The sequence below is a fragment of the Helianthus annuus genome, chromosome 10 (assembly GCF_002127325.2).
Source record: "Helianthus annuus cultivar XRQ/B chromosome 10, HanXRQr2.0-SUNRISE, whole genome shotgun sequence".
Lineage (NCBI taxonomy): Eukaryota > Viridiplantae > Streptophyta > Magnoliopsida > Asterales > Asteraceae > Helianthus > Helianthus annuus.
The window spans coordinates 92205959-92278047 of record NC_035442.2 but is presented as its reverse complement, the minus strand read 5'-3'; the positions used below and the strand labels follow the sequence as shown (position 1 = coordinate 92278047).

The 72089-nt window shown below is 38.1% G+C and overlaps 6 protein-coding genes across 8 annotated transcripts; 4 read left to right on the top strand and 2 right to left on the bottom strand.

Moving 5' to 3' along the window:
• Window positions 1-8766: 8766 nt before the first annotated feature.
• On the top strand, window positions 8767-9117 carry LOC110882313 (arginine/serine-rich protein PNISR-like). The gene has a single exon (XM_022130365.1). The coding sequence runs from the start codon at window positions 8767-8769 to the stop codon at window positions 9115-9117; it is 351 nt and encodes a 116-aa protein (XP_021986057.1).
• A 20814-nt stretch (window positions 9118-29931) lies between these two features.
• LOC110885538 (mechanosensitive ion channel protein 6) lies at window positions 29932-35013 on the top strand. Its single transcript, XM_022133238.2, has 6 exons — window positions 29932-30324; window positions 30948-32038; window positions 32124-32247; window positions 32366-32659; window positions 33255-33457; window positions 34376-35013. Exons 1-6 carry the CDS (start codon window positions 29932-29934, stop codon window positions 34662-34664), a joined length of 2394 nt encoding a protein of 797 aa, XP_021988930.1. The 3' UTR covers window positions 34665-35013.
• Window positions 35014-53553: 18540 nt separating this feature from the next.
• LOC110882360 lies at window positions 53554-56134 on the top strand. 2 transcript variants are annotated; one of them, XM_022130400.2, is made up of 2 exons: window positions 53554-53765; window positions 54102-56134. In XM_022130400.2, exon 2 carries the CDS (start codon window positions 54706-54708, stop codon window positions 55342-55344), a length of 639 nt encoding a protein of 212 aa, XP_021986092.1. In that variant the 5' UTR covers window positions 53554-53765; window positions 54102-54705; the 3' UTR covers window positions 55345-56134. Both variants share the same exon structure in this region, with proteins under 2 accessions (XP_021986092.1, XP_021986093.1).
• Window positions 56135-59406: 3272 nt separating this feature from the next.
• LOC118482655 (protein FAR1-RELATED SEQUENCE 5-like) lies at window positions 59407-61002 on the bottom strand. Its single transcript, XM_035978241.1, has 4 exons — window positions 60919-61002; window positions 60431-60826; window positions 59682-60134; window positions 59407-59628 (listed from the first exon to the last, which is right to left on the bottom strand). Exons 1-4 carry the CDS (start codon window positions 61000-61002, stop codon window positions 59407-59409), a joined length of 1155 nt encoding a protein of 384 aa, XP_035834134.1.
• Window positions 60999-62678, bottom strand: LOC110882314 (protein FAR1-RELATED SEQUENCE 5-like). Its single transcript, XM_022130366.1, has 3 exons — window positions 62660-62678; window positions 61332-62139; window positions 60999-61182 (listed from the first exon to the last, which is right to left on the bottom strand). Exons 1-3 carry the CDS (start codon window positions 62676-62678, stop codon window positions 60999-61001), a joined length of 1011 nt encoding a protein of 336 aa, XP_021986058.1.
• A 5331-nt stretch (window positions 62679-68009) lies between these two features.
• Window positions 68010-71854, top strand: LOC110885539 (pentatricopeptide repeat-containing protein At2g17033). Of its 2 annotated transcripts, XR_002562289.2 has the most exons (3): window positions 68010-68386; window positions 68933-70393; window positions 71101-71854. XR_002562289.2 is itself a non-coding variant. In XM_022133239.2 (2 exons), the coding sequence occupies exons 1-2, from the start codon at window positions 68087-68089 to the stop codon at window positions 70001-70003; spliced, it is 1371 nt and encodes a 456-aa protein (XP_021988931.1). In that variant the 5' UTR covers window positions 68010-68086; the 3' UTR covers window positions 70004-70456. The 2 variants fall into 2 exon arrangements, 1 of the variants encoding a protein (XP_021988931.1); XM_022133239.2 differs by lacking the exon at window positions 71101-71854 and having other exon boundaries at window positions 68933-70456.
• Window positions 71855-72089: the final 235 nt, after the last annotated feature.

Genomic DNA, 72089 nt, shown 5'->3' with positions numbered 1-72089 from the left:
GTGGTAGCCCAGGTAAATCTTCAGGAAACACTTGAGGAAAATCACGTACTACAGGAATGTCCTCTATTCTCTTCTCTTTCGTTGATGCATCAGTAACAAGTGCTAAAATAGCGGTGTGGCCCTTTCGCAAACACTTCTGGGCCTTAAGAAAGGAGATGATGCCCACCACAGCACCACTCTTGTCGCCTTGAACTTCGAGAGGTTCTTTACCAGAACGGGGAATACGAACAATCTTCTCTTTGCATAGGATCTCTGCTTACTATTGGGACAACAAATCCATCCCAATGAATATGTCGAAACTACCCAGAACTATAGGAATGAGATCGATAGAGAAGGTCTGTCCAGCGAGGACAAGATTACAACCCTGAACTATGTGTGTGGCCTCTAGACTTCTACCATTTGCTAACTCTGCTACATGTTTGGTGTTCAAAAGTGTTGGTGTGCGCTTGAGCATTTGACTAACTTTTAGAGACACATAACTGGTATCGGCACCCGAATCAAATAAAACAGTAACATAAAAGTCATCGAGAAGGAACTTACCCATCACCACGTTAGGATCATTCCTTGCTTCACCCTGACCCAGCATGAACACTCGACCCCTAGCACCGTTGTTATCATTGTTTCCCCCATTGTTGTTTCCATTTCCTTGGTTGTTGTTCTGATTCTGATTCTGGTTTAACTGTGGGCAGTGTCTCTTGAAGTGACCTTCAACGCCACACTGAAAGCATCCTTTGTTGCCCTGTTGCCGTTGCTGATTCTGATTTGCAGGCCGTGAGCTCCTGCAATCCTTGGCTTCATGACCCATCTTGAGACACCTCAGACAACGTCCCCTGTTGCACTGACCACTGTGGTGTCTGTTGCATTTGTTGCACTTTGGGTGATTTCCTCGATATCCACCCTGCCCCTGACTACCAGAAGATTGCTGACCAGGACTCTGGTAGTCATCAGTCTTTCGCTGCTGTGCCTGGGACTGAACTGTAGTCGAACCCTTGCTGGAATCTCCATCCCATTTCCGCTTGTTGTCATTGGGAACAGCAGAAGTAGCAGTGGTAGTGGCACCGATGCGCTTAGGCAGCTTGTTCTGTTCTGCTGTCTGGTCTGTGAGACGATGAGCAAGACGAGTAACATCCTGAATGGTAGCAAGGTTAGCGGAGGTCACATGGCTTTGAATCTCTGGTACTAAGCCTTTGAGGTACAACTCAATGCACTTGATAGGAGGGTCCACCATAGTTGGACACAAGATGGCCAGCTCGTTTGACCTTTTCGTATACGCCTCTATCTCTGACCCTGTCATCTTCAAGTTAAAGAACTCCACTTCTAACTTGTGGATGTCATCACGAGTGCAGTATTCCCGCTTGATCAGTTCCTTGAAGTCGTTCCATGGGGTGGCATTAGCAGCCGCCAACCCCAGCATCTGAACTTGCGTATTCCACCAAGTCAGTGCAATGCCTTCGAGAGTACCAGTGGCATACTTCACCCTACGAGCCTCAGGGCATTCACACATCTCGAAGACCGGTTCGAGCTTCTCGAACTAGTGGAGGAGTCCAACGGCCCCTTCAGTGCCACTGAATGTGCTAGGACGACAGTCCATGAAAGTCTTGAATGTGCAAACAGGTGGCTGAGCGTTCTGACCTCCTGCTTGGGCGGCTGCAAGTGCCGCAGCAACTTGTTCGTTGATCAAAGCCGTCAACTGGGCTTGAGTCATGTTGATACATCCACTCATTATCTTCATACCAAAAGAAACATGAGTGAGAGAGGTTCGCGGAAGTGCGATGACAGAAGAGAGTGAGCACACAAGTGTTTCAAATGATAGTTGCTACGTTTATCTAAGCATACCATGAGCAAAGTTCTATGCAACTAGCAAGTAGGCAATAAAACATAAACCATATCACCTAGAAATGTTGAGCCTTGCACGTGGAGGGAAGCGTTGTTGTGGATCGTTGAGCACTGTACAGGTTATAGTCTGGTTTTAACAAAAACTTTTCCCCCTTATTAAAACCAAGTTCACTATAACCAATGGCTCTGATACCAATCTGTCACACCCCCAAAATCCAACGCGGAGTATCACCGCTTGGAGGCGTGACTGACCAGGATCAAGCCACCAATCATATTGAACATAGCATATAATTAAAAGTAGTTTATGAAATCCAACACAATACAATTGGTGTCCAAACAAAACATAGTTTAAGTAGCGGAAGCATAATATGAAAACCCAACATAAGTATTAAATTCAAAATGTCATAATGTTTTTAACATGGCATCCACTATCCATGTCCCACAACGACTGCGCCTCCCAGTGCAAGCTCCATGAGTACCTAAAGTCCTGCAAGGCATGTAACAGAGAGTCAACAACAAAGTTGAGCGAGTTCACAGTTGATTGTTCAGTTAATGAGTTCGTTTCAGAAATTGTAAGTTCGTTTCATAACCATGCGTTACCCAGTATCTTTGTTTCCAAACCTTTACAATAATAAGTGGGGCTTCCCATGTTGTATATACTAGACTAGTTGTATCTATAGGTGTCCTTCCCAATCCGAGGACAACGGTGAATATGAGTTTACGTAGGTTTTACGTAAGTGCCCTTCCCTAACCAAGGACAGTATGTAGCGAGTACGTAGGTTTAGCGCTGGTGTCCTTCCCAAACCGAGGACAATAGTATGTAGGTTTTACGTAGGTTCTAACACCGGTGTCCTTCCCAAACCGAGGACAATAGTACGTAGGCTTTACGTAGGTTTTAGCACTGGCGTCCTTCCCAAACCGAGGACAATAGTACGTAGGTTTTAGCACTGGCGTCCTTCCCAAACCGAGGATGGTGTTAAGTAGTCTAGTAGTAATGAAAATATGGGTAGTCATACAATCCCATTCCCAACCCACCGCGAATCCCATGCCTTGGAAGTGTGAACTCACCTTGGTTTGCTCGGCAGATACACGAAAAGGTTACTTGAGCTATAAGGGGTCAACCACGTCCTAACATGGTTACCATACGAGTCAGGTCTTGGTTCAAGTAGTGCACGTAAGTTTACACATAAGGTAATAGGTTACGAACACGTATTGATCATGGCAGCACATTAATAGTCCAGTACATAACATATTCATACTTGTGCGATTCAAAAGATTGGGCTCGTACAAGTCTAACAGCCTTGTACGATTCACCCATCGAAGCCCAATGGTATCCGGCCCAACCTGTTGTGCGTCCAGCACATCTTGTGCGACTCATAACAGGTTGTGTGATCCAAACCATACCGGCCCAAAATAACATAAGCAGTCCAAAATGTATACGGCCCAACTAATAAACATGAGTCGAGTTGTGCGATCCATTTAATCTTGTGCGACTGGGTTCTGGGCTTCAAGGCCCAATCGGTATACTAAAGTCCATATTGTGTGTAGCCCAAGACTTGTGCGATCGGCACTGTCTTGTGCGATGATGCAATCCTAAGCTATACATAGTGTATTAGCAGTTGCACTGATCTTGTGCGGCTGTCTTGTGCAACCAGAGCTTGTTCGATCGGATCAGATCTTGTGCGATCGACAAGCTTGTGCGATTTGTAGCATATCTCCTTAAATCATGCAAGTCAGTTACTAATTCCAATCAATTCGTTTGACCAATTTAACCGTTTCCATATTTGCACACAATCAATCAACACAATCAACCGTTTCTAACCAACCCTTAATCGATCAAAACAAGGTTTTTATTACGAAACTCATATAAACCCTAATTAACATCCGAATCATGAAAACAACCTATCATGACATTCAATCGGATCTAACACTAGGATCATCACATATCATCGGAGTTCAAACACATCACAGCCGACTTACTTACATTCGGTTCTAATTATCATCTACATGAGAGCCGATTACATGAACATCAACCATTAGCAGTTTATATCATGATTAATCACAAGATATCACTAAATCATCATGTAATACATATAGATCATAACATCATCTAACATACAACCGATAATTATAAACACTAACCGATTGAGAGAAGAATGGAATCAATCCGAGCAAGAAAGCTTCGAGAGATGGGAGTGTTTGCCGTCGGCTTCGAGAGGAGAGAAGGGGAGAATAGGGTTTTGTGTGTGTTAGGTGTTTTGCAACTAATGAGGAGTATACACCCTCCTCATGGTTTATGCGACACAAGGTAGTGGGCCGAACCCGTACTTGGGCTGCCCCTTTTTTATTCGAGTACAAGTTGTGCGGCCCAACAGGGCTTGTGCGATCGGGTTGTGTTGTGCGACCGGTTCGTTTATATTCGCTACACATAAACATATAACATAACATTCAATTAATCAACCAAGTTCATATAATCACATAACGTTCTCACTGGTTACATCACTGTACAAAGAGAGGTTTGAAATACGAGTTGTCACATTATCCCCAAGTTGAAAGAAATTTTGTCCCGAAATTTAGCACGTACTCACTGAGGAAGCTAGTTAAGTTGCATGGTTTTCCTGGGGTGTCATAGTATGGGTGCTTGAAAGGATCAAGTCAATGTTGAATGAATGTATGGAGCCATGTGTGATTGTAATGGATAGAGAGCTAGCCTTAATGAACGCATGTGCTAAAATATTCCCGAACACCTCTAGATATCGATGCAGGGTTCACATCTAACAGAATATCTGTAAACATTGCAAGAAAGCCTTCAATAACAAAGATTGGGAGAAATTTCTGTCATTCTGGGGGACATTGTGTGAGTCTCCTTTAGAACCGATATACGATTACAACTTGTGCAAGCTCTATAAGCGACTTATGGCTTGCAACCATTTAAGTAAGTTTGTCTTCAACAAATGACTCACATCTTCCATTATATTTACACACATGTATATTTAATTTATTATTTTACTTTTTGCAGGGGTCTTTAACTATGTGTATGATAACTGGCTCAGAGACTATAAATAAATGTTCGTTTTTGCGTGGACTAATAAGAGTCGCAACTTTGGTCAGCGTACCACCGATAGAGTTGAGAGCCAGCACACTAATTTGAAGAGATACGTTCGAGATAGGAGCTTGTTGGACTGAATAGTGGAATGTGTCATGGATATAGTTCCAAGCATCGAAAAACCGATGAACCACCATAGACTACCACTATTTGACAACCTACGTAAAAATGTTTACCATAAAGCACTTGACTTGATGGAAGGAGAGTTATATAGGAAGCTAGAGGTGTTGAAGAAATTTCATACACTATGTGGTTACCAGATATGGATTAGTTGTGGGTTGTCGTGTGCTTGTCGGCTGCAACATTACACACGTACAAGTAATAAATCTTAAATCTACAACCCTTTTGTGATTTAGAAAGATTTGTGTAGCTTAAACACTGCATTGATTTAACTGTGCAGAGCGTAAGATATAACTCGAAAAAGTAGATGTATTCTGGCGTAAGCTTAACTTACTACCTTGTAAACTGATGGATGTGGAGGTCGATGTGGCAGAAGAGCTCAATATTGTATGGCAACAATTAGAGTCGTACCCCTAACTCAGAAAAAATATTGATTTCAAAGATAAAAGCGGACTTGACCCTAACCAAATCTACTAAGAAACCACCGGTTGTCCAATAAGATACTCGCGGTCGCCCAACATCACAGAAAGTACAACAAAGGTTAGAAGAAGTTGCGAGGATAGACGAAGCTGCGAAAAACAACTCATTTGGTGAGGCAAGCAGCTCCTTTGCAGGTTCCAGACAAAATAGGTATGATGCTCCCCGACATAGCTCACACGTACCGTCACAGGGCTCTCGTGGAAATGGTTCGGTTGTAAAGTCTCAAAAACCCAAACCGCAACGAAGTCGTTCAATGACTTCTAAAAAGAAGGAAACACCGGATGATCATGGGTTTCCATTAATCATGGGGGACGAGAACTTGTTAAGCATCGAAAGGTTTAAGCCACAGATTCCATTAGTGTTACACCGTTACATCTCGTGTATACAAGATGTTGGTCCAGACAGTCATTGTGGGTTTCAATCTTGTAACGCTTCGCATTTTCATATTTTCCTTATTTAGAAAGTTGTAATTGTATTCTATTTTTAGAAACTTGTAACCTTTTCGTATTCGTATTTCATTTCCAATCTTGTAATTCAAGGCTTTGATAATAATGGAAACTCGTTTTTTTAAACATATACGTGTTACATACTTATGTTATACGCTACAATCTCGAATACATGTTTATACGCAAAAACCGATACTTGAAATACTTGGATTTACCAATCATACGACATTACATTCACATACTTTGATACACTCGGAATACCTAAAAACGGGCTAAAATATGAGAAAACAGCATAAAATAACCCAAACTCCACCACTTTGGGCTGAAGGCACACAAAGGGCACCACGACAACCTTCGTGGCCTTCTTGCCACACGAAGGAGGCCTTCACCCTCCCACATAAACGAAAGACACATGAAGGCTCACCTTCATGCCACACGCAGGTGGCCTTCGTGTACACTGGCCTTCGCATGGGATGTTGTGGACGGGAAATTTCAGCGCAACTTTCACATATTTTGTTTTAAACTCTCTTTCACCTTTTTCCAACTCCCAACTACCACTAACTTCATTAACTACCTAAACCCTTGATGTGTGAAATATGTCATAATGAAATTCAAAAAGTTTTAAAAATTGGAAAAACTCGTAAACCACACACTACCGGCAAGTGTACCGGTCGTAAGTAGTAATTCAAGTAAGTCCGAGCATCGAACTGTGGATACGATCTAGCGACACTTGATACTAGACCTCTATTGACCCCTAGCCTAATAATTTCATTTTGTTTTGACAAAAATATTTTTAAACTAAAAAGTAATTTAAATAAATAGCCTCCTACAAGTGGTATCAGAGTAGGCGACTGATATCTACTAAAACTAAGACTTGGACAATTAGAACATTCTTTCTACACATTTTCTTGTTTTTCATAATTTTCATGGTTAAACTGGACTTATTTTTCCAAGATTTGTTAAAAAATCCATTTTGTACAACATATTGTAAAAACAACTTAAAATTCAAACGTTTTCATGCCGAAATTTTCAAAAACGAGAAAAACCAGATTTTTCATCTCCGTACGGAAGTACTCATTCGCACGGATTAGAGCTCGTCCGCACGAACCTAGTACATCTGTATGGAAGTTAAATTGTTTTTTTTTAAATTGTCATTCGCACGAACGAGAGCCATGTTCGCACGAAAGTGGTTCATCCATTTGAATTCCCTCGTTCGCACGAGAGTTATTTCTTTTGTTTAAATTTATTTTCGTTTGCACGGAAGTAATTACCTTCGCATGAATCAGTCTCATTCGCACGAAAGAGACTATTTCGTACAAAAGGTTTACATTCACACGAAAGAGTTTTGTCTGTTTAAACGAGATAAAAAATTGTTTTGTTGACAAAATTTGTTAAAATGCAAGAAATTGATTATCAAAGGTATAAAAATCCAGAGAGTATACGAGAAAGATTTGAGAATTTTAAAATAAAAGATGATGAGGATTTAGAAGAAGGGTTGGATAGATATAAAAAAAATATTTTCTGAAATGAATAAATATGATGTCTATAAAACCTCTGAAAGAAAGAATGATGAAGTATTGAGAAGAATAAGAAACGATTCGTATTTTTATCATGAAAATGATTTCATCGATATGATTGAGTCGAAGATAAAAGAAGTTGAAAAGAAGAAAGCTTTAAGGTTAAAGAAGGAGAATGAAAAGATGGTGGTCAAGAATAGTGTAGTCAAAGAATAAGTTATATCTACAAATGAGGCTTCATATTCTAAACCGTTGTGCTTAAAATGTGATAAAATCAAATCAGAAAATGTCAAACTTCTGAAAGATGCAGAGAGTTTGACATTAGAAAATAAAAATTAAAAACAAAATGAAAAAGATTTAAAAAATCAAATAAAAATTTTAGAAAATGAAAAATTGGTTTTAAAAAAAATGATTTTGAAAAACAAATTACGATAAACTCGCATCTTGAGAAAATAACTCAACTTGAACAAGATATTGAGATTGCTAATAATAAAATCGAGGATTTAGAAAATAAATCGAAAGGTTTTGTTGTCTTGTCTTTAGTGCTAGATCATATGGTCCCAAAACCGATCATGAAAAATAAAGAAACTGGGGAGAATGAATATGATTTTTGTAAACGTGGTATTGGGTATAAACCACCAGGAAAAGGTAAATAAAAAAATAGTTATACCTGATAACACTAAAGATAAAACTCCCTCAGTCGAGAAACAAATAAGTGATAATGTCACAAATTATGATGATAATACCGATGGTGAAAATGATAAAAAAGTAATATTTTTGAAATTAAAAGAAAAATTTAAAGAAACCATTCCACCATTTGCTGAAAAAGGTGATTGTTCAACTTCTCAGAAAAATGGGGAACAAAAACAATATGAAAATATTAAAAATTCTAAAAATTCAAAAAATGTTCAAAATTACAATAAAAGATCATCAGTACAATCATCCAATCATTATAAAAGTAAAAATCTACAAAAAGTTGAAAATCAAAACTCACAAAGTTGGTAATAAGTGGTGCAGTTTTGACCACAATGCTCAAAAGGCAAATCAAGCTTACTGAAGAAAATGGAATGATGACTATTACACATCAAATAAGTGTTATGATTTGAGTGTTTGTTCTGAAAGAGAAGACTGTTACGATAACAGGGTGTGTTACAATTGTGGAGAAAATGGACACATTGTTGTTAACTGCCGGAGTAAGAGATTTGAGACGAGAAGATGCTATAACTGTCAAATCAAAGTTCATGTTGCCAAAGATTGTCCAATGAGATCAAAGAGAAGATCGGTGGATAAATCTCACAAGAAGGCTAAGAAAAAGAAAGAAGAGAAGAAAATTGAGAAAACAAAAGAAAAGCCAAAAGATCAAAAAGTCAAATTATCACAAGGGCAGAAAGATAGATTGCGGAAGAAGAGAAATAAAGTTAGAGAGTATTTGAAGAAGATTTTGTCCTCGGATACAATAGATGAGTCAGATAACAGTTCTGAAGATTCGTTTTACTCAACTAAGAGTGATCCGTCAAGTAAAAGGCAATCATCAGTTCTGACTCCAGGATCCGGTGAGTTTGACGGAGCTTCGGTCCCGAAACGACGTGTTCGGTGCGTTTATTACGACTAAGAAAGGAGTAGAAGATAGAAACGACACTGAGCAGTCACTTACAATCTGGTCTCTATTGATTATTCAACGTTTACAGCACCACGAGACCAGTTGGACAACATTTCCCCTCAGGGACCAAAAGCTTGTCCAAATGGGAACCCCAAGTCCCTATTTATAGACAACTACCTATGTGTCCATCCGTCCGGATTGTCATCCGACCGGATGGTCATCCGACTGGATGGTCATCCATCCGGATGGACCTTTACATTATCAAAACCGTGTCCAACTTTCTCTATTCTATACAATATTCAACACACGCTCTATCTAACTATTCGCACAGTGGCAGACGTACGAAATATGCACCAACAATCAGATACAAATCTGAGGATAGAGGAGAGAAGAGTGGAGAAGAAAGTTATTCATCAAACAGTTGCGAAACCAAAGAAAATATGGAAAACTAAAGTTTCAAATGAAGTTTCTACGCCGGTGGAAATTTTGAAACCATTCGATGCTAAAAGAGATTGTGAATGGACTGTTGTTTCATTTATTGATGAATTTGGACAACCTAAATCCGATATGGATTTGGTTTTAATTCTAAACTAATTAAGTTCATTTGCATGTGCAGGATAACCAGGCTTCAAGCAAAAGTCTATTTAGAAGCACTGGTTGTTCGTGGAGAGTTTGAAGAAAGTTTTGATTTCCACACAAACAAAATGATAGTCTTGATGCGTGTTAGTGTATATATGTTTTTAGATATATATTTAAGCCCTTTTTACACTTTTAGCCAAGTTTTAAATTTATAAAACACGATATTTACTAACACTAAGCACACATATGGGCAAGTGCACCCATCGTGGACGTAGTATAGTGTTGGTAAGATACCGAGGTCGTCCAAGGACACAAGAGCTTTTAATACCGGTTTATCCTCAACGTCTAATCAAATCAAAAAGGTTAGAAAAATGTTTTAAACTAAGAAAAATAAAAACTAACTAAATGCTGAAAATAAAAATAAAATAAAAACAGATAGACAAGATGAATCACTTGGTTCCGACACGTGTATTAGTATAACCTTTGATTATTTTCGCACTTTTGCACTTGTTTAAGAGATTATCTTAGTTATTGTAGTAGGCCCCTCTTTTGAAGGCGACGTTACCCTCAACCCAGTAGTTTGAGTCAGCAAGGATACAATCCTAAAGGGTCGGATTATTGAAAGATAATAAATTAAGTTATTAATGCAAATTGTGGTAGGCCCCGCTTCTGGCGGTGACGTTACCCTCGGCTAAGTAGTCTGAGTCAGCAGGGATACAGTCCTAAATAGCCGGGTTATAGTATTAATAGTAGTTAACTTATGAGGGGGTCAAAGAGTTTGGATCCCCGCCATCCAATACCTATGGGCATTGAAGGAGATCCTACTAAATTTGACCCAGGTCCCAAGCAGGACCTCTAAACGCTGAACAAGGGCAAGACCTTTACCAAACCGTTCCCTTAACCCCCGACCAGGTAGCCAACATACCTCCATATAGACCGTGGAGATATGAATGGTGAAAATCTTTTATTTTATATAGACAGTAAAATAACGCCAAGACACCACGGACAAACGATAAGGAAAGATCACCTTCAACATAAGTAACTAGTTATTAAAGTCATTAATACAAAACCAAATAAAAAGTGCAAAAGATTAAAAATAAAAAGTATTATACTAAACACTTGTCTTCACCAAGTGATGTAAGAGACTTAGGCAAACATGGCCTTGATTGTCAAGAACTCTTACGATCAATCTTGGATCCCGAGACGACTCACACACTCTACGATGGACAATGGATGATGGTGGTGGATGATGGTGTTATGGTGGTGGTGGGTGGTGGATGAAGTGTGAGAGAGGTGGTGTGCCAAGGGATGAGAGAGAATGAAGCCAAGCTCCTCTATTTATAGGCTGAACAGAAGGCTGGACACGGCCCCGTGTCCGCTGGACACGGCCCCGTGCCCGCCTGACACTCTCTCTCTTCATTAATTGTAATTGCGAATTACAATTAATGCGCCTGCTGTACTTTCACCACGCCCCCGTGCTCGCTGGACACGGCCCCGTGGTGGGCAATGGAAGCTTCTACTGGTTTGTCTTTTCTGCTGCTTCCTGGGCACGCCCCCGTGTTCGCTGGACACGGGGCGTGTTCAGACTCTGTTTCTTTCTTTTTGCCTTGGGAGGTGCCGTTGAGGGTCCGGGCAGTCCACTTTTGTTCCTTTTCTTGTATTTATGGTAGAATTAGTGGTCTTTTTGCTTCTTTTGTGATTTTGAGCTCATTTCATCCTGAAAATACAAAAGGAAGACAAAAACACTCTTTTTCCAACATTAGTACTTAAAAAGGGTTAGTTTTATGCCTTAATTGATGTGTTTTATATGTTGCATTTTACACACATCAGTCTCGTGCTCGCGCTCATAAAAAATCGTTGTTTGATTAAAATAGAAGATTCTTATTTTTGATTTTGAAAAGATGTTTTCAATTTTAGGGGGAGAAAAATTTTTAAAATTGTCAATAATTTCTGTAAAATTGAAAACCATCATTTCAAAATCATTTTAGATAGATAAAAATTTTCAAAAAGCCAAAAACAAAAAAGAAAATTTCAAAATGTTAAAAACATTGAAAAAAATGAAAATGAAATTACTTATGCGAAAAGAGGAAATGATAGTACATCAGTGGACTATCAGTGCATGCTAAAGATATGTAGTGTTTAAAATGGTTAAACAATCTCACTAAAGATGTGTCGGTAGACTCAGCTAGACTAGTAGTTTTGCGAAAATGATATGAACTTAAATGAAAAAGCCTAGTTCTAGTTAGAAACACGATTGTAAAGCATAGTACTTAGTTTTGTCCTTCGTGAGTACCTACTCAGTAATTGTTGAATGCTATAAAGCATAAAAACTGGTTAGTTTGTGAACTTTCACAACTTACTGAAAAAGTCACTGTGATTGTGTTTTTATTTTTCAAAAGATTTAAACTTGTTTTATTTCTTTATTTTGTTTAAGAAGTGGACATCCTCCGTGTATACGAAAGTATCGAAGTGGATGTTAGTTCCTGAATGATTCTACTTTATTTTACTTGGTGTTTCGTTTAAATCTTGGATCACCTCTGTGTATGTCACAGCCCAGCGTAACCGCACCATGATATTGTCCGCTTTGGCAGCCAGCACGCCCTCAGCGTCCGCCCCACACGGTTTTAAAACGCGTCACGATGGTGAAGGTATTCAGTCCCTGATGTGTGTAAAATGCAACATATAAATTACATCAAATGAGACATAAAACTAAGCCTTTTTTAGTACTAATGTTGGAAAAAGTGTGCTTTTGTATTCCTTTTGTATTTTCAGGATTAAAAAAAGCGTAAATGAACAAAAGAAGCAAAAATGCAGCTAAATCTAACATAAATGCAAGAAAAGGAATAAACATGGTATGCCCGACCCCTCGATAGCATCTTCCCAAGCAAAAAAAAACAAGAGATCAGAAGGATGAACACGGCCCTGTGCCCAGCGGACACGGGGGCGTGCTCACGTGTCTGCAGAAAAGACAAAGTGTAGAAGCTTCTATTTCCCAACACGGGAGCGTGCCCAGCTCAACACGGCCGTGGTCAACGCTAAGATTCACAGAATCCAAGCAAATCTTGATAGTACAGATACGCTTCTGCACACGGGGCCGTGCCCAACGGACACGGGGGCGTGTGGAGCTAATACATACATACTGCAATTAATGAAGAAAGAGAAAGTGGATGGACACGGGGGCCGTGTCCGGGCTTCTGTGCAGGCCATAAATAGAGGTGCTTGGTTCACTTCAAAAGCATCCCTTGGCAAACCACCTCTCTCCCACTTCACCCACACTGCACCACCATCATCCATCATCCATCATAGAGTGTGTGTAGTAGTCTCGGGATCCCAGATTGATAGTAAGAGTTCTTGACAATCAAAGGCCATGTTTGCCTAAGTCTCTTACATCACTTGGTGAAGACAAGCATTTAGTATAATACTTTTGTTTATTAATCTTTTCGCACTTTTTATTTGGTTTTGTATTAATGACTTTAATAACTAGTTTCTTATGTTGAAGGTGAAACTTCCTTATCATTTGTCTGTGGTGTTTTGGCGTTATTTTACTGTCTATATAAAATAAAAGATTTACACCATTCATATCTCTACGGTCTATATAGAGATATGTTGGCTACCTGGTCGGGGGTTAAGGGAATGGTTTGGTAAGATTCTTGCCTTGTTCAGTGTATAGATCCTACAAGGACCTGGGTCAAGCTTACTAGGACCTCCTTCAATACCCACTGGTAATGGATGGCGGGGGTGCGAATGGCTTGATCCCCTCATATGTAAACTACTATTAATACATTAACCCGGCTACTTGGGATTGTATCCCTGCTGACTCAAACCACTTAGCCGAGGGTAACATCACCTTCAAAAGAGGGGCCTACCACATTACACATTAATAACTTAATTAATTATCTTTCAATATTCCAACCCTTTAGGATTGTATCCTTGCTGACTCAAACTACTGGGTTGAGGGTAGCGTCACCTTCAAAAGAGGGGCCTACTACTATAACTAAGATAATCTCTTAAAAAGTGCAAAAGTGCGGAAAACATCAAAGGTTACACTAAAGGCGAGTCGGGTCCAAAGTGATTCATCTTATCTATCTGTTTTTATTTTTATTTTTATTTTTAGCATTTTTAGTTTTTATTTTTCATGTTAAAACCTTTTTCTAAAATTTTGATTTGATTAAACGTTAAGGATAAACCGGTACTAAAAGCTCTTGTGTCCTTGGACGACCTCGGTATCTTACCAACGCTATACTACGCTCACGATGGGTGCACTTGCCTATATGTGTGTTTAGTGTTAGTAGAATATCGTGTTTTATAAATTTAAAACTTGACTAAAGTGTTAAAAAGGGCTAAAATATAATTAAAAATATATTCACACCGACACACATCAAGTTTTTGGCGCCGTTGCCGGGGACATAAGGATTTTAAGAAAGCTTAAAATCGACGACCTAATCAGTTTTTCAAAACCTTTTTAAAACGTGCGCACATTTTTTGCATTTTAGTTAGTTTTTGCATTTACAGTGGACTAAACACGGGACCGTGTTCACTGAACACGGGGCCGTGCTGCACATTTTTTTCAAAACTCCCAGATACAGAGTTTGAACACGGGGTCGTGCTCACTGAACACGCCCCCGTGCTGCACAAAACCAGTCACTTTTATTAAAACGCCCAGATACAGAACCTGAACACGGGCCGTGCTCACTGAACACGGGGCTGTGTCCAGCCTCTGTTTCCGTTTTTACTCTTGTTTTCTAGTCCCAAGACTCTGTTGTGGTATGCTGAGTGACTCTTATGGATCAATACTCAGGAGGTTACGACTACCACTATGAGGAGGATGATTATAGGGAAGACTATTGCACCATTTGTGGTAACCCTCACTTGGTACAATATAGTGATCTCTTTGAACCATCCACTTCATACAACTACTATGAGGAGCCCAGGTACGAGCCGTCCACTTCATATACATCCTATGAAGACCCAAGGTATGAACCTTCTTCCTCATACTCATATCCTGATGAACCAAGGTATGAGCCTCCAAACTCATACTTTGAGGAACCAAGATATGAGCCTTCACCTTCATATACTTACTATGAGGAACCATGGCGTGAACAACCCACCTCATATGAGTACTATTAAGAACAAAGTTACGACACTTATCCATCATATACTTACAATGAGGAACAATGGTGTGAACCATCTACCTTATATGAGCATTTTGAGGAACCAAGGATCGAACTTCCGGATTCAAGCTTTGAAGATCCTTATTCTATCACCCACATAGCCGATAAGATAATAGAACACATTAAAACTATCGAACGTTGCATAAAAGAATCCCACGCAAGGGAAGAATTAACTTGTAATAAAGAAGACATAGTTGAAAATGTAAAAATGGAAGAACAAGTAAGTGAAAAGCCGACACATGAGTTAAACAACGAAAAAGGTTAGTCCGACAATGTTAAAATTCAAGAAGAGTCTAATTTTAAAGAAATTAATCTCTTGTCACCTTCTTTCGAAAACCATTTTTTATTACCCACTCATGCTAAGTTTTTAAAAGAGTTAAACACTAACACTAAAATTGACGAAACGGTAAGCATTAAGTTAACAAATGATCAAACTACGCTAATAAAAGAAGATCCATTTGAAATTAACATTACACCGGTTCCATGTTTCTTTTAAAATTCCTTTATTAGTAATATTACAATTGATAAAGATCTTTGTGTTAAAATAATGCCAAACTACATTTTTGAAAAATTAAGTATTGGTGATTTTTCTCCACTTCAAATGCCCGTTTTTCTATCTAATCGGAAAACAACAAAATCAATGGGGGTAGTTGAGGATGTGTTGGTCCAAACCAATCAAATGGTAATCCCAACCGACTTCGTCATCCTTGATGACGCTCCACTAGTGTTGGGACGACCTTTTATAAAAACCCATGAAGCTTTGAAAAATCGGAAGTACAACAACCTACATATTCAATTAGGGGCATTTAAAAAATGTGTCGATCTTGAACGATCAATGAAATATCCAATCGGCAATGACGACCCCCTAATTGAAGATGAGCCAGAACCACCCGATAAGGTGGGTCTAGCCAAGGACCCTTATAAATGTGGCGCACCACGGAGGCATTCCGCGGAACTATCCTTGGTTTTAGTTTAGATTAACTTTTATGTTTTCTTGTTTAGTTTTACTTTTCAGGAATAAAACACACTTGAAATGGTGGAGGTTACTAAGGGAAACTTGAACCCACACCCCACGCACAAAAACAGAGCCTCCCAACAATTTTTCTTCATTACAGCAAGTTCAGCACGGGGCCGTACTCACCCCAACATGCCCCCGTGCCCGAGGTTCTGTAGAAAATGCCCAGTTCAGGTAACTGGACATGGGACCGTGTTAGCTGAACACGCCCACGTGCCCAGCCTTCTATTTATTTTTTATACTGGCAGTCTGACCACGGGGCCGTGCTCAGCCCACCACACCCCGTGTTCAGCTACCTAGTAACATAAAATCTTGTTTTTAACCCACTTTTACACATTTTAATCAACCGAAAAACTTATTTTTGGGACACATTGAGGACAATGTGTAATTTAAGTGTGGGGGGGATGCTAAAACCTTGAATTTTGCAAGTCCTAATAACAAGTCTTACACAAAACTCTATTGGAACCGCTAAACATCCCAATTTTTTTCAAAAAACTTTTCAATTTTTTTACTTGTCTTGATTTAAGTTGGGAATAACAAGTTCTAGAAAGGTTATATTTTTACAAATTTACAACCGATAGCGTCGTGATAAAAAAAACCAACATAAGAAAATTATGAAACGACATGACAAAACTAGTTAAAATTTGATTATATATATTTGATTACATTAATAAACCCATTCCCACAAAAAGTGAGTTTTGAGCCTTTATCGAGCATACAAATATACATCTTTAAATTAAATGCTCATTTTTCGTTTCTTGTGTGAATAGCCGCATGGTTTCTTACAACTCTAGAACTTGCCATAACGATGCATTCCCGGTCCTTATCAACTTAAACCCAAGTAAGTAAATGATGGAGACATTAGGACTAACCCTTTTTCTTTTCAACACCATTATTATTTTTTTTTTTTACCACCTACCCAAAATCCCCCTAGTTAACCCTTTTGAGCCTAAACCTTTTCATTTTAAACCCAACACCCTTTTACCCACCAAAACCCCTTTTTCATTTTAAACCCTTTGTTTTAGTAAAAAGCTCGGTCTTCATGTGACATTCCTTAAAAAATGAAGTCTAGCAATAAACAAACAAGTTCCTCAAAAGAAACTTTTGTTGGAAAATGCTTCGTTTGAATAAAAAGTCACAAAAACAAAAAGTTTTACGATGACCGACACTTTTTACGCCTTTCGCCCTTTTCTACTAACCACTAACCCAAAACCACCTACCTTTAACCTAAGCCTAACCCTTCCCCAAGTCCTCTTGATATTTACAAAGGTTTTTAGTTAAAAAGGAGGAAGATTGATTGCTTGGCAAGCATATGGTAGAAGTAAGTTCCGAGTGTTAAGTGATCTCCCGTGAGTTATGTGAACTTGTATATAAATGGAATTTTAAAGAGGCATGTTATGCCCAAATAAGTAATTCCTCTTGTGAAACGTTCTAAATAAATCATAACGAATAGGATTGTAAATAGCTTAAAAATAAAACCTAATAAAGATCTTGGAATCCCGACACTTAAGACAAGCCCAAAACTTCTCTTCTACCCATTCCATTCGGGTGTGTAAGCCACATTAAAAAGAGTTTTGCTTGAGGACAAGCAAAGATTCAAGTGTGGGGGTATTTGATGTGTGTAAAATGCAACATATAAATTACATCAAATGAGGCATAAAACTAACCATTTTTTAGTACTAATGTTGGAAAAAGTGTGCTTTTGTCTTCCTTTTGTATTTTCAGGATTAAAAAAGCGTAAATGAACAAAAGAAGCAAAAATGCAGCTAAATCTAACATAAAAGCAAGAAAAGGAATAAACGTGGCATGCCCGACCCCTCGACAGCATCTTCCCAAGCAAAAAAACAAGAGATCAGAAGGATGAACATGGCCCCGTGCCCAGCGGACACGGGGGCTTGCTCACGTGTCTGCAGAAAGGACAAAGTGTAGAAGCTTCTATTTCCCAACACGGGAGCGTGCCCAGCTCAACACGGTCGTGGTCAACGCTAAGATTCGCAGAATCCAAGAAAATCTTGATAGTACAGATACGCTTCTACACACGGGGCCGTGCCTAGCGGACACGGGAGCGTGTGGAGCTAATACAGACAAACTGCAATTAATGAAGAAAGAGAAAGTGGATGGACACAGGGCCGTGCCCACTGGACACCAGGTCGTGTCCGGGCTTCTATGCAGGCTATAAATAGAGGTGCTTGGTTCACTTCAAAAGCATCCCTTGGCAAACCACCTCTCTCCCACTTCACCCACACTCCACCACTATCACAACACCCACATCCACCACCATCATCCATCATCCATCATAGAGTGTGTGTAGTAGTCTTGGGATCCAAGATTGATAGTAAGAGTTCTTGACAACCAAAGGCCATGTTTGCCTATGTCTTGTAGGATCGATTGCGGACCCGAACGACTCAATCAGAAGAGTTTTTGCTCAATGCGAAAGGCGAAAACAGTCGTATTGAGGTCAATTCAGCAAGATCTACACTTTAAACTGTCGTATGATTGATTTGACAACAAATTACAGTGAGACGACACTTCGGCAGCAGTTCGGCACTGAAAGCGGAATTGTTACAACTGATTTCGTTTGAATGGGTATATATAGGCTCCTAATTCCGTTTTAAATGGTTCCAAGCGAAATTAGATTCCAAGCGAAATCTAATTCCGTGCAGAATTACATGCTTGTCCATTTCAAGCGGAATTACCCTTGCAAGCGGAATTACATATATTCTCGAACTACGTGCCCTGATCTAACATTCTAAGTACAAGACTCGATACAAGACGAAGTCGACAGACGCATGCACTAACAGATTCCCCCTTGAATGTTGACGAGTCTTCAGTGTCGAGTCTTCAACATCTTTAGTCTTTATCAGTCTTCGGGCTCTTTTGAAGTATCTGACATTGTAAAGCGTCCTCAAATCTCTCTCTTCTCTTCTCTATCGGCATCAACAAATTCTCCTCGAACAATCTCTCCTCGTATGTTTAACGAATCAGGATCACAAGCTGGCTCTCAAGTCTTCTAATTTTCTTGATCAGATCTTTTGATTCCTTAAGTTCATCAGCATCAGCAGCTTGCGTGAATATCAGGCTCCTAGAAACATAACCTGTCTCTTAACATCTACAGACTCCCCTTTTTGATAAGCGGGGATCACAGTCTTGCTTTCACAGGCTCAAGATCGTCACCTGACTCACTTTTCTGCTTAGGATTGAAACCTAGCTTTCTCTAAATACATCATCCTCAGGAATCAGAACCTGGCTTTTCTTAGAATTCATATCTCCACAATCTCTACCTCACATTAAATTTCACAAATTTAAAATTTGACAAATTTATATATCCAAACTCCCCCTCAAATTAATCCAGAATGAATTTACATTTTAAAGCTTCCGATGACCACTTGCAGGAAAATATTCAAACATTTTTAGATTCAACAGACTCCCCTTCAAATTGATCATCATGTTCAGCACTTGGAATTTTGAAAATCAGCCTTTCAACACCAGTTGTCGAAAATCTTTTTGAATTTTTCAAAACTTTATGCTAAAACACACTTAAAATCTTTTTGGATTTTTGACTTTAAAGAAATGCAGTAAAGAAATATTTACAGACAATATTTTTGTGAGTTTGTGTAGGAGGATCATATCAGTTTATGAGACAAATCACTAACACCGTTAAGCTTTAAGCATTTTAAGTTCTAAACAATTCACCTAGATTGTCAATATACTGATCCATTTAAATTTTCACACAAAGTTCAATTGTTCCGAGATACGAGATTAATGTTTTAAGCACTTAAACTTATTCGCGTGTCCCAATATTCAATGTTACAGGTGAGTATACCTAGATGATATCTGTAAAGTATTAAATGCGAAACCGTGAGAGCTCAGGTCAGAACTTCCGTTCAGCAAAGAGATGACGGTTCGACTTTAGATGTGTTCCCTTTAGAGAATCTTTTCTTCAACAGCACATGATTAGCATTTTTCAATGTTTCATCATTTTTATGCTGAGGGGAGTGCTTTTATTTCAAGCAAATACAGAGTATTATACGGGGACTAGGCCATTGCTTCCGCAAAATCAGAAGTCCCGGGATAATACCCCAGATATCACTGAGTATAAAGACCTAGTATCTCAGAAAGATGGACCTTTCAAACAAGATTTCGGGGGTTACCAATATATCTAAGAAATGTTCCCCACGAGATAAGCAAGTTTGAAGTTAGGTTTATATCTCGAAAACAATTTACTAAATGTGCAAAAACCTACTGGCACATCCACAGTGAGATTGTTTATCACATTTTTGACTTTACAATTCTTTAGCATGTTGTGATAGTCCACTGATGTACTATCATTTCCTCTTTTCTCAACAAAACTCATTTTTGAATTTTGTCATGTTTTTGGATTTTTCAAATTTTCTAATGTTTTTGGATTTTCTGAAATTTCTTACTCCCCCTAAAATTCAGAAACATTTAAAGACACTTGAAAACAAACTGTACAAGTAAAATGACAACTTGATGTGAATCGCTTCAATTCGCCATCCACTTGGCATAAACAATCAGAACTCCCCCTTACAACAAACTATTTTCCCATTATGATTTCAAAACACTTAAGTTTGTTTTAATCAAAATGGTTTTTCCGGAAAATAAGTTTTGTTGATTTTACCACTTGTAAAGTTGGGGATCAATTCATCACATTGTTTTCCAATCATTTGCAGGTTTACAAACCAATCATACCATTTGTAGAAAATCAAGTACAACTTAATGTCCCTGATTTACCACATGTAGGTATGCACAATCAAAACTGATATAAAGAATGATGCCGATTCCTGCTCCACTCTTACCAACCTGGGAACTCCGGCAAGTCAGGTTTTTAATCAAAGAATATATCCACCCAAGCCTGACCAGCCTTGGGTGATACCAAGTTACCAACACTCGGTTTCTTACCTACCATCTTCTTCTCATAGAACTCTTTAACCCCTTTGACTTTTCTGTCAACCATTTTTCCAAAGATGTGTTTCACTTTGGGGTTAAAAACCTTTTCAACATCAAAAACCTTTTTATCAGAATAAAATTGGTTTGAAATTTCCACTTTACCAATTTTCTTCTTACAATTTTCAGCCCGAAGTGGTGGAAAATTCACATCATCCACAGTCGGCACTGATTTTCACCTTTTTCTTCAACCTGTGGCTCATCTGACTTTGTGGAATCAGATTCATCGCCCGATGTTAGCTCCTCTGATTTTGATGTATCAGAATCATCGCTAGAACTATCAACAGATTTCTTAACAACCCACTTTTGGTTGTCAAGATTAGCTCTTCTCTTATAAAATTTGTTCGAACATTCACCAATTTCAAATTTTGAATTTTTAAAAAGTTTAGTTCTCTCAATTGGTGGTTCAAACTCAACAACTTTCTCTTTCAGTTTGGAAACTCCCTGTTTGATTTGTTTTGCCTGTGAACAGTTCATGGCAATATGACCACCTTTTCCACACTTGAAACAGGTTCGAGTTTCCTTTTTTTGATCAACAGTCTGCATCTCTTCTTGCTTCTTCGCAAGGAAATCTTTGTTTGACTGCTTTCTAAACAACTTTTCTTTTTCTTCTTTAGAAGATGTACCTGAAACAAAAACCATCTTTGATTTAAAATCTCGAACATATTTTTCATTTTTATGATTTTCTGGTGGAATAAATCCTAATCCTTTCTTTTTGAAATTACCGTTATGGTTTGGTTTCTTTTGATAACCAGAACCAGAACTGTAACCATTTTTCTTGTATTCTCTTTGTTGAACTCTTGAGGTGTATTTTTTAGGTTTATCAGTAAGATTTACATCTTTTATTTCAGAAATATTAATTTCTGTTAATTTGAAAACCTTTTTGATCATTTCAGTTTTGACACCTCTTATTGGAAATTCCTCATCAGAATATAATTTGTCAGAATCATTCAAAGTATATGCAACTTTGAAATTTTCATCATTCAAATTAGATTTTGATAACAGGAATTCTTTATTGTAAACTTTTTTGCCCTGTTTGACGGTTTGACTCGGAGTGCTGGACTCAAACATAGACTCCGACTTTGACTTCTTTGTTTCATCGTTATCTAACACATGATCCACCACTTTCTTCATCAATTGAGATTGTTGATCAGTGTCAGGCGATGTGAACGTGACATCAATGTTTTCTGGCAAATTGACTGAAGGTTCAGACTCCTACTGTAAGTTGGTTTCCTTTTCGACTCTTTCTAAATTTGGATTTCTTGGCGAATATCCATTTTCAAGCGGGGGGTGAAAACTTGTTATAACTGACACCTTGTTTCTTACCAGATGTCTTTACTTTAGTATCCTTCTTCTTTTCTTTCTTCTTTTCAGGAGTCTTTTCTTCAGAAACCTTCTATTCTTCAGTTACTTCATCATCCTCAAATGCCTTTATGCCTTCAACAGTTGGATAAATCCTGTCAATGAAATAAGAAGTACATGAGTAACTTTTTAACAATCGATTAACTCTTTCTGTTTCAATTCTTTGAGTTTCCAGTTTTTGTTCCAAAACAGCACATTTCTCAATGTAATTATTCACAACTTTCTGCTTTGTCATGAATGCTCCTTGAAGTGTCTTCATTGCTGTTGCATGTTCATCACTGGATTCATTATATTGATTCATAGCTTTGTTTAGTACATCATAGGACTCCTTTAATCTGTTCAAGTTCTGAATCAACGTACTGTTTTGTTTCTTTACAGCTTCACAGTTTTCACAAATCACTGGACTCTTCCTTGCATCAGCTTCTTCATCAATCTTGAAAGTTGGAACTTCTTTTACTTTTCTTTTCACCACTGGAACCTCATCATCATCACTGCTGACTGGTGTTTTGACCTTTTTATTTTTCTTTTTAGCTTTTTCATCTTCACTATCACTTTCTTCCATCATTTTCAAATGCTTTTCCATCCTTTTTGCATAATACTCATTATCATCATCAATGTCTTCTTCAACTCGAGCAACAAAAGCTTTGTGATTTGAAGCTTTGTTTGGATCATAATCATCCCAATTGAAATTTGCCCAGCTAAAACCTTCTGGCAACTTTTCATCATCTTGATTGATTAGGCATGCTTTGTTGTCAGCTGAAATATAGTTATCCCAGCTGAAATTTTCTTGATTCACCTAACATGCTCTCTTTGATGATTCCTCTATTACTTTTCTACCATGTGCCACTTGTGGTTCTTGTTGTTGTTGAGCAATATGATGATAGATGGCCTTCCGATAGTAATCATTGTTGTTGAACGGATTTTGAGCTCCACTTGCTTCACGATTCTTGCACTCTCTCTTGAAGTGTCATTTTTCCCTGCAACGAAAACAAGTGACTTTAGATTTATCAAAGCCTAAAGTAGAAACATTTGCATCACGTAAATCATCTCTTCCTGTGATCTGTTTGAACTTTTCTGCTCTTCTTAACACACTTGCCAAACACCACTTTATGTCCATTAATTCCATCTCTTCAGCATCTATTTGATCGTAATCCTCTTTTGTCAGCATTGAATTCCCGATCCGACCTGCCACTAAACTTCCATGGGACTCTAACACAGTCCCTAACAAAGACATATGGCTTTTAGCAATTTCTTCAGAATACTCCTGATCATTTTTAAGATTCAATACGATGTTGCATTGTAGCTTCTTGCCATTCTTGGTTACTGAAATGTTTGGATCAAATGATGGATATGATGAAAAACTTGTGTTGCTGTTTGATCCTTTGGATGAACTTCCTGATGAACTTTTTGCATTTAAACGCAGTTTCAACTTTTGGTGACATGTTGGTGGTTTTATCACTGACACCACCTTTGTAATAAAGACCAATATCTTCTTCACCATCAAAATCTTTCATTCTTGAAATTTTTTTCTGTTCTATCTCTTGAGCCTCAATCTTTTCAATGAACTTGCTTAGTGTCAGACTGCTAAACCCTTTCTTGTTCCTTAACATCATGAGATATGTTCCCCAAGTCTCATGTGGCAACGCATCAGCTAGCTTTTCAATCAACTCCTCATTATCCTTAGTGATGCTCAATCTCTTCATGTTCATTAACAAATTGCAATATCTTCAATGATTTGCTTTGTGCTTTCATTTTTCAAACCACGAAACAGATCAAACTCTTTCTACAAAAGTGACTTTTTGTTTTTAACCATATCTTGACTTCCAACAAACTTTGATTTTAAAGCTTTCCAAATCGAATAAGCACTTCCATTATGTTGCAATAAAACCAAGATATATTCTTTCACAGCTTGTTGTAGTAGACTTAACATCATTTTTTCATTTTTGTATTTCTTTTTATCATCAGCACTCATATCTTTAATTGCAATTTCCTCTTCATCGTCATTCATCGGTCTAACATATTTCGTCTCAACGCATTCCCAAGCATCCAAATAATTTCTTGAACCCAATTTTCAAAACGTCCTTCCCAACCTTTATATTCCTCAATGTTCATGAGCTTAGGTGGTTTTTGCATAGTCCCTGTTTCATTTTCCAACATTGCCTGCTGTGTAACAGTAATCGGGGTAGCAAAGGCGTTATAAAATTCCTCTTCCATGTTTCGGTTTTTCAAAGTTCACAAAACATTATGTTCAAACGGAATTATTTTCAAACGAGACTCCTTTCAACCGAAATTACACAGTTCAAACGAGATTATCACTTTCGAGCGAAATTACCCAAACGAAATTAGCTTTTGAAACGAAATTATCCTAATTTCTTTCGAAATCAACACTCTTTCAAACGGAATTGTAATTCCGTGCGGAATTATCAAACGGAATCAAGACTTTCAAACGGAATCACTACTTCCGCGTGGAATCACTCAAACGGAATTATGACTTTGGAGCGGAATTAACTAATCTCGTGTGAATTTTCAAACGGAATTAACTTCTGATGCGGAATTAACCCCTAATTCCGTGCGGAATTACGCTGATGTCATAATCTCGAACTAAAAATTGTTAAATTGATCAAGTTTTAAGCCGTTTTTAGATCTGAAACTTTCTAGGGTTTGCTAAAACAGTATTGCGCACATGGTGTGTAAAAATCAAAGCATTTTGACCGTGAAAAATTGTTAAGTGTGAAAAAAAGGTGTAGAAATCAGAATTTGCAGCTGAATTGGTATGAACTCTTCCTCCTGAGCTCTGATACCACTTGTAGGATCGATTACAGACCTGAATGAGTCGATCAGAAGAGTTTTTGCTCAATACAAAAGGCGGAAACAGTCGTATTGAGGTCAATTCAGCAAGATCTACACTTTAAATTGTTGTATGATTGATTTGACAACAAATTACAGCGAGAAGACACTTCGGCACTGAAACCGGAATTGTTACAACTGATTTCGTTTGAAGGGGTATATATAGTCTCCTAATTCCGTTTGAAATGGTTCCAAGCGAAATTAGATTCCAAGCGGAATCTAATTCCGTGCAGAATTACATGCTTGTCCATTTCAAGCGGAATTAACTATATTCTCGAACTACGTGCCCTGATTTAACATTCTAAGTACAAGACTCGATACAAGACGAAGTCGACAGATGCATGCACTAACAAGTCTCTTATATCACTTGGTGAAGACAAGCATTTAGTGTAATACTTTTGTTTTTTAATCTTTTCGCACTTTTTATTTGGTTTTGTATTAATGACTTTAATAACTAGTTTCTTATGTTGAAGGTGAAACTTCCTTGTCATTTGTCTGTGGTGTCTTTGCGTTATTTTAATGTCTATATAAAATAAAAGATTTACACCATTCATATCTCTACGGTTTATATAGAGATATGTTGGCTACCTGGTCGGGGGTTAAGGGAATGGTTTGGTAAGGTTCTTGCCTTGTTCAGTGTATAGATCCTGCAAGGACCTAGGTCAAGCTTACTAGGACCTTCTTCAATACCCACTGGCATTGGATGGCGGGGGTGCGAATGGCTTGATCCCCTCATATGTAAACTACTATTAATACATTAACCCGGCTATTTGGGATTGTATCGCTGCTGACTCAGACCGCTTAGCCGAGGGTAACGTCACCTTCAAAAAGGGGCCTACCACATTACACATTAATAACTTAATTAATTATCTTTCAATATTCCAACCCTTTAGGATTGTATCCTTGCTGACTCAAACTACTGGGTTGAGGGTAGCGTCACTTTCAAAAGAGGGGCCTACTACTATAACTAAGATAATCTCTTAAAAAGTGCAAAAGTGCGGAAAACATCAAAGGTTACACTAAAGGCGAGTCGGATCCAAAGTGATTCATCTTGTCTATCTGTTTTTATTTTTATTTTCAGCATTTTTAGTTTTTATTTTTTCTAAAATTTTGATTTGATTAGACATTGAGGATAAACCGGTACTAAAAGCTCTTGTGTCCTTGGACGACCTCGATATCTTACCAATGCTATACTACGCTCACGATGGGTGCACTTGCCCATATGTGTGTTTAGTGTTAGTAGAATATTGTGTTTTATAAATTTAAAACTTGATTAAAGTGTTAAAAAGGACTAAAAATATATTCACACCGACACACATCACCCCTTATAAGGAAACCTTTGTTCCCCTTCACAACCGATGTGGGATATCACAATCCACCCCCTTAAGGGGTCCAGTGTCCTCGCGGGACCTGGCACCACCGGTTCGGCCCTGGCTCTGATACCATCTGTCATAACCCAGCGTAACCGCAACATGATATTGTCCGCTTTGGCAGCCAGCACACCCTCAGCGTCCGCCCCACACAGTTTTAAAACGCGTCACGATGGTGAAGGTATCCAGCCACTTATAAGGAAGCCTTTGTTCCCCTTCACAACCGATGTGGGATATCACAATACCACGGGGATCGAACCCGGGTCACCAGCTTTAACATGCGCGCACATCACCACTCCACCATGGCCTTCACCTCTACACAGCATCATCATCATCGAATATCATCACCATATCCACATACGATCGCCACCACCATACCGGAAACACCGAGACTAGCGCCTCGAATCACCGTTGTTACCAAACACCATAAGCAGTCGTCAAACACCGCCACTATAACCACCCACGACCACTACGGCACCGTTACCATCATAGTCACTGCCTTCACCCACCCGTGAACAAGCTAACACCACGGAACCTGTCACGAACATTGACACAAACCACTGCCGTTATAAATCATGTTGACCACCTGAACGGTCTTTATCATTATTTACTAACACCATATCCTAAATGATTTAAATAAATGCATGCTCACTGTGTTTGCGAACAACACCCTAAACCAACCCTAGATAACCCTCATGTAAATCAAAACACAAAACATGAATAAACAGGTTGAGGTTCGACCTTGTATCACGATTTGCAACTCGTCCAAACCAACACCACCGTCCACGATTGTCGACAACTCCACCGTCCACGATTGTCGATTGTAGTTTTCTCTCTCTCCCTCGTCGTTCTTTTGGCAGCAAAACACCCTTATGTGGTCTAGGGTTGGTTCGGTTTGTTTATATTTATATATAAATATCCCAATTTACACTAAGGCCTTTCTAGTTCCATCACACATATTAAATTCATACTTTGGGACAAATTACACAAAAGCCCTTCATGTTCCATCTTTATGAAACTAGGCCCTTTTCTATTTAGTTAAATCATAACCGCCATATTTTCAATTGCTTGTCATCTTGGGAATCATAACCTTGTATAGAAGTTAACATGTTAACTTTGAATGTGTGTACGTAACTATGAGTTGTGTTGTAACTTGCACAATAAGTAAGATAGCACGTATTGTATAATAATTTATAAATAATAATAATAATAATAATAATAATAATAATAATAATAATAATAATAATAATATGATACTTTAGAATATGTAACCTTTTCTGATAATTAGGTAAAAAAATGCGAGGTGTCACAGTGTATATGAGAATATCGAACTGGCGGTTAAAATCTAAACAATTTCAACTTGTTTTATTTATTGTTTTGTTTAAACGTTGGACTTTCTCTGCGCATCGAAAGATCGACCTGATTGTTAATGTTTAAACATTCTACTTTATTTTTTTACACAAATCATAGTTGATGAAAGTTTAAAGGCATTATATTTGAGTTAGTGTATTACATGATGAGGGGATATGTTAAGATCGTGGGGTCCATAAGAACTTAGTGCAAATTAAAGTACCTTCGTATCGGTAAGCATTACGAAAGTTTTTAGACTGAGTTTAAGTGGACAACAATATCGACAATCCACGTGAATTGTTTAAACTAAGTGTTTCTTAGATCAACGGTGCAGCTGATATCTTATTAAAACTGATATGATCCTCTAGCACGTTTTCTCACAAAAATATAACATGTAAATATTACATTTCAGTTGTTTACATTTTTGCATCTTACATTCAAAATCCAAAAAGATTTTTCTTTCAAAATCTTCCATTAAAACTGAATAATATTGAATATGATCCGAACAAGCAAGATTATTTAGATACTGTTTGTATGTGGGGCATCATTCAAGGGGGAGACTGTATTTTCACTTGAAGATGTTGATCAAGAGTGCAGATCAAGACTGCGGCAACAACCAAGGGGGAGAATCTTGATGCATATGTCTGTCGCCTACGTCTTGTTGTAATAGGGCTAGATAGCGTCAAATATGAGTTGTGTTTGTAAACCAAGCTCATCCGTGGTGATGAGCTACATCCATTCTCATCCGTACGGATGTATCACATCCGCACGGATGTAGCTCATCCGCACGGATGAGCTAGTCCGTGCGAAGGTAATGTACGTTCGTATGAAGGTAGTTGACTAGTCCACACGAATGTAAACTGGTATATATAGTTGTTCAGATTGAGTGTTTGGAAGTGTGTGTGACGGACTGTGAGGCGAAACGCTGTCAAATTTGTATCGTGGCTGTGAAGTTAATAGAAAAGTTAGAAAATTGTGAAATCTTGTGTTTCTACCTATTTCCGATGGATTCCGCACATCAAACTTAGGTTTAGATATCACTGGGACATTAACGATCGATCCGAAAAACCCGGACCTACAAGATGGCCAAACAATGTAAATGACACAAATGAGAATTCTCAACCAAAGAGAAAATGAAGAATACAAAACCAAGATATAAACAAGATACTCTTCATGCTTCTTCTTCTCTCTTTCTCTTGATGTGTTTTAACTTTCACATTGATAAACATGTAACCACAAAATAAATATATTCTCTCCCTTTTCAAATTTAAGATGGCTAAACAATGGTGGATGACACAAATGAGCAATGTTGAACCAAAGAGAAAATTAAGAAGACAAAACCAAACGAACGTGTAAACAAAGATGCTTTACCTTTCTAGCTTCTTCTCTTTCTTTCTCTTGATGTGCTTTAACTTTCACGTTAATAAACATATAACCACAAAATAAGTATAGTCTCTCTCTCTTTTCAAATTTAAGATGGTCAAACAATGGTGGATGACACAAATGAGCAATGCTCAACCAAAGAGAAAATTAAGGAGACAAAACCATAACGAAAAAATGTTTGAAGTTAACACAGTAGACTAAAATGGCCACATCAGATTGTCCATTCTAATCATTTCCAACCATTTAAAATGACTGGATTGCCTTCTCGTTAACAGAAAAAATGGATAAATTTAACCCAGTGGACTAACATGGCAACGTTTGAAACTATTTGGACTAAAATAACAACGTTTCAAACCTTTAGACTAAACTAACAAAATGGTCAAATTACAGGGACTAAAATCGCATTTAACTCTTTCTTTTTATATTGATATTAATTGTAACCGCGAAACAATAGGACATGCATGGCTTAACCAGTGGTTTATAACCACCACTTCCAAATAAAAACTTCTGGTTATTTTTCCCAAATCTTTCAAACATCATTCTATATATCTAAAATCCAAAACCAAATCCTTTTGACCTGAAAACCATTTCCAGAATGGTTGAATCCAGAGCAATATCAATTGTATGATTGTATATTTCATGTAATAAGAAATATATATTGCTCTGGATTTGTCCGTTCTAATCACTTCTAACCACAATTTCTTAAAAAAACAATCATCAGATTGTATATAAACTCCAACAACTCTCTTCAAATTTGTCTTCCAAGTGATTTTAAGGTAATACAATGGACAATTCTACGCCAATGAAGCAATCATCGGAATCTAGTAGCCACAACGACGTCATCGTCAAGATTGACAATCAAGAGAAGGATAAAGAAGATCCCACGATTGCACGTGGATTTAGTTTCTCGAATATGAATTCAGATAGTCCGGTTAGAGGTGTAGTCGATAGGGTTTTGGATTCAAAACAATCTTTTGAAAATGATGATTTTGCTGCCAACAAGTACGGCAAAGACGCGTCTTCAGACGATGACGACTACGACGATGATGAAGATGAATACCGCTTAATGAATCAGCAACGCCAGAGACGAGTACCAAGCAATTTAAGCTATGTTCCGGAAAATGATGCTGGCGGGGAGGTTTTGAAATGCACGTCGTATCAACGGCGAGCAAGTTTGGTAATACTATTAGGGTGCTTTTATTTTCTATTTTCGTATTTTTCTGCTATACTTCCCATTGGTATAAAAAAACTCGTGGCTCGGGGCAAGGTAAAAAAAAAGCTAGCTCGTTAGGTTGGATCGGGCTCAAGTTTTATTTATCGAGCCTAAGCTGGCTCACAATTTTAAACGAGTCTGTTATTTAGTAATTTTTATTTAACATATCAAATTAAATATGTAATACTATAATAGTTATTATATAAAACATATTATGATAAAAATAACTAATAAATATATACTATATTATAATTAATATATATATAAAAAACTAATTAAAATGTTTTAGAAATGATTTAATAGATAATTAATGAGCCGAGCCTAAGCTTTAGAAATAGGGCTTGAAACAATTTGAGCTCGAGCTTGAATTCTAGCAAGTCAAACGAGCCGAGCTTGGTCTCTGGCTTGTCTACACTCCTAAGTTATACATACTTAAAATTGTCTTGTATTTGGAATCCAAGCCATGCCTAGCCAGTCCTTGCTCTGACTCGAATCATGAACAACCCCTAGTTGCAGATCAGTTGTAGTAGATTCTGTTATAGTTTGTTATTCAAGGAATACAAGACACATATATCCTTCACTTACAGGTAAGAACTAAAACTCAACAATCAAGACTGATTGATCCCCCGGAGGTTCCGTATTCCAGCCCATATTATAGAACCGGCGGCCACACGCCTCCTAACGGTGGGATGGCACGCTCAGGGAGGATGGACAACGACGATGAAGATGAATCTTTGTTTGATGATGATAATCCTGATGATCTGAAGAACAATAAGCTTGATGCAATGACAATTATTCAATGGATAAGTTTTGTTTTAATCATAGCATCTTTAATTTGCACCATTAGATTTCCAAATTGGACACGTAGATCTTTCCGGGGTCTGTTCCTGTGGCAATGGGAGCTTTTGATCCTGGTTTTGATATGCGGGAGATTGGTCTCCGGTTGGTTTGTTCGGATCGCGGTGTTTTTCATCGAAAGGAACTTCCTTTTGAGGAAACGGCTTTTGTATTTTGTGTATGGAGTACGAACACCGGTGCAGAATTGTATCTGGTTATGTTGGGTTTTGATTGCATGGAATTCTATATTTGATGAAACAGTTGAAGCCCTTCATATCCCACTTTTGGAGGTTCTAAACAAGTTCATGGTTTGCATGCTGATTGCAACCTCATTGTGGCTGATCAAGACTTTGATAGTTAAAGTTCTTGCATCTACATTTCATGTTAACAAGTTCTTTGATCGAATCCAAGATGCTTTGTTTAACCAGTATGTAATCGAGACGTTATCCGGGCCGCCTTTGGTGGAGATTCATAACCATCATTTGGGAGATAAGAGTTTGTCTAGGGTTTCAGAAATTGGCGGTTATTCGTTTAAAGGAAAGGGTAGTAGTGCGGGAATGGCGAGTGGAAGGTTGCATAGGAACTTGGGGGGTTCGAAGAAACACGACGGGAAAGATCAAGGGATAACGATTGATCATTTGCATAGGTTGAACCATGAGAATGTTTCGGCGTGGAACATGAAGAGGTTGATGAAGATTATCCGTCACGGATCGTTGACAACTTTGGATGAGCACTTGCAAGGTACATACTATGATGAGCCTGGGACGGAAATCCGAAGCGAGATTGAGGCGAAACGTGCTGCGAGGAACATATTCATGAATGTTACGCGACGTCGATCCAAGTAATTTTCTTAACCCTCGAAGGTTACTCGTACACTATAAGTTGTGCTTTAACCGATTAATAGTGTATGGTGTTTTGTTTTGTAGGTACATCTATTTGGATGATTTAATGAGGTTTTTGAGAGAAGATGAAGCCGTGAAGACCTTGTCTTTGATAGTAGCATCACCTGAGGATGAAAGAATAGGGAAGAATGCCTTGAAGAATTGGGTGGTAAGAGTTAGACACATACGATTTTTTACTTATTTATTTTTTTTTTTAAATCTGGTAAATTTATAAAAGTGTAACACGTTTAGAAGGATGTACATACCATTAGTTTTGGCTCTTGCAGGTTAGTGTTTTCCGAGAACGAAAAGCACTTGCCTTGACCCTAAACGATACAAAAACCGCAGTCAACAAACTACACCGGATGGTGAACGTGTTGGTTTCCCTCGTCATTTTGGCCATTTGCCTTGTGATCCTAAACATCGCGACTACAAAAGTTCTAGTCCTCATTAGCTCTCAACTTGTTTTGGTGGCGTTTATATTCGGAAATACTTGCAAAACCATATTCGAGTCCATCATCTTCTTGTTTGTCATTCATCCTTTTGATGTCGGGGATCGTTGTGAGATTGATGGAGTTCAGGTATCAAATATATTTGGAGACATGAGTTGGGCATGCTGGTTGGATAGCGAATTTATTTTTTTACTCATTTGATAAAACTTATTAATTGTTAATTTATTAGATATATAGTTACAAATCCATATAATTACACTATTAACTAAATTTTTTATACGTCAAGAAACTAATGTTGAGCTTTTATATTATCTGGATACCACTACTAGAAAACTGCTACTATTCCTAATAAAATTTCCTACACATTTCCTACGAACGAAAATGCCGACACTTTTCCCACGAAATTCCAACGAACAAGAAAGGGTAAAGCCACAAATTGTTATGCGTAGGAATTGTGTCAGAAATTTCCCACGGATTTCCGACGAAATTCGTTTTCATTTTAACTATTAGTCGGGAATTCGTAGGGATCGGTATGCGTAAGAAATGTGTCGGAAATTTTCGTGGGTAAACGCAGTTACCTACGGATTTCCCACGGAAATTAACGTGAGAATAGTAGCAGTTTTCTAGTAGTGTACATTCTAAAGAGATTATTGATATTTATCTATCTTAAGCTAGTGTCTACATTTTATATATAACCCTTTTGAATATTCATATTTGATTTCAGTTGATCGTAGAGGAGATGAATATCATGAACACTATATTTCTTAGAGGAGACAATCAAAAAGTTTATTTTCCTAACAACACTCTAGCGACAAGATCCATCGGCAACTATTATCGTAGTCCAGATATGGTCGATACTATCGACTTCTTAATTCATGTCGGCACCCCAGCAGACAAGCTCTCCCTCATTAAACAACGAATACTCAGGTATGAATGACTGTTTCACCTAACATTTTTTAATTTCCAATTTCTAGTTAGAGGGTTGGGTAGGATCAAAACTAGGGTTGTTCATGAGCCGAGCTCAGGCAAGCTCGGGTTCGGCTTGATTATAAATCGAGCTGGCTCGGCTCGGATTTGAAACTGAGCTGAAAATCTAAGCTCGTGCTTGGCTTGGTTTGGCTTGGCTTGATTTAAAAAAAAAAATCATAGATAACTCTCAAAATTCAGTAATCTAAAATATTATTCAATACTTCAAAGAAACATATACAAAATAAGTTCAACCTAATACATTACAAGCCAAAATCAAGTTCATCAACGCAAAATAAGTTTTAAATTTCAACGAAATATAATATTAGTTAATTAGCATGGTAATCAACCTTCAAATATGCCATAAATATCAAATGACACTTCAAAATACATGTAAATAATAATTAGTGTTTTGTAACATATTATAAGGTATATAAAAATAAAATAAATCCGAGCTACCAAGCGAGCCAATCCGGCCCGTTACGAGCCGAGCCGAGCTACCAAGCGAGCCAATACGGCCCGTTACGAGGCGAGCTGAGCTGAGCCGAGCTAGGCTCACTTTCTAACCGAGCCAAGGCGGCTCGACTTAGTTTCAAACCGAGTCATATCAAGCGAGTTTTTCCGAGCTAAATCCGAACGAGCTTCTAGGAAACAAGCTCCAAACGAAGAGCTTTTTTAACAACCCTAATCAAAACAAGTAACTTTTACGTTGGGTTGGGATACAATTACTTTTTCCACTTAATTTGATTTTTTAAACTATAGTACTAAAATTTTAAGTTGAACCATTTATCCATTGTTATAACATCTATAAAAAAAACATACCTAGTGGTATGATTTGATGTTTTGGGTAGAGCTAATTTTATGATCGATGCTATGTAGCTATATCGAGAGCAACAAGGATCATTGGTACCCCGACCCGATCGTGCTACCGATGGATATGTATGATCTAAATACGCAAAAGTTATCGGTCTGGGTGCAACACAAAATGAATCATCAAGATATAACAGAAAGATTTTTGAGGAGAGGCAAGATTGTTGAAGAGATGAATCGAATCTTTAAAGAACTAGACATCGAATACCGAACGTATCCACTTGATATCAACATCCGAAGCATGCCTATGCCTGTTGGTCCGGAACGTATTCCTTCCACATGGGGTGCTCCTAACTGAATTGAGAAAGGGAACCATAGACCTACATCACCGGTAGCTACGACATGAGCTAGCGCATTCAATTCATCAACCCAAAATGTTGTTTGGTTCGGTAAAACAAGTTTTTGACATCAATGCTCCCATGTTCCACCAAAGTTTTTCCATTGTTTCACTTTAGTTGAAGACAAAGTGAATATACAAAATTTAATTGGAACATAAGAAGGAATGGAGGCTTGGCCGATACTTATGAGGATTTGCGGATGATTTGGTTGAGGTTTCTGTAAGATGGAATGGTTATGCATTCATGGACTTAGTGTAGATCACTTGTTTACAAACTCTTTGATCCATTGTTTTTACCTTATTTCTTCTTGTTCTCTTATTGCAATCTCTCTAAAAATGTGATTAAGACGTAAGGTTCCTTTTGCATTTTAGAAATTTTAATGGACCATTGATCAATCCTTTGTTCCTAGTGAATTTAATGCATCTGTTGTAAAATTATTTTAAAGACACGTAATCGATGCATGGTCCGTTATTGGTTTTTCACCAAGAACGCCCACCATAATCTACTTGCAAGAAGATAAAACCGAAAACACAATCATATGGACAACATCACTATATCTAAGTAAGATCCAAAGGGTTACACAAAAAACAACGACTATACTAAAGGTTGTTTACTTGTTAAACACGAAATAAGTGGCTAATGATTATTAGAGAATAATCAAGTCTAGGGAATTAGTTGTTATTATGTATGAAATAATATAATAATAATTAATATATAGACATTTGGAATTAAATAATGGTTATTAAATTGATGTTTATAAAACACGTTTTGAGTAATTAATTAGTCTCTAAGTAATTACAGTAGTTTGTAAGATTTTGTTGCATTAGGGTGTTGTACATCTTACTATTTATTATTATTATTTTTTTGCCTAATTGTGTCGTACTTAGGTATTGTTTTGTTGTACATTAGTTAGGTATAAAACCCCAACCCCTTATTTGTTCATTGTCGGTCATCTCTCCCACCGCCTCACCTAACTCTTACCGGCCATTATAGTCATCGCACGGTGAGGTTATCTGACATACTGGTTAACCCTTTAGGGTTTCAGGTTTGATTTTGTTTTGGGCTTTGGTATGCGTTCAGGCTATTTTTTGCATACCGATTTAATCTCTGGTCGGAATTCGTTAACCGCTTGACTTTTCGTTGATATGTCGTCGGATTTAGTACGTCATACATCTTTGACATGCTTCTTTTTTATGTTTTGTGGGTTGCTTGCTTTGATAATGACGATGGGAGTATTTTCATCCTAGAACCGATTTGCATGTCTTGATGTTTGATGTTTTGTGATAGTTCTGTTCCATGCTTACTTTTATGATGTTGGTAAGTACAAGGATGGTCTGACCCAGAGGTTTGGGTTTTGGATGTTTTTGGTTATCTCGGATTGTTTACCATCTTCGGCATGCCATTTCTTTATGTTTTGTGGCTTGCTTGCCTTGATGACTACGAGAATACTCTTATCCGAGAACCGATTTGCATGTCTTGATGTTTGATTTTTTGTAATGCTTCTGTTTGATGGTTTTTTTTTTCTTTTTTTCTCTTTCTGATGTTGGTGCTTACGTGAGAGCTTTCAGGACTGGATGTTTGATTTACTGTAATGGTTGACGAGGTTTGGTATTTGTGGCTTGCTGAGCGTAATTCCGGGTCTCTATGAAGATGGTTATGGTTTCATCCGAGAGACCCGCAAGCTTTATGAAGATTATTAGACACTCATCCTACAGTTTGGCCACTACATGTCTATAACAACTATGATGGTGTTTGTCATAAGGCATGGCAATTTTGTTGTAACCATGGTAGAATTCTGAGTTGTTACCCTCAGAATGGTATTGGGTTTTGCTTTGTCAATGAGGCTGTGATGATGTTCATTATTTTGAACCTATGGTTTCCTCTTATAAACCACAATGAATTGTATATTGTTGATTAGTAAGTTTGGGATGCATTAGGGTGTTGTACATTGTGTTGTTTGGTATTTTGGTGGTTAATAGTGCTATACTTTGGTATTGTTTTATTGCGCATTATTTGGGTATATACGCTTTGCTTTGTGAACAGACCTGTGATTCTTAGGTTCGTTATTTTGAACATATGGTGCTCACCTACAAAACGCGACATGTTCTATATTGTTTATATGTAAGTTCTCTATGCATTGGGGGTGCTGTACATAATGGTGTTTGGTTTGTCTATGGTCAATGGTGTTTCACTTTGGTATTATTATATTATATTGTATATTAGGTTATAACCCAGAAACTTCATGGGCAAGAAAAATTAAATAATATTAATCGAATTATCTCGTTAAATTAAATAAAGAGACATGTTTTCAAATGTTATATTGTTTTATAATTGTTTTGAAATGATAGTTGTAGTTGAGATAAGTTTTATCAGAATTGACAAAGTATGTAAAAACATGTATTAAATAACGTTTAATTTACAAAGTAAAACTGAACTATACAGATGAGTTCTATAACAGTACATATAGAAACATAAAGAGCGTATGACACTATTATGAGCGTATGAGACACATGTATGAACGTTTGAGCGTATAAGACACAATAGCGTATGACACTAATATGAGCGTATGGGATACACGTATGAATGTTTGAGCGCATGAAGTTTATACGCTTTGACTTTTATTGACTGGTCATTATGTTCATTCGCATAAGTTATACGCGCGTATAACTCATGCGTTTGAACAAGATATCAGTTTTTATCCAAATTCAAACTCATCAAATCTCATTGTTTTATCATCGATTCAAGGTTCAACATCATTCAGATACTTCCGAAAAAACATAACCCCTATATCAATTTTTTCATCAATCAGCACAATCATATCAAAATTTCAAACTAGGGTTTCTGTTTAAAGATTCAATCCATTTATATGATTTAGCCACAGACAATGCTCATATGATATACCAATAATTCGTTTTAACTTTGTGAATACCATACTTCTATTTATTTTCTTATGCAATGACTAAAACATAACAGATCTAACTATTGACGATTTAACCGTATTTCGAATATGTTGTTTTACCTTGAAATAAGTACTTGTTGTGCTTGCCAACAAAAACTTATGATTGTAGTTTCAGATTCAAAAGAGTGGCCTCAAATTTTATGTTTTTAAAATTGCTCCAACAATGATAAGCAATATGAACGCAGAACCAGTTTTGACTTGTATATCTAGCGTTTAAGACATACGCGCAGATGACTCCTGCACATGGGATGTCTCTTGCGTTTGAAGACCAGTTTTTCTGATTTTTCAGTTTTATCAACTTTCACACACGTTCGTTTAACCAAGTCCAAGCTAATGACCGTGGTTTAACGTTTCAGTCTGCAACAATCTTATCATTTCAAAATTTTGTTTAATCAAGTCCAACTTAATGACATTGATTTCCCATTTTGTGATGAAATTCAGTTTTAACAACACATTCAATCCAAAATCAATGTAGCATAATTCCTGTTAAACATGGTCTAGAATCGTAAATATGTTGAAAATTTAGTGTCAAACAAACAAAATATAGAACGATAACACTAAAATTGATCATAAACATGTTGAAAATTTGCTTTTAAACGGGTTGACTAACCCATGGGCAATACCCTAAACCCTAAAATTAACCATAAACAAACGCTCGTTAATACTATCATAACCCTTCGATTTGATGATAAATTAACAAAAATGATAGGTTTATATTGTAGCCGTAGTAGAACATGTCGTTGTAGGTTAAACACTTCCCTAGTAAAACAAATTGATTGCATCCACACCTTATAGAACCAAAATTGTATTTTAGTAGAAAATGCCCAAGGAACTCGAGTTCTTCGTTTTGGGTGAAAGCTCAATTATATCAAATTTGAGAAAATTTGAACAAAGCTAAACATCTAAACTATATTTGAGTCTTAAATTTATTAATAGCTTAATTTTCACTCCTTTAAGAGAACACATAAAAGTACTTATTTCACATTGACAAATTTCGTATTTAAATTTATCCTTCTTGTCAAATTCTCTTTTGTATAATTCTGCACATGTCGTGGCAGATTATTAAAAAAAAACCTAAAATAAATAGACTTTGTATGTTGTAGTCAAGGAGTATTTTTCAAGACTCAAGATGATGAATACTCGAGTCTGGGATGCTATCAAATGCGCGTGAAGGACCCACCAGAGATGCGACTTTAATCAAGATTGGTATATAAAATTATATTTTATATTCTTTTTATTTAGTTATTGCAACCGGTATTGTACTATGATATTTCCTACGAAGAACGAGAGTCTCGTTATTATATATTTTGTAATTTTATTTTATAAAAAGTGAACCTAGTTCCTACAGGGCATTGTATACTAATGTATATATGAAGAAAAAATAGCCCTAAAAGTCAGGTTGTTACAAAAAACTTATATATAAATATATGTCTGATGCATTTGTGTCCTCATTTGGAACATTTGATTCATTGCATGCTTGATATTTATAATTTGATACATGAGCTGTTGCAAAAGTTTGTGATACATAAGCAAGTTTATTAAAACATATATTTTTGGTATAAGCTTATATATCTCGGTACATAGTACGTAATCTAGGAAATATAATTTGGACAAGCGTGTGTGATGACATTTGTGCATGTAATTTATATAGTGAAGCAGGTGGTGTGATGTATATAAATATAAAGTGAGGCATATAGATACATATAGATATAGATATAATTAGTGTGAGACATTGTCGTACCCTTGAATTCCACATGCGGGGTTCTACCGCGAGGTGTGTGACAAACTAGGATTATAGTGATTAGTCGTATTGAATGACCGTGATATGAGTTTAAAAATACCATTGTTTGCTCATTCTCATGAGGAAATACTATTTAAGCATTTGAGTTGTAGAAGTGCAAATAAATGTAAAACCAAAGGTAACCAACGCGTAAAACCAGGCGTCAAACCAAAGTAACTAATGTAGTTAGTGGAAATTTAAATGTTTTGAGGAAACCAATGTGACCTCATGATGCATCCTAGTCCTGATGAGTGATGAGTACCTTAGGCTGGAGGGTATGGAGAGCCTCATCCCCAAGGGGATGGGCCGCCACGTCACCGCCACGTAGGAGGGGCTTGAAGGGGATGGACCTAGGGGGTGGGGGATGAACCTCTCTCTCTCTCTCTCTCTCTCTCTCTCTATATATATATATATATATATATATATATATATATATATATATATATATAGGGTAAGGTTATTGTAAAAAAAAGATAGTTTTTGTGAGAAAGGTAGGAAAGAATATAAACCATTAGATCATTGATCTAATGGTTAAGATTAGAATGGCAATATTGTAATTAAAATAGTGTTTTTTAAATACTGATTTGATTTAATAGGGGTAAAATAGGGCATTCATATCCTTTCAAAATCAATAACCGTATCTATTGTACCTGATTTCTCTCTCCATTGCGATTCTTCCGCTCGAAAAAACAGGGTGTTTCTTTCCCACCAAAGATTATAAGCTTAATCAGATACAATGAGACCAAAAATTGAAATCGTATACAAGCGAAAGAGGCGAAGATCAACGTCTGAGACAATGGAACGAAGGACGAAGAAGAAGATGGATGATTCAACTGTAAAAGACACTACAAACCGGCGGCTTACACTACCAAAAATCAACAAAACATCCTCTGATTTTAAAAAAGGTTCGTCTGTCTTCTTTGATACTTTTGAAGATTAATGGTGTTTTTATAGTGTAAGGTAGTTTATGTTAACCAAGACCTAAAAGGGACTGATCCATTGTCGAATGGTGTTATAACTAGGGTTTCATTGAATAAGGGTGTTTTTCCATGGTGTTATGTTGTTCATGTTTAGTTTGATTTGGGTGTTATATCAGTTTAAGGTCTTTAGTTTGGTTTGTTTTGGTATTCGTTCAGGGGTTTTTTTTTTCAAATGGTGTTATTAACCTGATGTTTATTTCTATTTGGTGTTTTATGGTGTTTTTATACATAATATTGTAGTTTATGGTGTTTTTAAACATAATGTTATGTATGGTGTTATTTATCATGGTGTTAAAAGTAGTGTTTAATTGATTAAGGGTGTTATAATGGTGTTATGTAGTTCATGTTTAGTTTTAAAGGGTGTTATTTGGTGTTATATCGGTTTAAGGTGTTTAGTGTGGGTAGTTTTTGTATTCGTGCAGGGTGTTTTTTTTAAATGGTGTTATAAACCTGTTTTATAGTTTTATTTGGTGTTTTATGGAGTTTTTAATGGTGCTTTTTAAATGGTGTTATAAACATCTAGATATATATGGTGTTATTTATCATGATCTGCATCTGAATGGTGTTATTTATCCTGCACTATCATGTAGGGTGTTATTTATCCTGCATCTGAATGGCTTTATTTATCCTGCATCTGAATGGTGTTATTTATCCTGCACTATCATGTAGGGTGTTATTTATTCTGTTCTTTGAAAGAATATGGTGTTATCTAGGGTGTTATTTATACTGGGCTTATATGGAAGTAGGTTATTTATCAAGGGTGTTAATTTTCATGTTGATTTTGATGAAGTGTGTTATTTATCCTGGTAGGTTATTTATCTAGTTTTAGGATAAGATGTATTAGATGAAGTAGGTGATGAAGTATTTTAAATATAGTTTTTAATTTTTTCTATAGCCAGGTCAAGTCATCGGCTTAGGGGAAAAATGTACAAATCACGTTTCAAAAACACAATTGACAGACCATTGGTATGTAGTGACTCAGAAACGTCAAATAACGACGACAAAGGTAATCCAAATGTAGTTTAAAGTATAAAGAAACAAAAAAAAATAAAGTTTTATTAGTAGCCATATGTGTTTATGTTTGTTGTTGAGAGTTGTTTTTGACGATGTTCGCTTTGAATAAAACAGATGGTCAAGATGGGATGAATGATGCTGGTAATGCAAAAACAAGAGAAGATGTTCCGCCGTCGATAAAAAACACACAAGGTACGTTTTGAAATAAATGATGTTGTGATTATAATAGGTTTGCATATAAGATATGATCAAAATTTATTTTTGTTTGCAGACTAGGATGTTACTGATAGTCAACTTGTCGTACACCCATCCGTCCATATAACATCAACAAAAGGTACTATGTTGAAGTGTTTATATTTTGAATTACTTGTTTACTAAAACAAATATTAAAAATTGTTGTAGATCGGCTGCAAGACCCGGATGATGATTTTGACGACACCCCACCACCGGGTAAGCAACGGAAATCGGCTGCCAAAAGAGCACCGTCTCGTGGAATGTATACCAGTGAGACAGCCATATAAGCCATTCACGAGTGCACAGATCAGGCCAAAAGTAGGTATCGACAATTTTTTAACACTAGCAAACGGCCTAAATGAGGAACAACGTAAGAAAGTGGAAGAAATTGGGTTTGGATCGATATTTGGTTATACGGTGACAGGTGTGCCTACTGCTTTGGCAAACTGGTTGGTTACAAATTACGAATCAGACAATGGTGTTTTAAACGTGGGCGGCGGGCGCACTGTAAACATAACGTCGGAGCTTGTTAAGAGTGTTTTCGGGCTGCCTATGGGACCAACAGATCTTGCTGAGAAGAAAAAGGCGAGCAAAAGGAAGGATGTTGTTGTCCAAGCATTCAGAGATCTGTTTAAGCATATGGATATCACTCGCTTGTCGCCGGTTCAGCTGATGAATTACATATTGGATTGGCAGGCTGATGACGGAAGACTGTTTGTACTGAACTTCTTGATTCTTTACTTTTCACTTCCGTCAACGTGCGATTCATTTCAAATATTCAGCCAGACGTGGATATCAAAAGCTTCAATTGGTGTGCGTACATGGTCACATGTCTCAAAAGAACGAAAACAGCGTGGCATGGTGGTGATGATGCTTTTCGAGGGCCGATGTTGTTACTTGCGGTAAGTATTTAACTTTTAGTATTAAAATATTATTGTGGTAGCATCATTAGTTAAAATAACTGATATGCAGCCACGTATTAGTAAATTAGACCATGTGTAAATTAAATAACACCTTGGCTAGCTGAGTAAAACCATAAGTGACATAATGAATATTTGTATATCTAAATGACACCACATATGTTTAAATAACACTATATAACTGCATAACACCCTTTTTTTACTTAATAACACTATGGATTAATAACACTATATAATTGCATAACACCCTAGTTTACGTAATAACAATTTATATATGTAAATGACACCACATATGATTTAATAACACTATATACCTGCATAACACCCTATTTAACTTAATAACAGTAACATCACTGTTGTTATCTTGTTTACAATTATTTTGACATTTATGCTGGGAATGAAACTTATTGCAAAATATTGGTGCAGGTTGCTTACGGAATTGTGTTAAAGAAGATACCTTCATCACACAGTTCAAATATTATTGAACTTGTAAATGATGATCTTCTGAACAATCTCGAATATGATATGGAAACTATGCATTCTGAACAAAATAAGAAGAGAAAGACGAGGGAAGATAAAAAAAACCCAAACGAGCAGAAGGGGATGAGTTTGGTGGAAAAAAAATCAAGAAGCAAAAACAAAGACAGGAAAAAGGAATGGAAAAGGAGAATCCGTTTGATGAAGGAAATGAAGAGATCGAGATCGAAGATGATGATGCGCACTTGGGTATATACAGACACTGTGCAGATTACCTCCTGTCACAAACTGACACCCAAACATGTGCCTTATTTGTAGGTTCGGATGGCGAAGTGCGCATTCCGATGGTCTCACAGTATGGTGACACTCCATCAGCATCAGGAACATCAGTTCAGGACGATTTTGAGCTGGTAAACATCTTATGGTTCATACTAGACTTGAAAGTATATGTTATTTCTCATGATATGTTATTAAACCGGGGTTTCGTACAGGTTCGGTCGAATTTGTTGGATAACTTGTTTAACGAATTTGAGATATGCGTTAACAAGATCAATAACACCATAACAAAATCGTATCTCATGTTCCCGAAGAGTGATCTGCTGAAACAGAAAGCATTGGAGTGGAAGGATATAATGAAAATGCACCTTGTTGTTGATGATGAGAAAAAAAGGATGGAGATGAAGTGGAAAAGGGAGATCAAAACGTTGACGCAAAAAAGGATGATGTGGCCGAGGCTGCTGAACCAGTTGATCCGCAAAAAGGTAGTGTATCATTAGACGGATATAACAGTCCTACGAACGAGCGAAATAAAGATCATATAACACAACACACTTCTCCCTTTTCACCAATGACGTCTTCGTTTGTCGCAGAACTGGACAAAGTTGTTGAAAGGGTTCAAAGTGAAATTACACCAGCGACAAAATTCAACGTTTCAGGAAGTGAAGCGGTGAACTTGTCAACAAGACTGGCAGACGCATCAACGGATGAAAAACGTATGGAAGTAACGCAGCCTGTTCAGCGTCAGGGATCGCCACGGCCGAAACGAACAATCAAGCTTCCGGAAGCACTACGGTCACCATACGTCGAGCGGGCTGTCATGTTGAGAACCGTTCGTGATAAGACTGAAGACGCACTGGCCCGATGGATATTTTCTGCAGTAGGAAACGTATGGTAAGAATCTGAATTGGACCTTAAAAAATGTGTTTATGTAGTGTATTATACGTTATAAGTTTTGAAATATATTGAATTATACGTTCTTGTCGATGGTGTTTTGGTTTGTAGGGATATTTTGTTCAGCGACAACGATAACGTGTCAGTGATGAGGGGGCCTTTTGAGTCGATGATGCCTGGTGTAACTGTGCACGTGAATGTCATCAGTGCCTGGGCCGCATTGTTGAACTATGAAGAAAAAAAGAGGAGGATTGGGACAGCCCCAAGATTATTCTGCAACGCAGGAATGTTGGTAAGTTTAATTTCCGGATATTATTAAGTGAAAACAGACCATAATATGTGAGCATAGTAAATAACACCATGTATATTTTGTGTCTGCATAAATGACACCATAGGTCTGTAAACTATAATATCATTGTTTAATTATGTCTGCTAAAATAACACCATAGTTTGATTACTGAAAACCTTCACAATTTGGTTTTTGTTTACCTGGAAAAACACTACAGCTCGAAAAGCAGACCGTATCATGTGAGCATAGTTAATGACACCATGTATTATTTATGACTGCTTAAATAACACCATAGGACTGGAAACAATAACACTATTGCTTAATTGTGTATTACTTAAATAACACCATAAATATTCTTGTGAATTCTTAACTTAACACCATAATTTGTTCTTTTGTTTACATGAAAAACACCACAGCTGGAAAAAGATTTCGCGTTGTCTGATCATGACCGATTAGTAGAATTTACGACAAACATGAATGTTGTGCTGGCTTCAACAGAACCAAAAGTATTTAAAGGCAACTTCGAGATGGTGTTTATACCTATGTTGACCGGGCAAAATTACTATCTGCTGTTTTTCAACTTGAGAACAAGAGATGTCTTTATTATTGACAATGTAGAAGGTAATGTTGGCTTAGAAAGATACCACGGAAATGTGGAGACGATGGTAAGTTTTTGAATGTTTATATTTATGCAGCTGCCGTAACAAAAAAAATTATTTCTTAACATCAAAAATGTCTAACTGTAGATAAGTACATTTTGTCAGTATCTAAAACCGATGCATCCTAAAATCGCCTCACATATAAGGAATACACAACCAGTTCGACTGGAATTGCCATGGCAAACACTTTACAATGGCATCGACTGTGGTATTTTCCTTATGCGACATATGGAAACTTACACTGGTAATCTGACGGGTGGTCCGTTGGACAACCCTTAATCATGTTAAAAGACGAATTAATTCTCCACTTAATCGCGTAATTATCTTGAATTAGATGACTACGGTTGCTTATGTTTCAGGTGCGATTCGGGAGCTAAAAAAGGACAAAACGCAGCTTGGGAAGAATTAGAGATGAACGGGTCGTGCGTGGGAGAAATGAAGAAACAAAACACACAAGTCAGGGCTCCACCGTAAATTACAGTGGCCACCGTAAATTACGGTGGTCACCGTAATTTACGATGGCCCTGAAACATGCCAGATTCCACCGTAACTTAGGAGACTTGCGCCGTAAATGTTTGATGTCCACCGTAACTTACGGTGGCCACCGTAAGTTACGGTGGAGGCTGCGAGGAAATCCGTAACTGCCTCATTTAATCGGTTTTTGGGGTGTCTTTTCACATTATCTCATCATTGGACGTTTCTCTTGAGTTCTAGGGGCGATTTTGGCTGATTGTACTTGGTTCCAAACAATTTCTAACATTCGGTTTATGTTTTTGATTGGTATGAACACTAAACTTGTTGTTATGATGATTCACCAAGCTATGTGTGGCTAAACTTATGGTGATCATCCTAAATTGAAGGTTTGTCTATGACTTTTGTGTTTGGATTCGTATTTCTAGAATAATAGACTTGCAATGTGTTTGTTTATTATGGTGTGTGAATGTTTATTTGTAAATTGTTGATTGATGTTATGATCATATTCTAAACCGTACGTTCTTGGTGTCACTGACAATCGAGATATCACGGGAGGGATTAGGGTTGGATATAAGTCAATTGGTTATTGGGTAACAACCTCGCGTTTTCATAATCCGAGTACTTAGTTCCCTTTTATCACGAACAAACAATCATACATGAATCATGTCTATGTGATTCTTTCTAGTGAGTCTAAACACAATTGTCAACAGCAAACCGGAAGTTTAGGATGATCGCTTCTTCCTAATCTGCTTTACAACCAACCTTTGATTTGATTATTTAGTTTATTTTAGTTTTAAAACCAAACAATCCAAGATATTGATATTTACTTTCTGCAAATTAGGTTAATTTAGTTAAAGTGCAAAGCTATAAAATCAACACATTTTCCACATACTCCCTGAGTTCGATACCCATTTACCACTATCTATAGTTGTTATTTGGATTAAATTTGCGTGTACCTACGACAGCACATCAAGTTTTGGCGCCGTTGTCGGGGAGTAGTGCACAACGTGTGTTAATTTAGTAGTTTTGTTTATTTTCGGGTTTACGCTGGTTGTGTTTAGTGTGCAGGTACTTTCAGGTGTATGCATACTAGAGGCTCTCACAAGTCGTCACTACTATCATTCGATCCGGAAATTGAAAGGACATTGAGGCAAAACAGAGTTCTATTACGAGAAAACAGAATTGTTGGTTCACCTACTTCACCCATTACACCAAGAAACATCATGCAAGAATCCCAAGTACCACCCACAACGGGTCAAACGACCTCAATTTTCACACCTACTGTCACACAACCATCACCAAACACCACCATACCTAATACCACTACCTAAGTCACACCAACCAATGTCACGCAACCAATCACTACCCAAGTTGAACCCACTATTACCTTTAGCCCTTCTACCACAATCCCACCACTTTCCCATTTCTTTCCCCCAACTACGGGTCAATCATCCTCTAATTTCACAATCGCACCAAATTCAACTATTGTGCATGCTATGCCATCTTTTAGACCACAAAACCAATCGGGGTTTCAATATTCAACTCTTCCCTTTGGGCAATCTTCGGGAATTCAAGGGGATGGTTATTATGATGGGTATGAAGAGGAATTTAGGGGATACGAAGAAGAAGGCTTTTACTATGGGGGTGATGGAGGATTTTGGGGTTACAAGGCGAAGCGGGTCAACAAAGTCAACCCATTCAACAATTTCAAAATATGGGTAGACTACCGGTTGGAGTGCAACACATTAGACCGCAAGGGCCACAATTGCAACGCCCTACACCGCTACAACAAGTGCGGCCTCAAAACATGCAACCTCAATTTCAAGGGCCGATTCCACAACAACCAATGCATCAACATCAATATCAACCGCCGTTTGTTCCTCAAGGGCCTATGCAAGGGCAAATGGGTCAACCAAGGGCACCATTGGGTGCACCTCAAAGAAATCAAAGGGAAGTAGTACGGGGAATTGATGCTCACTTCCGGCCCATTATCACTAACAATCCTTCGCCGGTAGTGATTCCTCATCGTGCAGATGGAAGGACCTTAGAAGTTAGAACAACCGCTCTCCAAAATTTACCAAAGTTCAAAGGGTTAGCAACGGAAGAACCCTACTTCCATTTGGATACATATGACTCCATTTGCAATACTATTGGAGGTCAAGGGTTTTCTGCGGATGATGTCAAGTTGGTCCTTTTCCAGTTTTTCCTAGAAGATAAAGCAAAGAGATGGTTTCACACATTGCCCTCCGCATCCATTTTTTACATGGGCCGACATGCAGCAAATATTCTTAGATGAATATTATACTTCTCAAAATACCAATGATGCTAGAAGAGGTTTGAGAAGTTTCCAACAACAATCGGGGGAGATGTTTCATGAAGCCTTGGAAAGGTTTAATATGATGTTACGGAATTGCCCTCATCATGGGTCCAACTTTGGGAATTATTGAATGCGTTTCATGAAGGGTTGAGTTCGGAGGATCCACGGGATTTAATGTCAATCACTAATGGTACATTCGGTACGAATTATGAACATATTGATTGGGCATTTTTAGAATAAATGGCGGTAAACTCGAAGAGAAAAGCTCAATCTTCAAGGCGAGCAAGGCATGTGACACAAAGGCCACAAGTGCATGGAGTAGAGAGTGGCAATGTTCAAACCACAAACCAAGTGTACAACGTGTGCACTAATTGCAATGAAATAGGCCATACGGCGGAAGTTTGTGTAGTGGGGTTGGTTGATGAGCAAGTAGAAGAGGTTAATGCAATTCAAGGAGGGGGTGGTCGAAATTTCAACATGAACTCCAACACATACCACCCCGGGTTACGAAATCATCCGAATTTTCGCTATGGGAACGTGGCGAACCAAGCTAACCCAAACTTTCAAGGAGCTCAAGGTAACTTTGCACCTCGTCAACAATACAATCAAGGCAACTATAGAGGTAGAAACAATTATGGGTACCAAGGGCAATTTCAACAAACGGGTCAAAGTGGTTCGGGTCAACCTTCATCAAGCGGGAATGAAGTCATGGATATGCTTCGGGCGATGCAACAAGATACGCAAAAGCGGAACCAACTAGATGAAGTCCGGATGCAAAAGGATGAGGTTCATGACAAGAGCATTCAATCACTAACAACCCAAATGGGTTAATTGGCAACCGATGTGGCGGAATTGAAGAAAAGCAAGGGTCAACTTCCTAGTGATACTAAGGTAAATCCTTCACATGGTTCGTCACGAGGTAATGTTAATATTAGTCATGTTAGTGTTTTGAGAAGTGGCAAAGAATTTAAGGCCAATTTGTCACCGGGTGTGGTCGAGGGGTAGTTGAGGATATCACGGGTAATGAAAGTGATGATGAAGTTTCACCGGTTAAACCTAAAGAATCAAATGTTAACAAACCGGGGTTGGGTGAAAACGAGAAAAGTGAAAAAGTTGAGGGTGAACCGAATCAAGTCCCATTTCCATCGGCCTTGCTTGACCCGGGTAGGAAGAATTTTATTACATCAAGAGGTCCCCAAAAAGAAGAATTGTGGGACATGTTTTAACAAGTAAAAATAAATCTTCCATTACATGATGCGATAAAACAAGTACCCGCTTACGCTAAATTCCTTAAGGAATTATGTACACAAAAAAGGCAACAAAAGTAGAAAATGCCTAAGCGGGTAGACTTGACCGGGCAAGTGAGTGCGGTGTTAAATGGGGAGCTTCCTCCTAAGCTCAAAGATCCGGGTACGCCATTGATAAATATACAAGTTGGTAATTTTCAAATGGCAAAGGCGTTACTTGATCTTGGAGCCGGGGTAAGCATTTTACCGGGGGGCTTATATGACCAATACGATTTTGGTTCGTTAGCCAGAGTGGAGACAACGGTTGTTTTGGCCGATTTGTCTCATAAGTTACCCCGAGGGATGGTTCAAAATGTGATTGTAAAAATTGATGAATTTTATTACCCGGTTGACATTCTAGTCTTGGACTACTCGTCCGCGGACCTAAAACAACAACAAAACGTAATTTTGGGTCGGCCATTTTTGAGCACCGCGCATGCCGTGATCGATTGTAGATTTGGTACAGTCGATATGACTTTTGGAAATCGAAAAATGCGCTTGAATGTTTTTACTAACAATTCTAATGATGTTGGTGTTGATGAGTGTTTCATGGCAGATTTAGTCGATGGATGCAACCCTCACGAGTACGAGGAGGATGGCATAGATATTTGTTTGTGTGATTTTTCTAAACAGGTACATGCGTGTGCACTAGGGGTTGAGGAAGAAAAGCAAGATGCTATGGCTTTAAAGGAAGGTCGACCGCCATGGACTCATCAATTCGAAGGCTTGCCGGCGGAAATAAGTTCGGGTACTAAACCATCGCTAGAGGAACCGCCAAAGTTGGAACTTAAGGACTTGCCGAGCCATTTGAAGTATGCTTTCTTAGGGGATAATGACACTCTACCAGTCATTATTGCCTCTAATTTAGAGATGGCACAAGAACAAGCCTTACTTGAAGTGTTAAAGGAGAACAAGGGAGCTATTGGATGGACGATTGCCGATCTCAAAGGAATTAGTCCATCTATCGTCATGCACAAGATCATTACCACCGATGATGCAAAGCCGACACGAGAAGCTCAAAGGCGATTGAATCCGAACCTACGAGAGGTATTAAAAAAGGCGGTAATAAAATGGTTGGATGCGGGAATTATCTATCCGATTTCGGATAGCGCTTGGGTGAGTCCCACCTAAGTTGTGCCTAAGAAGGCCGGTATTCAAGTAGTCAAAGACGAACATGGTGAACAAATTGCCACCCGACCGGTTACCGGGTGGCGTGTATGTATTGACTACCGAAAATTGAATGCCGCCACTTCTAAGGACCACTTTCCGCTTCCTTTCATTGACCAAATTATTGAAAAATTATCAGGTCAAAAAATTTATTGCTTTTTGGACAGGTATTCGGGTTACAATCAAATAGCAATACACCCGGATGACCAACACAAGACCACTTTTACTTGTCCAAATGGCACTTTCGCTTTTCGGCGAATGCCATTTGGCTTGTGCAACGCACCGGCAACTTTCCAACGATGTATGATGAGCATCTTCTCGGACATGGTTGGAGAGTCGCTTGAGGTGTTCATGGATGACTTTTCAATCTTTGGCACTAGTTTTGAATCATGTCTCAACAAATTACAAAAAGTTTTAAAAAGGTGTGTTGAGAAAAATTTAGTGCTAAGTTGGGAAAAAAGTCACTTCATGGTGCAAGAGGGCATTGTGCTTGGTCATGTGATATCGGAAAGTGGCATGGAGGTGGACAAGGCAAAAATACGGGTAATATCATCTTTGCCACCTCCGAAAAATGTTAAGGGTGTAAGATCATTTTTGGGACACGCGGGGTTTTATAGACGTTTCATAAAAGGTATTAGTGTTATCACCAAACCTTTATGCAACTTGTCATTAAAAGATGTCTCCTTTGAGTTTACTAATGAGTGTATGCAAGCTTTTACTGTTTTGAAGGAACACTTGGTCAAAGCTCCCATCTTGCAACCGTCGGATTGGTCAAAGCCATTCGAGATTATGTGTGACGCAAGCGACACTACTATTGGTGCAGTTTTGGGTCAACGGGTTGATAGGAAACTGGTGGTAATTTATTATGCGAGCAAGACTTTATCAGAAGCGCAACTGAATTACACCACAACCGAGAAGGAATTATTAGCGGTGGTGTATGCTTTGGATAAGTTTCGCTCGTATATTTGGGGGAGTAAAGTTGTGGTATATTCGGATCATAGTGGGTCCGATATTTGATGGGGAAAAGGGATGCGAAGCCTCGTTTGATTCGGTGGGCACTGCTATTGCAAGAGTTTGATTTGGAAATTCGAGATAAAAAGGGAAGTGAGAACGTAGTAGCGGATCACTTGTCTTGGATCCCGGTGGAAGGAATTGATGATGTGAGTGAAATAAATGAAAGCTTTCCCGACGAGCAACTTTTAGCCGTTTCGACCTTTGTTGCACCGTGGTATGCTCACTATGTCAACTATTTAGCCACGGGTGCCATACCGAATCATTGGACCAAGAAGTGACGACAACAATTTATCGTCCAAGTGAAGCAATACATTTGGGATGAACCGGATCTCTTCAAGATTGGACCGGATCAAGTTATTCGGAGGTGTGTGCCTGAAACAGAAGTGTTGGAAATTTTGACCCATGCCCATTCATCCGCATGTGGAGGTCATTTTAGTGGGCACAAAACGGGCTATCGGGTTCTCTCATGTGGGTTTTATTGGCCCACAATTTTCAAAGACGCGTGCGAGTTTGCAAGAAATTGTATAAATTGTCAAAAGATGGGAAGCATCTCGAAGAGGGATGAGATGCCATTACAACCAATCTTGGTTATAGAAATATTCGATGTTTGGGGCATTGACTTTATGGGCCCCTTCCCGAATTCGAATGGCTTCTTATATATTTTGGTAGCGATGGATTATGTTTCAAAGTGGATTGAAGCTATTGCAACAAGAACAAATGACCATTCGGTTGTTTGTAAGTTTGTTCAATCCAACATCTTCACCTGTTTTGGCATTCCAAGAGTTATCATAAGTGATGGTGGTTCGCACTTCAAGAACTTTAATTTCGGGAAATTGTAGAAGAGGTATAGCGTGAATCACCAGATTGCCACACCTTACCATCCACAAACAAGTGGACAAGTTGAGGTGTCCAACCGTCAAATCAAGGAAATTCTCATGAATACGGTAAGAACGGATAGGAAGGATTGGTCGAGTAAATTGGATGATGTGTTGTGGGCATACCGAACGGCCTACAAGACTCCTATTGGCACAACCCCTTACCGGATGGTTTATGGGAAGGGTTGTCATTTGCCAATGGAGTTAGCGCATCGGGCATATTGGGCGATCAATACGGTCAATGCGGACTACAATGAAGCGGGGAAGATGAGGAAGTTACAATTGTGCGAAATTGAAGAACTTAGAGACGAGGCGTATGAATGTGCATCGGCGTATAAAGATAAACTTAAGAAGGTACATGACGCAAAATTGAGGAAGAAAATATTTGAAGTGGGTCAAAAAGTTTGGTTGTACAACTCAAGACTCAAGATGTTCACGGGCAAGCTCAAAAGTAAATGGATGGGCCCATATGTCGTTCGGCGAGTTGGAAGGTTTGGTGATGTGGACATCCAAGACGAGCAAATGAACAAACAACAAACGGTGAACGGTCATCGGTTGAAGCCGTACTTAGAAGGGAACGACATTAACAACTTGGAACTCGATAAAGTGGGCTACATTCTACGCCCGGTCGATGAGGAACAACCATGAGAGGCCCAGGTTTGGTAGTATAAATAGTAGCATTTCATTTTGTTTTGTTTTGTATAGGTTGCACAATTGCTGTATTTCTTTGAAATCCGTGTTTGAAACAAGTTTGGGGATATTCGGGTCACGAATTACTCTAACATTGTGTTGAGGACAACACGGGACTTTCGAGGGGGTAGGGTGATTTTTACATGTTTTTGAAAAAATTTAACAACACAAAAAATCGAAAAAACTGAAAAAAATATAAAAATAACACTTAAAACCACAATTTTCAGCGAAACAGAGATGCCCAGGTGCCACCGTAATTTACGGTGGTCATGGAAAAATTTTTGGCTTTACAATATTTCGCTACTGAGTTACGGTAGAACAAGTTTGCCAGCATCCACCGTAATTTACGGTCCACACCGCAATTTACGGTGGACCTAGCGAGACAATGGGCGGTTCGGTTTCTGCGTTACATATAAAAAAAATATATAATAAAACAAATAGGTCACGTGAACTCTTCCCCATCCACTCCTTTTCTTTCATTCTTCCCTCACCACAAGTTTCATCTATCACTTTCATTAAGACCCACAAGATCCATAGCCTTCTCCAACCTTCAATCCCTCATATCTTCTTCAATTCTCAGTCAAATCAAGTGAAATCTAGGTCTATCTTGACTTATTTTTCACGTAGTTTCTGATTTTGCCAAGAGATTTGCGAGAAAACAAGGTTTTCGGGTCTGAATCACAAACTCTAGGTCCGAAAATTTTGGGGCTTTTTGAAGTTCTTGCCTCATTTGTGTTTCTTACATCTTCAAACAAGGTATGGAAGTTTATTTACTATGTTTTGTTGATGCATTGTGAGAAAGAAGGTTATTGGTGTTACTTGTTCATACCCACTTGCTTGTTCTTAGATGTTGATATGAATATGGTTATTTGAACATGGTTATGGGTTGTAGATGTAGGATTTGTGATTAAAGTAGTGAACTTTTGGGAATCTCTACATTGTAGAGACACCATGCCCAAATTTTGTTGAAAATGATTTATAAAATTTTGGTTCACTAACATCTACAACCATAGTAACAAGCAAGTGTGGGGATGTTTGGAGAAGGGACTAATTTTTGGTGTTTGGTTGTGTTGTTTGTTTCAATGTGTGCAGGAAAATGGTAAAGACAAAGGAGAAAGCGGGAGCTAGCTCATCTTCTTCGTCGAAAGGAAAGGGCAAACAGCGGGAAGTGCAACCAAAGAAGAGGCAATATTTGGGTCGAGTTGATGAGAGTGAAAGTGAGGAAGAAATGGAGTTGGACCCGGCTGAAAAGCCAAAATGGGATTCTGGTCCATTGGATGAGCAACCGGAGCATTGGCAACCGACACTCTTTCATGACAGTATGAACCGATTGAAAAATAAGGCAGCTGCATTCATCTGTGAAAGGGAGGTGAGAGAAGTTGAATTTGGCCCGTTTGGTGTGTTTGCCAAATTCCGCGCTCTAGGATGGGAGTCGGCACTTAGTTGTTATGATAAGGATAAAAACAACTTGTTCATAACCGAAATTCAAGAATGGATAGCAACCCTTAAGTGTAAAAGATATGATAAGCCGTCACAAATGAAGTTAACGGGTGAAGTGCATGGGATTCCGGTAGAGATGTCTTTTGACACGCTAAAGAAATTGGGGAAGTATGACAGTTTAAATGCTCGTGACTACATGATTCCTGACCTTGATAACCTTTTGATAAAGCCGGAGAAGCACCCTCGTTAGAATGATATGTTAGAAACGTTGTTTTTGCCCGGTACTTATCATGGAGTCTCGTATCGGAAGAATTTGAAAATTGAAGCAAAGTTGTTGTTGGCGATTTGCCTCTTAAATGTCATACCGCGAAGGGGGGACAAGGAGCAAGTTAGGTACCCGGAAGTACCCGTCCTCTATTCGCTACTCACTGGGTCTCCGCGTTTTCCAATCCGATATCTGATCATGAACCACCTCTGGATTTGCCGAAACAAGTTGGGAAGAGATGTTATCCCGTATTGCCGAATTATCACGGGATTGATGAAGCAGCAAAAGGCAATCACGTCAGAGGATAGAGGAGCAACAAAACGGCATCAGACTTTTACTTTAGACAATTTGGGGATTGGTTGGACTTACACGCAATCGGAACGGTACCATAAGCTCAAGTCGGAGGGGCAGAGATGGAGAGCATTAAAGGTGGGTGCAAGAGATCTTCTACCGGGTGAAGAGGATGAACCCGAAAGTGATGCGGAAGTACCGAGTGGTAATGATGATTATGCAGACGAGCCGCATGGTGGTGAGAATGTTAATGTAGGCCAAGGGGGCCCGGGTGGAGGTTATGGTGGTGCTTTCTACGATTACACGGAGCGTTCTTATGAGCCCGGGTGGGCTTATTAGGGCACTATGCAAGAGGTTATAGAGAATCAACGTCCTCCGGCTTCTGTTTTTGAATCATGGTCGGGTTCGGAACAGACGTTATTTGATCAAAACACGATGATGAGTGTAAGCATAGAGCGGTCTTTGAAACATAGCTTTGATCGTCATGAGGCGTGGAATCGCACACATGCGTATTCCCATGAATTGGAGATTAACAACCGATACCATGATGACCAAGCAAGAAGATTTCATGCAGATTGGCACGCCAGGCGGCCGGTGGTTGTGGATCCACAACATGTGGATTATGCATCTCTACCACCTTATGATGGTAGTGTGTCGTATCCGACCCCACAGCTTCATCATTCACAATGGATCGACCCGCGCCAACAAGAAGGAGCTCCGCAACAAGGAGGGAGTAGTAGCGGTTCATTTGCATTTGGAGAATGGAATGACATGATGTCTTCCATTTTTGGGCCTCCACAGCCTCGCTATTACTAGTCAGGTCGTGCTCCTTCCTTCCTTGTATATTTTGTGAATACTTGTTAGCTTGTTTTGTTTATGGTCGGGTGGTTGGGTGGTGTTAGTTGTTATGTTACGTTCGGGTTGGTGCTAGTTGGTGGTGTTTTGTTTTTAAAAGAAGAAAAACATAAAAAATATAAAATGAAAATACCAAAAAGAAATTTGTGGTTTGAGTGTTGAGCTTTTGGGTGATGTGAAAGATGGTTAGTGATCAAATCCTCCTAAAACCATACATTGGGGTCAATGTATCCCAAGTGTGGGGATGGGGGGAAATTTTTGAAGATTTTGAAAATTTTTAAGTCAAGCAAAATAATGTGAGAAATTGAACACCCTAGATTAACCCAAATTGATGCATCGGCAACCCTTGATACCCCTTTCATTCTTGGTGAGAGTTGAAGCCACACTTGTACATAAATAATTCTTGTCTTTGATGAGAGTGGCAACGGGTGGGGGTGCATTAGAACTTGTGCCTTGATACGGTTTGAGTCCTTAGTTAGGCGTGAATGCGAAAAGGATAAGGGCATTTAGGTAGCCTCGTCTTTAGTGTGTGTGAGTGTGGGATTTGGGAGGTTGGACCTCATAAATTATATATATGAGCATGGTAGTGAGAGGGGCGGGGGTTTGGACATTTAGTGCCCAATTTCGTGCCTAAAAGCCTATCGTTTGTTACCCCTAGCTAGTTACCTAAAAATTACCCAATTTGACTCGGTCTTATAGTGTTAGTAGTTGTTTAGTATGAATTGATGCATTTATGAAAAAAAAAACAGAAAAAAAAGAAAGAAAAAAAATATAGAAAAAGCAATGAAAAAGAAAAAAAATGATGTTGAGTTATCTTGTATATAGTAGTTAGTTTGGTAGTTGTTTGTTTGTTTCTTTGTGTAATAAAAGACCGGGTTAAATTTTTGCTACTTCATATATATTCCATTTCCTACCCGTACACCTAGCCACGTTAGAACCTTAAAAGTCCCTTTGATTTGCATTCATGTTTGACACGCTTAAGGAGAAGGATTGATTTAGGTACAAGCCTATAGTTGTGCAACCGCCCGTTAGCCTTTGTGTGTCTAGCTCATATTGCTAGTGCTTACTTGTTACCGAGAGGAGAGACATAGCGAGGGGTGCATTATTTTAGGTGTTAAAAAGGGGTTAGTAAAAGGACTACACGTTTATGCTTGGTTTACATTGATCACTTGTTTTGAAAACGGTTTGATGAGTTGCTTGGGACAAGCAACAGTTAAGTGTGGGGATGTGACGGGTGGTCTATTGGACAACCCTTAATCATGTTGAAAGACGAATTAATTCTTCACTTAATCGCGTAATTATCTTGAATTAGATGACTACGGTTGCTTATGTTTCAGGTGCGGTTCGGGAGCTAAAAAAGGACAAAACGCAGCTTGGGAAGGATTAGAGATGAATGGGTCGTGCGTGGGAGAAATGAAGAAACAAAACACACAAGTCAGGGCTCCACCGTAAATTACGGTGGCCATCGTAATTTACGGTGGCCCTGAAACATGCCAGATTCCACCGTAACTCAGGAGACTTGCACCGTAAATGTTTGATGTCCACCGTAACTTACGGTGGCCACCGTAAGTTACGGTGGAGGCTGCGAGGAAATCCGTAACTGCCTCATTTAATCAGTTTTTGGGGTGTCTTTTCACATTATCTCATCATTGGACGTTTCTCTGGAGTTCTAAGGGCGATTTTGGCTGATTGTACTTGGTTCCAAACAATTTCTAACATTCGGTTTATGTTTTTGATTGGTATGAACACTAAACTTGTTGTTATGATGATTCACCAAGCTATGTGTGGCTAAACTTATGGTGATCATCCTAAATTGAAGGTTTGTCTTTGACTTTTGTGTTTGGATTCGTATTTCTAGAATAATAGACTTGCAATGCGTTTGTTTATTATGGTGTGTGAATGTTTGTTTGTAAATTGTTGATTGATGTTATGATCATATTCTAAACCGTACGTTCTTGGTGTCGCTGACAATCGAGATATCACAGGAGGGATTAGGGTTGGATATAAGTCAATTGGTTATCGGGTAACAACCTCGCGTTTTCATAATCCGAGTACTTAGTTCCCTTTTATCACAAACAAACAATCATACATGAATCATGTCTATGTGATTCTTTCTAGTGAGTCTAAACACAATTGTCAACAGCAAACTGGAAGTTTAGGATGATCGCTTCCTCCTAATCTGCTTTACAACCAACCTTTGATTTGAGTTATTTAGTTAGTTTTAGTTTTAAAACCAAACAATCCAAATTATTGATATTTACTTTCTGCAAATTAGGTTAATTTACTTAAAGTGCAAAGCTATAAAATCAACACATTTTCCACATACTCCCTAAGTTCGATACCCATTTACCACTATCTATAGTTGTTATTTGGATTAAATTTGCGTGTACCTACGACAGCACGGCATAATCGCGTTTAAATTTCTGTTTAGTAAAAAAAATAATTAAAATACATGTTGCTGAAATATGAACAATTCTGATGGTTTGGTATTGAATAGGAACACACGTTGGACATTGGATGTGTGGTTTATCGAATGAGAGGGGCGTTACTGGCGAGGTGTTGCCTGATCAAGCATGCGAAATCGAGGATCTGCGTAAGAAGTACCTATCAAAAATGCTCCTAAGCGATGTGAACACGGAACGAGGCCAAGTGGAACGAGAAGTACAAGAATACGCACTTTTGGACGAGGATGATAGGGTGAGATTGGAAGACAATGCAATTGATCGGATTGCTGAAAGGTTGGGAGCTGGCGTGTAGGTGGACAGCGGAACATAGTTAAACTTTTTGTTAATATACAAACATTTTGGGTCATATAGATTATATGATGTGTTAGCGTTTTGGCTAAGTTGTGATTATGGTGTAATTTGACTATATAAAGCCTGATTACAATCGTAAGCTGTTTCTGTTTTACACCTTTTTATTCAGGTGTTTTAATGAATTTATATTGCGATTTCCCACACAAAAAGAACGCGTATTGAGCAGATGGTTTTTTACAAAGTAAATGATGTTCATGTTAATGATGTATAAAAAAACATACCAACTCCTTTGCACAATTAAGACACTATAGGCAAGTAAATAACACAATAAAGCTACACATACATAAATAAACAACGTGAACATATGAACACCATTAATAACACCCAGAACTAAAAATAACACCACAGGTTTTGAGAATAAAAAAAAATAATTTCTATATAGATAAATAACACCATTAACAACAAATAACACCCTGAACAAGAAATAATACCACTGGATAACAATAAATTTCTGAGGGAGGACAAATAACACTATTCAAATTGCAACGTACATAATAAAAACACCCTGAACAACAAATAACACCATTGGTTAACAAAAACAAACATATTTAACAGAAACAATATATAAAACATTGTCACCGGTAATATTAAATTCGAACAAAAGCAAACAAAATAAGACCATGAGTGTATGCAAATCCGAAAAACAATAAAAAAAAAACCTAACAATGTACCAAACAAGAAGAAAGTACGTTAAAAATAACAAAATTTTTAGACATCTCTAAATAACTTACTACTCCTCTTTCCCATCCTCCTCGTCTAATGCATCCTCATCTTGTTCACCCATATCTTCTTCAACTTCCACCCATTCATCTTCCTCCTCATTAACTTCATCAGCTTCTTCACCGTCATCCTCGGCCATAGCTTGTTCTTTAGTCCGGGTAGGGTTTTTGCAAGTACGTCTGTTATGCCCGTATCTAAAACACTTTTGACACTGACGACTCTTTTTACCCAACTGACTTAATGCAATTTCACGTTTGGACTTCATCCGTTTAGGCTTACCCATACCTTTGAATCTTGTTCCAAAGGGAGAACGGTTGCATCAGATGGTTTTGTGTTACCAGTAATTTCGGCAAACCTTTCACGACGGCTCTTAATTGGAGCATTGACGACCGACTCATCCGCAGTTTTGAAATAATTAACAACATGATCCCTGAACGAGCATAGCGCATCAAAGTTGGTGACAAGCTTGTTAATAACGGACTCTGTAGAATATGTGATCTCACGTACAACACGGTTAGCTTCATTATAACGATCCTCGGTCTCGTTGATACCTAGAATAGCACCAGGGGCACTATTTGGAACAGCCTCCCGTGTCCAACGTCGTAATATATAGCGTTGTGGAAACTCCCTAATGTCCAGCATCCTTAGCACACAAAAGATGTGCGAGCACAACAACCCAAACTGTTCGAATCTTTTGCATGTACAATACAGAGTCATGTCGTCCTCCCGCATCATAACCTATAAAACACCATTAGAAATTTAGAAGTTTTCATAAATAACACTACAAAACACCATATGCAATTGGAAATCGGCAAAAGCTATACAATTTTCAAAAATAACACTACAAAACATCATGTGTATACCTCGAAGAAAGTAGTGCATGGTTGTTCCCAGTCCTTCACAAAAAAAATAACGAAGTCAGCCACGTTGTCCCACTTTCCGATAGCACATCTGTGTATACCGTTTTATATCTCCAACTGCTGGTCAAAAAATATAGTGCGTGTGAATATCCTGGCAGCTTGATCCTCCAAAACAAAGTCTTCAGCCCATATTTCAGCGTTGGTATTTCTGGTGTCATGATCATTCTTCCTGTGCTCATGTCTCTGAGCTTCAATAGCAGAATCAAAATGCCTGAGAAATTCGACAAGTGTGCAACCCGGGTTACAGAACTGTCCAAAGAAATGGTTCTCACTCTCTGAACGAGAAGAGGTACGCATAAGCCCGGACATGACATCCTCATGATAATAAGCCGGTATCCAAGTATCCCTGATTTGATAAAGTGACTGCAGCCACTCATGATCAACCAAGTTAAAATCGTTCATTATGGTAGCCCACTCACTTTCAAACTTAACAGGTAGAATTGAATCGGTCCACACAATGGCACACAGCCTCTTTTTGAAATCTGTATTATTGCAGATTGTAGCACCAACCTAAAACACCATTGAATAACATATAACACCATAATCACCAAAAAGTATGTAAAAAGTATAAAGAAAGGTTAAAAGGACGAACAACTAAACACCTTAGCAGAAGGCCTGTCCATGATGTGCCACATGCATAGCCTATGTCTACTCTCGGGCCATGTATCTTCAATAGCCTTCTTCATGGCATGGCTGGGTCTTGGTCGGTGACAATCACCGGAGGGGCACGGCCAAATGCTTGACGAAACACATTTAGCAACCAACTGTAAGTTTCAGCAGTTTCGTTTCCTATTATAGCGGCACCAAGAGTAACGTTGCGATTGTGATTGTCGATACCGGTAAATGGAACAAACATCATGTTGTACCTAAAAACAAATACGGAATAAAAACACCATAAAACTAAATGACATATACTAAAGAAAATAAGCTGTAAAAATCAAAATAAATATAATAATTACCAAACTTACTTGTTACGACAATATGTGGCATCAAATGAAACAACGTCACCAAACACCGAAAGTTCCTTGTGGCATCTTCATCTGCCCAAAACAAACCCCTTAAAACCCCACCTTCGTCTGTTATACACTCCATTGAAAAGTTTGGCATGTACTCTTTCTTCCTCATAAGCCGTTTAATCATCATATCAGCGTCAAACTCAGATATATACCTGTTCAGGTCTCGCTTGAAATTTTTAAAATCGTTTTTGGTTGCCCCAACCTTGTCAAACCCACCATACAATGTCCTCATGATATTAAACGCTTTGACAGGTCCAATGTTCAAGGCGCTCAACGCGTTAACGGCTTGCTCTTGCATATAGTTCATACCTCGGTTAGCGGGGAGTAAATGCCTATCTTCCTCAGCAACAAAAAAGTGATTATGTGCCTCATTGAAAGGATATACCTCGTATAGATTCAAAGGCATTAACTTTACACACATATGTGCTTCGCACCCCGTCCTTATAGAAGGAACACGACGAACAAATTTCCTCTTTGACCCATTATTTAAGGTGTCAATCTTTTTAGATGTATCGATCGCCTTCAAAGATTTAGTCCCCTCCTTTGAGCAAACGAACCATTTAGATTTTATAACACCATGATGCGTGTATTGAGAAGACTTCCTGGCAGTGAAGCCTGAAGCCATTGCATACTGCTGATAAAAGAGGAATGCGTTGTTCATCGTATCAAAGGTCATCTTATCCTTCAGTTTAAGCGATTCATCTACCTCCGGTAAATAAGTCTTCTTACCGGAGTTTGGAGACAAATGTGGTTTCCCAAGCGGCTGATAGGTTTCAAATCCTGCGAAAATAATTAAATTGATTGATTCTACATAAAAAAACAATAAAACATAATACGCATAAAATAACACCACAAAACAACTGTTATAAAAAAACACCCTCTATTTAGATGAAAAAACACCATGAACGTATGAAAACCCTGTAAGGAACAACACATACAAAAAAAAACACCATGACTCATCATCAACTGATATAAAAAACACATACCAGCTTCAACTTCGATAACATACTTAAAAACACCATGCACATATAAAAAACACCCTGAACGGGTTACACATGGAATCATCACAAAAATTTCGTATAGTAAAGTAACACACATGGAAAAACACCATACAGTGTACCAAAGTAAAAACACCACAACAAATATGCAAAAACACCAATGCAAAAAAAAAAAAAAAAACACCATACAGAGTTATAACTGGTGTTCATGAAAATTCCAATAAAAATAACAGATGATTGAAAAATTGACAATTACAATTAAATGAACACTGTTCTTGCATATTCATTACAATTACATAATAAGCTGCGAATCAAACATACAGAATTACCTTGATCGTCGTTCTCCATGAAGAAAGAAAGTATGAATCAGATTAACAATTGTATGTGTATGCAATCTGTATGCGTGATCAAATAATAAACTGAAAGCGATTATATAAAGATTAAGAAGAGATCGAGATAAGGTAAAGATTTAGATGAATCTGAATGATTAAGAAGAGATCGAGATAATTTAAAGATTTAGATGAATCTGATAATATATTCAAAAATCGAATTCCCTAAAAAACTCAGAAAAATCGGTTACAAAGATTTGATCCTTAATTAGGTTTATTGGTAAAATTACTAATATAACCTTGATCTAATGAAATTAATATGGAATGATCTAATGACTGAGATTCTTTCTCTCCTTTCTCACACTTTAGGCCTTTTTTAGAGGATCTTTTACCTATATATATATATATATATGTATGTATGTATAGGTATATGTAAAAGAAGGGAGGCACGGCGAGACCGGCGAGTGGGAGCCGAAAAGGACTAGCCGGGCCGAGGGGGCGGTGTGGGGGACCGGCGCCGGGCCAGGCCGGGCCTAAGCCGGCCCCCATACCGTCTAGTCTAATAGCAATATAGGAAAACATGCTTTAAGTGTCAACATAAGGTTAGTACGTTCACAGGTTTGTAAGTAAACCGTTTAAATGTTTGTAGGATCCACATATAGAAGTCACCTATGTCTAGCAAGATAACACAATGGAAAATGTTTAGGACATGTCACACCCGTTCGACCTCCATTCGAGCTACCACGACTAGCCCGGTGGGGGTTTGTAAAACCTAGTAGTATTCAAATTTCCTCGCCATACACCCTATACTAACGGTACGAGAATGTAAGGACTTAGCATGTTAAGTTGCACTTAAGTAAACAAGTGATAATGACGTATAATCTAATCCGTGTTTGTTTGTGGGCATGTTTCTCCCCTAACAGGAAAACAAGTAAAAGGAGCCGTGTAACTCACATTAGTTCTCGTGCAAGTATGATATGTGAGTATGTGACACAGACATCATATAATGTGCACATATTCACAAAAGAAGACCCTAATAATTAGCACATAATGAGTTTCCATAATTAAAGTAGTGTTGTTTCATGTGTGACCGAGCTCTATTGATTCACTAAATTTATGACTTGATGGTATAACCGTTACTACAAATAGTTAAGATACCCACATGGGTGTGTACACCAATATATATGTATATTAATATACGTATATTTATTTGAAATTAACTATTATAAATTAGCAACATCAGTTGTGCTTCAGAGTTTGTACTTTGTGTTTAATCAAGTGTACTTTGAAAACCAGTTTAAGAAACCACGGGTTGGTTTTGTCTTTTGATTGACACGTGTGTCTTACAAGAAACCATGGGCAAGTTTGGTCTTTTGGTTGACACGTGTATCTTACATCTTGTAGATGTTTTGTAGTTTTATGGTTTTATCATTTATGGTTTGGGTTAAAAGTCAACACATTTTCCTTTTAACACTCCTCTCTCTCTCTTAACTTCCAGATTCTTATTTCTCTCTAGAAACATGACCACCATTGTTACCGGTGATAGTGGCTTTCACCGCCGATCTCCCCGTCGTCCTTCTTGGTCTTGGTGTCGACATACACCTAGAGTTACTTGCCAATCTTTACACCCATTTTCTTTGCCCGACGGTTTTTGTTTGTTACGGTTTGAGAAGTCGTCGGCCGGTGGTGATGAAGGTGGGTGAAGCACTAGGCCGACTGTAACGAACCATTATAAATTTGCAAGTTTGGGGTGCATTGTTGTTTAAGAGAGAACCGTGTGTCGTTTTTGTGGTTGTGGTTTGGGTTGTGTTTAAAAAGTCACACCCACTCTCTTTCTCTAAAGCATTAGATTCCAGTGTGGTGGTCGGCCAAGCCATCGGCCGGTGGTGATGAACCCGTTTTGGACACTTGGTGCATGCGAGTGTTTTAGCCGGTGATGATGGTGGCCCGCGCGCTACTTGGCATGGCAACTCCGGTTGCAGCCGTAGCGTCACTGAGCCGTGCTTTGTTAAAGATGACAATGAGAATGTTTGAATCTGAGTCTCTTTCTTTTGCGATGACGATGATGATCTATAGATCTGAGTCGATTGTTTTTATGTTTTCATTTTTTTATGGTGGTGGTTGAGGTTCTCACGGTGGTGGTGGTTTTGGTGTTATTATCCAAAGGAGTCATTCATTCAAACCTGATTATGAGTTTAAGTTGGTTATTAAATCCGACTTACCAAAAATAGAAACCAATTATGTTTACGGAATTCTTTTTTAACATTCTTAGAGATGATTATAACATTTTTTTAAGATTTAATTGATTATATAACCTACATTTTCATTGATTCATATTAGTGTTCTTAATGGTATTTAGCTAATTTTAATTATAATGGATTTTTATGACACAATATTTATCATGTTTTGTAAAACGAGTTGTAAAATACTCTTTTGGGATTCCTGATTTACAAAAGGATATAATAAAAAAAATCAGCACGGAAATATGGAACGAGAGATGGTGAATATTAGTGTATAGTAGGTTTACTCTAAAATCGTATGTATGTCATTTTAAATTTTGTTTATGTTATATTAAATTGAATGAATGAAAAGGAAACAAGAAAAAAGGTAAAAATGGAGGACAGTTGTTGGTAGAAATGGAGGTATATCTATACAAGTCATAACCATGTAGTTCACAAATTTCCAAAACCATGTGCAGTTGGAAAACCATGAACCATGTACACTATCCGGTTTTTGCATAGATGCTTTATAATTAATCAATTTTAATTTTAATTTATGTACTACAACTATAACTTCTTAACTTAATTGCTAAATTTTTTTTAGAAGTTGATTACAAGAAAACTATAATCACCTAAATACCTATAATAGGCTCTTTGGCACTAAACACACGGAATAGTTGCATTACGATACTTGATAAAGTCGAAGAACAACATTTTGTATAGCAACGTTATATACATCCTTGATGTACAGGTTAGGCGATGTGACTATGGGTCAGGAGGTAAGTTACATTATATCTAATACTTAGTCAAATAATAATGAAATAAAACCTCTGTTACTAATGTCATCTTGCTGTTATTTATTACTCACAGAATCAACTCAGTGCGCCAAAAAAGCGCACGAGGACTGATTTACCAACAGCAAGCATTTTGATCAGATGCACGAAGCTTACATAGATACACAACTTTTGTACAACTTATCCACATAACACACTAGGTGTTAGTATGCTAAGTTGTAGACAACTCTAAACTGTTTTGTACATCTTTGATATGTAGGCTAGGCAATGTGGCTAATGCTATGATATATATGATATGTTAGTTTAGTAGCCAGGTGTGGACCTTATCTATCCATGTGCATTCGCCGAGCTATTTTTCACGTTTTCAGGTTTACTCAAGTTTCTACGCCGTGTTTTTACGCCGCCGCAACGCGCGGCGGGTAAAAAACCTAGTATATATGAAATTTAAGTGTATGAATACAAGTAGTCGATCGATATAATTCAAAAACGTAATATTCGTATCTTATTTATAATCACCACAATAAATATAATTATATATTCATTTTACATTGTCCGTTAGGTACCATAACGCTTCAAATATTTATATCGGTCAGATATAATTATTATCATGTTTCATCTCGTATTTAATATCCGCATAAATATAAATAGTTATATTTGTTCTATATGATCGCTCAAACTAGATCAAATTATCAATACTAATATTCAAATTTCCTGGTTTATCACACACACACACACATATATATGGCTCGGTTCAAATGAGAACCACCACGAGTTGTGAGAACCGTGAGAACTTTTTCTTCCCGCGCGAGTTGGGCCAAAAAAATTTTGCACAAATGTAGATGAAAATATGATAAACACATCTATAAGAAAAAGTAAAAAGGAAATTGTCGAGTCGGTAGTTTTGACTAAAGCAAGTTTTTTTACTCCCTGGTGTAAATTTTATACGAAAATAAATATTTTTTTGCGCCTCATGTAAATATGGGTATGCGACCCTATATAGGGATGGGTTAAAATGAGAACCATCTTGAGTCGTGAAAACTAGGCCATCCAAAAGGTTTTTCCGAATTTTTTTTTCTCAAAAGTCATAAAAATCACTTGTTTCAGCAAAAAAAATTAAAAAATTTGCCGCATACCCACATTTATGGTAAATGAGTTATTTGACCTTGTATTTTTTTTTAGTAAACTGTCATTTTGGTCTTTGAGGTTTGGGCAGTTTTACCACTTTAGTCCAAATCTCAAAGTTTTTGTATCTGAGTCCCTGTGGTTTCAGTTTTGTTGCCATTTTGGTCTAAAAGTGAAATTAGGTCAGATTCCCCAAATTAAAGGATGATGTTTTGTCCTTATCCTCAGGGGTAATTTAGTCATTCTAGTATTATTTAAACTCATTGCTAATTAAAGATAAATAATGTTTGACCTTATAAAAACCCACAAGCCTAAACAAGTTTCATATACGTTTGACTACAGGTTGATGTTGCACTAAAGCTGTCAAAGATACTAGAATTCACCGCCCGTTCTGCACCTAGTGTTACTTTCACATGCATCAATTTGTTGAATGCTTTGATGATTTTCAAAGTTTTGTTGTGTTAATCATTCAGTCGGACGTTGAGAACCTTTTTGCCAATGCCAAATTTACTGTTTTTCATTTTGAATCTGATAAAACCGAACAGGAACCGTACTGTATTGAACCAGAATTAGAGCCATATACTCAGTCCGGTACCTGGGTTTGGTTTTAGCACACATTTCACTAACAAATCGAGTGATTTTAAAACCTGACTGGAGGCCACAGGTTTGGCTAGACGCACGTTGACCGGATTTCATTGAACCGGATGGTGTGAGCAAACCAGGAAAAAACAGGTCTAACCGGCTAAAAATCGGGTCAGAGGGGAGACAGTGGTGGTGGGTGTACAGTGGTAGAAGGGAGACGGTGGTGGTGGGAATCTGCACCGTACGGCGTTCTTGATTTGATCGGGAATGAGGAAACAGGATTATGTTTTCAGATTTTTTTAGGGTTGTGGTGGTGGGCGGCAGGTGTCAACGGGTAGAGAAAGAGGTGTTGGTGGTGGAATCTGGACTGATTTCACTTTTGAACCAAAATGATGGGGTTTTTATAAGGTCAAACATTATTTATCTTTAATTATTTTTAATTAGTAATGAGTTTAAATAGTACCAGAATGACTAAATTATAAGGAACATCAGCCTTTAGTTTGGGGAATCTGGCCTGATTTTATTTTTGGACCAAAATGACAACAAAACTGAAATTACAGGAATCCAAATACAAAAACTTTGAGATTTGAACTAAAGTGTTAAAACTGCCCGACCAAAATGCGAGTTTACTGTTTTTTTTTTTTTTGTTTTTTTTTTTTTTTTGGGGGGGGGGGGGGGGGGGGGTTTTATCGGGTTTTACAAATATCCAGATGACAGAAGTTGGTATTTTTCAGCAGCAAAATTCCGTGATGGCGACGACGGCCAGTGGTCTCCGACTGGCGCCGCCGCCATGCTTACGGTTTCCGCAATCGTCAATTCGTGCAGCACTGAGTAAACAAAGCCAGAGGTTTCTGACCTCAATCGCCACCACCGACGATTTGGCCACCACCGCTAGGTTAATTCGGAAATTTATTGCGTCAAACTCCAAAACCGTAGCTCTCGATGCTCTCTCTCACCTCCTCTCTCCGAATACCACCTCCTTCTCCCGTCTCTCTCCTCTAGCGTTCCCTGTAAGCATCCCTAAATAACTAAATGTTGTTTTAGCTCTTCACTATATGCACTTTCAATTATATCGTTAGATCATGTGTAATGAGGGGCTTGATAACACATCACCCTTGGGCGAAGGGAGGGGTGTTTCAAGTAAATGAGGAGAGAAAAATTAATTGAAAGACCTTACGGAGTTACGGGCATTAACCATTAAACATTTTTTGAAGTGACATAAGTACGCAGATGTGCTAGAAAATGCCCTTATGGTGTGAATGAAACTAAATAACCGACCAGTATCGGAAATAACCCACATAACAGAAACTGACCAAAACCTTACGATTGTTAATCTATTTTTAAAAGCCGATTTTCTGGTTCGGTTTTGGTCATTTCCGTTACGGGTCGGTTATGTTAACAGATGGGTGATTTAAGTCTTAATGTGTAACAATCAATTTTGTTTAACAAAGCAATTTCAGGCCCCAGATTCATTATTAGGCACAAAGAACAAAACAGGATAGTATAATCATGATCATCATATTATGTATGTCTGAAGTTGCTATATTTACCTGCAGTTATACATGGAAATCAGTAGAACATCATGGTTTAATTGGAATGCTAAACTGATAGCTGATGTCATTGCTTCACTATACAAGCATCAAAGATTTGATGAAGCACAGACCCTAGTTTTAGAAGTGGAAACAAAACTAGCGAGTCGAGAACGAGACCTTTGTAACTTCTATTGTAACCTAATGGATGCACACTCGAAGCACCAATCAAAGCAAGGGATTTTTTATTCATATGAATGTATCAAGCAGCTACATTCACATTCATCATCAGTTTACCTTAAGAAACGAGCATATGAATCGTTAATCGGTAGTTTGTCGGTGATTAATTTGCCCCGTGAAGCAGAGACTTTGATGGTAGAGATGAAGAACAAAGGGCTTAGACCGTCTGTGTTTGAGTATCGATCATTGAGTTATGCGTATGGACGGTTAGGATTGTTTGAAGATATGAAGAGGGTTATTGGTTTGATGGAGGATGAGGGTTTTGAATTAGATGTGGTTTCCTCAAATATGGTGCTTTCTTCATTAGGATCTCACAACGAACTCGCGGAAATGGTCTTATGGCTTAAAAGAATGAAAAACTCCAGAATCCCATTCTCGATTAGAACCTATAATTCGGTTTTGAATCATTGTCAAACCATTATGTCAATCTTAGAACAGCCAAAAGGGATCAAGCCCACGTCATTAGGAGCATTGCTTGAAAACATGAACCATCATGAAGCTACTTTGATTCAGGAGTTGGTTGAGCCATCGGTTTTAGTTGAGTCAATGGAGTTGACTTCGTCGGAACTTAAGCTTGATTTGCATGGGATGCATTTGGGTTCTGCATACTTGATTCTATTGCAATGGTTTGACGATCTTCGCATGACGTCTGCAACAAAGAAGCACATGATTCCCGATAAGGTTGTAGTCGTGTGTGGCATGGGGAAACACAGTGTTGTCAGAGGCGAATCGCCTGTTAAAGGTTTGGTTAAAGAGATGATGTTGCAAATGAAGAGCCCGTTGAAGATTGATAGAAAGAACGTAGGATGTTTTGTTGCCCATGGAAAAGTTTTTATGAATTGGCTCAATGAAACCTAATTCAACCAAACGCCCTTTCCAAATTACTATGTACTTTTGAATACTAATTTATGTCAGATCGGAGTGACGGTTTATACAACATGTTATCAGCAAGCGGTTACAGATTTTTAGAGTTGTTAGCCTCTGTCAAATAAGCAACTGCAATCAAGATGAACACAGTCACTGGTGGTTGAATCAAAAAGAATATTTTCTCCATGGCGACCGACTATATGCCCGATCATTGACCTAACAGAACTAGCGTACAACACGAGCCCTAAACCAAGCTGCCAATTCTGATTTTGAAAACTACTTGTGGAAAGCAGGAAGGAACATGTGAAGTGTTTTGTTCTTTAACATCTCATTTTCAGCCATTTTACATCGGCATTGATTGTAAATACGCTTAATTTGACGGTGAGTCTTCTGTCTATCAAAGTACCCAGAGCTTTTATATATATATATATAATATGTGTGAGATGTGTGTGTGTGTGGGACCCATTCTACCATCCCATGATCGTTTGTTACTGGAATAACAGCAAATGTACGCACGTAAAGCTTCCTTCTATGGCTTTCTGGAAACTTAGGCAGTAATCGTTGTGTCCATCATATGCGCATGTTTCCTCGAATTTAAAAACTAAGTTTTTGTAATATCATGACTCGCATTCGATGCTAGAGTGTTGCAAGTATAAAGGTCGTTGGTTTTTAGGGAGCCAATGAAAGGCTAGTAACTGTCGGTCACTTCAGCAGGCATGTTTATAGGTGTGAGCTGTAAGTCCTCAACTCGCGAGTGAAGTCCTGTGGTGGACAGAAAGGTGTAGAGGAGTAGATTTATAGGGCGTAGTGTTGTATAAAAGCTCCACCTCACCACTGTAATATGCATCACCCCTCTATACGTTTTCACTAGAGCTGCTTCGGTCACCACGCTCATTAGGCACCATGTATTCATAAGGAAAGATAAAATACTTATAATGGAGAAGTTTGTCTCGTAGATTATATTGATACGTCTTAAGATCTTGTTCGGATGAGGTCTTATTATCTATATATGCATACTCATTATGATGTAAATAGCCACATGTATAAGAGTTCCATCATTTGTAACTGCTTTGTCTTTGATTTACAAGGTCAAATACTCGCTACTCACTAACACGCCACCAGTCGCCTTAGTCAGAAGATTTGCATCTCAGTGCGCAACCAAAAGATTTTAGACCCCCAAATTAGGGTATGTGCAAAGAATTAACATATTGGCGGGATTGACTCTGTTTGAATGTAATTGGTCTCGGCATCCATCCACATTTGAAGAGCAACTGTAAGGACATCATCGTTGCTGCTCCATTTTGGAAAATGTAGTGCACACAAAGGGCAAGGATTCATGGTTATGGGTGATTGAGGATTCAAGGGAATGCTCGGTTACAATTGATCGACAAAAGAAGATTCTTCCATGCCGGGTACTCTCATGTTTGGAATAGATGGGTGCCTTTAAATGTTGATTGTTTTGGGTGGAGAGCGGCTTCCAACTAAAGAAGCATTGTCGAAGCGTGAGTTAGCCTGCGTCATTTGTGACAATCCGGTGGAATCTGGCCAACCGTCTACTCATCTCGTGCCCATTGGATGTAGACTCTCACATGGTGCAAGATTCCGAATACGTCAGTTAGTTCGGTTGATGAAGCTTTTTCACTCCATTGGGGTTAGACCACCCGTAGTGGTTAAGAAAAATAATGCCCCCACCATGGGGCATTATCCGACACGTGTCATCCCAGTTAGCATGGGGCGTTATTGCAAAAGTGGCGTAGTGGGAATAATGCCCAAATAATGCCCCTTCCAATCATTAAAAAGGATTAAAAAAAAAAGAAACTTATTTAAAAAGCTGTTTGGTCAGTACATGTCATCCCACTTGGACAACTAATGCCCCTTCCCATTGGTCAGTCAAATTGGACCACTTGTTTGTTGAGCGTTTTATTTATAACGCTGCTTAACTTTTTTTTCAAAAAAATTTCCAAATAACGCCCTATGTAATGGGAGGAGAGGCGTTTTTTTTTAAATTTAAAAAAAAAAAACGCCCCATTACACATGGTCTTATCTATCCCGAACACAGAGCCAATATCAGTGTTTG

Excerpts from the sequence above, each read along its gene's own strand:
- LOC110882314 (XM_022130366.1), bottom strand. Across the intron at positions 61,183-61,331 it reads GATGCCACAAGGAACTTTCG|GTACAACATGATGTTTGTTC; the intron begins GTGTTTGGTGAC and ends ATTTGTTTTTAG.
- LOC110882360 (XM_022130400.2), top strand. The coding sequence starts at position 54,706 with ATGTTAGAAACGTTGTTTTTGCCCGGTACTTATCATGGAGTCTCGTAT.
- LOC110885538 (XM_022133238.2), top strand. The coding sequence starts at position 29,932 with ATGGACAATTCTACGCCAATGAAGCAATCATCGGAATCTAGTAGCCAC. Across the intron at positions 30,325-30,947 it reads ATCAACGGCGAGCAAGTTTG|GTAAGAACTAAAACTCAACA; the intron begins GTAATACTATTA and ends CTTCACTTACAG. Across the intron at positions 33,458-34,375 it reads ATTAAACAACGAATACTCAG|CTATATCGAGAGCAACAAGG; the intron begins GTATGAATGACT and ends GATGCTATGTAG.
- LOC110885539 (XM_022133239.2), top strand. The coding sequence starts at position 68,087 with ATGACAGAAGTTGGTATTTTTCAGCAGCAAAATTCCGTGATGGCGACG. Across the intron at positions 68,387-68,932 it reads TCTCTCCTCTAGCGTTCCCT|TTATACATGGAAATCAGTAG; the intron begins GTAAGCATCCCT and ends ATTTACCTGCAG.
- LOC118482655 (XM_035978241.1), bottom strand. The coding sequence starts at position 61,002 with ATGAAGAAGGCTATTGAAGATACATGGCCCGAGAGTAGACATAGGCTA. Across the intron at positions 60,827-60,918 it reads TGGACAGGCCTTCTGCTAAG|GTTGGTGCTACAATCTGCAA; the intron begins GTGTTTAGTTGT and ends ATGGTGTTTTAG. Across the intron at positions 59,629-59,681 it reads CTTTGGAACAAGATTCAAAG|TTGGGTAAAAAGAGTCGTCA; the intron begins GTATGGGTAAGC and ends GCATTAAGTCAG.
- LOC110882313 (XM_022130365.1), top strand. The coding sequence starts at position 8,767 with ATGAGATCAAAGAGAAGATCGGTGGATAAATCTCACAAGAAGGCTAAG.